The 70,587-nt window shown below is 39.8% G+C and overlaps 3 protein-coding genes across 5 annotated transcripts; 1 reads left to right on the top strand and 2 right to left on the bottom strand.

Annotated features, from left to right (window-relative positions):
* Window positions 1-2,855: 2,855 nt before the first annotated feature.
* Window positions 2,856-18,167, bottom strand: SDCBP (syndecan binding protein). The gene is made up of 9 exons (XM_083859298.1): window positions 18,063-18,167; window positions 13,631-13,712; window positions 10,724-10,802; window positions 8,098-8,207; window positions 7,621-7,779; window positions 6,439-6,614; window positions 5,061-5,232; window positions 4,412-4,503; window positions 2,856-3,578 (listed from the first exon to the last, which is right to left on the bottom strand). The coding sequence occupies exons 2-9, from the start codon at window positions 13,679-13,681 to the stop codon at window positions 3,524-3,526; spliced, it is 894 nt and encodes a 297-aa protein (XP_083715424.1). The 5' UTR covers window positions 13,682-13,712; window positions 18,063-18,167; the 3' UTR covers window positions 2,856-3,523.
* A 14,272-nt stretch (window positions 18,168-32,439) lies between these two features.
* Window positions 32,440-39,614, top strand: CYP7A1 (cytochrome P450 family 7 subfamily A member 1). The gene is made up of 7 exons (XM_083875836.1): window positions 32,440-32,515; window positions 32,860-33,004; window positions 34,249-34,489; window positions 34,840-35,453; window positions 36,786-36,916; window positions 37,847-38,022; window positions 38,647-39,614. The coding sequence occupies exons 2-7, from the start codon at window positions 32,925-32,927 to the stop codon at window positions 38,944-38,946; spliced, it is 1,542 nt and encodes a 513-aa protein (XP_083731962.1). The 5' UTR covers window positions 32,440-32,515; window positions 32,860-32,924; the 3' UTR covers window positions 38,947-39,614.
* Window positions 39,615-56,442: 16,828 nt separating this feature from the next.
* On the bottom strand, window positions 56,443-70,340 carry UBXN2B (UBX domain protein 2B). Of its 3 annotated transcripts, none has more exons than XM_083883041.1 (9): window positions 70,129-70,340; window positions 67,580-67,680; window positions 66,031-66,102; window positions 64,378-64,537; window positions 62,879-62,956; window positions 61,434-61,543; window positions 60,818-60,955; window positions 60,524-60,685; window positions 56,443-58,407 (listed from the first exon to the last, which is right to left on the bottom strand). In XM_083883041.1, exons 1-9 carry the CDS (start codon window positions 70,252-70,254, stop codon window positions 58,284-58,286), a joined length of 1,071 nt encoding a protein of 356 aa, XP_083739167.1. In that variant the 5' UTR covers window positions 70,255-70,340; the 3' UTR covers window positions 56,443-58,283. The 3 variants fall into 3 exon arrangements, with proteins under 3 accessions (XP_083739167.1, XP_083739166.1, XP_083739165.1); XM_083883039.1 differs by having other exon boundaries at window positions 56,449-58,354; window positions 70,129-70,334; XM_083883040.1 differs by lacking the exon at window positions 60,524-60,685 and having other exon boundaries at window positions 56,444-58,354; window positions 70,129-70,339.
* Between the last annotated feature and the right edge of the window lie 247 nt (window positions 70,341-70,587).

Here is a 70,587-nt window from a genome sequence, read left to right as displayed (position 1 = left end):
GTCTTCTGTTATGCTGGAGTGTGAGCCTATTTTTCAGTAAGGTAAGGGTATTAAACCAAAGTGTTATTTATTTCAGCTGCACTACTCACTTGGCTTAAGCGATAACTGGATTTTTATGTAATCAAGGAGTGTGTGGTGAAGCCACACATGGCAACAGACTAAGCCATAACATGCATGCCTGCTGTACCAGTCTTAGTCTTGCAGGAGAATGTTTGGTGTCAGCCCTGTTTTTCACCTTTAAATTTATTTATTTCCCAAACATATCTATGTGTAGGCAAAGGTGATAGAATGTGATTTTTCTGTACCTGCCTGGAAATGGCTTGGGTGAATTCTGGATTGTCGTTTGTCACTAGGGGGCCTCCTGCTGAGCTAAACCAGAGGAAAATAACTCAGAACTGAGGAGGCACGAGCTTCAGGGTCAAACTCTATCCCAGGGAAGATACCCTTTCAGTTAAATATGGATGCATAGTATGCAGAGCTCTTGAGTGCAGCTGAGGTTTACCTTCTGCTGTAAAGCATGTTCACAAAACAGAGCCCTCACCCACTGTTTCATTGCCTAAAGCAACCATAGCTTTTTAAAGGGGAAAAAACAAACAAGTTTACCCTGGTGACTGGATACTTCCTGGCAGTTTCTGTTAATTTTGGTATATGCATTTAACCATAAGTTACTCTTCAATGCTAGCTCATTTCTGCCTTAAAACAAGAGCTTTTTGGTTATTCATTTACTTCTGGTTGCTATCTGCTATAGCTAGAAGTCCTTGTACTGACATTTACCACTGTTTTTTCCAATGGATTGCACCAGTAGTTCCAGCAATCTGGTTGATAACAAAAAAAATAAGTATTGTCATCTTACATTCTCTCAACATATTGTTGGCTTAGTTTATTTTTTTTTTTCTCTCAATTTTAGTTTTAGCCAGATTTGTTCCTAGTAGGGTGTCACAAGATTTAAGTCACCAACTGCCACTTGTTAAGCTGTAAACAAGGAGCTTTAAAGCCCAATTAGATCTGTAATCAGCCCTTGCTGACTCATCTGCTCCTAAGTAAAAACTGGTTAGAAGCCGAGATCAGTGTTTGGGCTCCAGGGATGTCACAGCTGAGCAAAGGAGCTTGGCAAAGCCCTTAGAGATGACTGCAGGCACAAGGGCCATGAGGCTGAATTATACCAATGTTACATGAAGCCACCAATTACTGCCAGTGTGGGCTTGCCACAGTGGTTCCAGAGACATCATTTAGCAACCAAACACTCCCATTAAATTGGCTTGTAGGATGAATTTGATCACCTCTCCAGCCTGAAGTGCTGTAATAGTTGTCTCTGGCTCACCATAACTGAGAAATTCATTTAAGAAACAGCAAGCTACATAACAAGACTGTTCTTGACTGCTGAACTTCAGTCCTCCCTGGAAGAGCAGGTCTCCCAACATTGCTTTTCCTACAAACAGGAAAAGCTACAATTAGCTACACATGCTAAAGAGAAAGTGGCAGATGAGACTGTTTATTGCAGACTGCCAAGCTCTGAAGTGTTTCCTTTTCTTTTTGGTGTGATCTCTTATAATCTTTTGCAGTGTATGTCCCTTAAATGGACAAGCAAAAAAATAATTAAGATGCCACCACCCCCAGACCAATGCTGGATCCAAGTAAGTTCTGAAGGAATAGCTACACTGATTCCCCAAACATATTGTCATAAAGTAATATCTCTACAGAACTGAAGTTCTTTGCTTTGACTTTGTGCTGCTGCCAACTATGAGGAAAACTGAAGTTCAGTAATCCTAGATTTCACAGCTGAAACCTGGAACAGAGCAGAAGGGGGAAAAATAGTAAAAAGGCAATCACTAAACTTCAAGTCTCAGCTGACCATGCCTCTGACCCATTGTGGTGGGCTGATCCCAATGATCAGCTGAGCCCCTCCTGAGCTTCTCACTCATCCTGCCCCACAGCAAGGTCAAGAGACTCAAAAAGGCAAAAGCTACAAAAATTTGTGAATTGCAATAAATGGGAGAACTAAGTAAAGGGAAAACGGAAAGCGGGGAAGAAAAAATAAATTAATGCAAAGGTAATCATTTACCTGTTCCCTCAGCAGACTGATCCCCAGAGCAACAACTGCCTTGGAAAGATTGTCCCCTAATTATTGCTGAGCATAATGTCAAATGGTGTTGAATTTTCCTTTGGGAAAGGAAAAATTTTCCAGTTGGGATCAGTGGTCTCTGCTGTGTGCTCCCTCGGGGCAGGGGACAGAGTGAGAAGCAGGAGAGGCCTTGACACTGAACACCCTGCTGCATTATCACCCTGCTTTGGTCACAGGCCTCCAATACAGCCCCAGAACTGCTCCTACAAGAAAATTAATGTCATCCCAGCCAGACCCAGCAAGCTGCAGGCTGTTTTACAGTGAAATTGCAAGTCTACAATTAGTACATCTTGTAGAACAGCTGGCTGCTATTCCATATGTTAAGCTTAAGGTGTAATGAGAGTTAGAGTTACAAGAAGGCTTGGGTTGGAAGGGATTTAAAGATCATTTAGTTCCCAACCCCCAGCCATGGGCAGGGACACCTTCCACTTGACCAGGTTGCTGGAGTCCCATCCAGCCTGGCCTTAAACACTCTGAGGGATGAGGCATCCACAGCTTCTCTGGGCAACCTGTTCCAGTGTCTCACCACCCTCATAGTGAAGAATTTTTTTTCCATTGAATACATCTTATTTAAAGTAGCCCAGTGCTACTCTTCTAAGACACTTCAATTTTAAAAAGAATAAGCTTTTTAAAATATTTTACACTGCATTTTCTATCCTAGTTTTTGGCTGAAACTGACCTCAATAAAACAAGCCTTTTTTAGTCTTCTTAAGTATGTACACACACAGGGATGTAAAGTTTTGGTCATTTATTTGGTTATGTCTGAATCCTTAAAAGAACATGGTTAAGGCGAGAGATAAGCATATTAGTTACAATTCATACAAGTAATAAAAAGATTTGAGTATCTGTACACTACTTTAATTAATACGTACTTACTGACTGATGCCTTGAGCTATATTCAGCTAAGTGGCATTTTTGTGTAAACAGTATTTACTAGAACAAAAAAATTAACTAGTACTAACCTTACTTCTAATACACTATTTCAAATCTACTCTTGCAAACAAAAAGCAGTAAAAATACTCATTTGTCTTAGACATACAAAGCACAGCATTGCCCTGGGTAAGAACATGTAGCTTTGCAAGTGATACCTGGTTCCTTTAGTTGCAATGGCTTATAGTAGTAGTAAGCTAAATAAAAGACCTACGAAAAGAAGTTGTAACACAATTGGAATTTCACATTTTGTCAAGCATGTAAGGCTGCAAGTTTTACAGTGTGTGAATACACGAGATATGTTGAACGGTGACATTCCCAGCCATTATAGATGCAAATGCTTGATGCAGCATATCTTGTCTCAGCCTCCAGAAAGGCTCATGTGCAGAAGAAAGAGATCACTGAGTATAATAGCCCAAGTTTAGTGGAATCATCATTATATATATGTACACACACATCCATGGTGCAAGTTTAGACTTCAGGAACAGAGTGATCCATCAGGCTCTTCATGATGCTAGTTGCCATCCTAAGGAAAAGGCAAAGGCATTCAGGTTTGTAAGACAACTACAGAAGACCACTCAAGCTTCTGCTCACAGTAGCTTTGTCTTTGTCAGCCCTTTTGCTACAAACCAGAAGCTGGACTTTCACTCCACTACCAAACTGCACCCCCAGATGAAAGAGAAGCCCACAATATTCAACATTTCTATTAGCACTTGAGCTGTGTTGTTGGTATCTTTCAGTGTATGGACATGTCTGCAAGCAGAGGACAAGCACAAGGGAAGGAAAGCAGATGGAAAGATGGCTGTTAGACTGAAAACTACTTTGTAGAAAGAGGATACCAAGCCAAGGAGGTTAAACAAAAAACAAAACAAAAAATCAAAAACAAAACCAAAAAAATAGTCTCAATTACACCTGAAGCATTACATTACATCCTAGCAACTTAAAAATGTTTTTGCAGGACAGACTTAATTATAGAAAGACATTGTTGCCAAAAGATTAGGAAGAGACACAAAACTATCCTACCAAGAATCACTTTCAGTCCACAGGAATTAGTTGCACTACAAATAACATTTTAGTTACAAGGTAACAAATACTTGTAGTATCCAGTTCTTTTGACAAAGCCTGAATTTCTGAGTTCAGAAAAGGTTTTTTCCAGAGACAAAAAGGCATAGAATAGGTTAAAAACAGCACCAACACACAGCAATTTGACCAAAACATCAGATTAAACAAATTTTCAGGCACTCCCATCCCTCCTCCAATCTTCAAATAAAGTTTGTAATTAGGTTTTATCATGAGTACACTTTCTAGTCACAGTCCACTTGAGTATAATTAACACCATGGCTGCTTTGTACTACCTACCTCTTTATTATATATTCATAAATACTGGAAGGCATAACAGTGATGGTCACTACATTTCCAGCTGTTGCCAGGATGTCTGCCACCTGTGAGTCCTGTTAGTAAACAAGAAGTCATATGAGCAATACAACTCAAACTGACTAAGGAAGCAGCAGCTCAAGAGCTTTTTCCAGACACCTTTCATGTGGCTTTGAGACTCCTCCCCCCCCCAACACCTTGTCTGGCACACTCAATGTTCAGGACAAATCACTGAAAGTGCAAAGACACTTTACAGATGTTTGGTTAAGAGTATCTTGCATGAACTGACTAGAGAAGGGACACAGATGTCATACACAATTCTCACTAAAATCTGATGCAGGTTGGAAGAAGGAGGCTTACCCTTCATTTTGCCAACAAGGCTGGCCTACAGATAAAAACAGAGGGCCAGCCTGGGCAGGCAGAGGCAGAGAGGATGAAAATGAGCTGCCCTGACAACCAATACAAAACTGCACAGAAGCCCAAAACATCTGTGTCTCCCCAGTCAAGCTACATCATGACTGAAGTTTTATTTTATGAACACTAAACAATATATTACAACCTCTTCTCTCCAAAACACACTATACAAATAAAGAGCTCACAGCCATCCACACCCCCCACACAGTAGTTATTTTACCTTCAACCCAATTACATTCTGGCCATTAATTTCACAGATGTTGTGCTCTGTCAGAAGTCCATTTCTTGCAGCAGAACTGTCTTTCACTATTGAGGTTATTTTTCCATTCTTGAATATGAAACCAACATGCCCTGTGCTGTCCTTATGCATGGTAATAATTCGTTCAAAAGGTCTAAAAAGACATTTAAAATACAAAGCAATGTCTTCAGTCTACCAAACCACAGGAAAAAACCACATGCTATTTTAGCATCTTTAGCTTATAAAAAGTAATTGTACTCTAAGGGACCCAAATATTTTCTATAATGAAAAGCTGTTGGATTTAACTTCATTTTGTTAATATTGTTGTACTAAAATATATTTGTTTATAAACCTTACCTGTTTTCCCTGTTCTACAGATATTTTGCAATTTGGATTAATAATAAGACAAAAATCCCACACAACATCCACCCACCCACCCACCCCCCAACCAAACAAACGTCCATTAAAAATTAAGTTCTTTACAAACATTATGAGGTAGATAAAATAGCACAGGCAGTTTAAACAGCTGTAGGTAGACCACAGGATTCTGAGAATACAAGGCTTCCCCAACAACCTTTCTACTGCTTTGGGGACAATAAACCTTTAAATTGTGTCCTAAAAAGGCAGTAGATATAGGAAGCAAATGGCATGTTAGACACAGAAGTGGTAGACAGAATAGGGAATCTATTGCCACAGTATTTTAGTTCAGTGTTTGAAGTAGCTGCCCTCCACTGAGTCAGGCTTGGTTCCTAAGCAAGAAGGAACATGGAAAAATTTTGAGGCATATACTTAGTCACATGAAGTACCATCTGTCTTTTTGCAGCCTACAGGCCTTATGCTGAATCTGACCTGTTGTTACTACATACAATTAGCTACAAGATCATTATTTAATAAACATATTGAGTCATCAAGCATGCTTTCAGTAAAGCTGGCATTAATTCCTAAGCAACAGAGTTCACAAGAAAAGCTATCATGATACATAAAATGCAAATGTATTAATTAATACAGCAAACATTCTGTTACTATCTTTTATTGTTAACTTTCACTCACACTACATGAAAAAGAAATTTATCTGAAAAAAAGCACAGAACTCTTCAATTCAGAGTTTAAATTCAACTTGTACCAACTCTCACTCGCTAGTTTATCCTGGAAAAACGTTACACCTCATCATGCCCAGGAAGTTTACAAGTTAGGAACCATTTTGATTGTCCCCCACAAAAGGGAACACTTCTGAAGATGTTTACTACTAACGTACATGGACAAACAGATTTGTTAAATCTGCTCAAGCAAGGGGAGACCCAAACCCCTCAGAATTACTCAGAGATGGATAATGTAAATCCAGATCTGCAGTTGGCTTTACCTGTCCCGAATGATCATTGAAATCCTTTCTGCAGAAGCCTGTTTCAGAACTTTATGTGCTTTATCAGAACTCCATCCTGCACAGTTTTCACCATTGATCTGCAGAACTTGGTCCCCAAACCGCAGACCAGCAAGGGACGCTGGAGAATTTGCCTGAACTAACTGGACAAATATACCCTGCAAAAGAAGAAAAAAAAAAAAAAGGGAGGGGAGGAGAAGGGGAAGTTCTTGCTTAAAGATGAAGACCAGTCACAGAACACAGTCCCTAAAGTTTCCCATTCTATACAATATCAGCCAAACAGACAAGACAGAAGGATTTGCTAATTATCTCTTCTTAAGGGGCACTTCTGAAATTTCAGTCTGTTTCTAGATGTATTTAAAAGTCTGATAGATAATTAATGCTAGAACCAAGTTCAAAACAAAAGCAAATCTGTCTAGATCTCTAAATATTAAAAATAAAAAAAATAAACATGAGCATAACATTAAAGTCTTAAGCAAAGGAGTAAGTAAGTGTCTATTTTAACAGGTGTTACAAAACTATTTCTAGTCAAAGTATCCCTATAAGACAAAGTAAAGTATATTAAAGCAAATTATAAATAATACTTTTGGGAGTGAGGGATGTTAAAAAAAACCAACACAACCCCATGCTACTCTAAGAAAACCCCATTTTCTGCATTAAAAGAACTACATAAAAGTATTTTAATCCTATATGCTACCTCCAAGTAGCATTAATTTTTTAAAAAAAATCAGATTAAATAGCTTAAATAGTTTAAGCACCTTTAATAAAAAATAAGATATTTCTAAGCTTGGGCAGTTCTCTGCATACTGCTGAATATTAAGTACTGCCAGTGTTTCCACAAAGGTAAAGGAAAGAAATCTTGAACTGATAAAAAGTATCTTAGCAACCATGCAAAGACAGCTTCACACTCTAAACTGAAACAAAAACATACTGTATGTATTTTTCAGGTCTTATAAAACACAGGGCATTCAACTATGGCTGTAAACTCAGATCCTAGTCCAGATAGCCGGAAATCTAGTTACAAGTCTAATGAAGGACTTTAAAATTCTGGCAACAGATAATAAACCATTATACAGAAAATTATTCTGTGACCACACACTAACTTCACTACTAATATAGTCCAGCAGTAAAATCTCTAGAGGCAAAAGCAACCTCTACACTTACATTGTCAACAGACTTAAGACGAAGTCCAATTCTGCCATCTTGATCTTTACACAGAATTGCTTCACGGATGCCTTGCTTAATTTCTGCTCTGCGAATTCCAATATCATTTCCAGTCACTGGAGCTACCATGTAATTAGTAGAAGGTCGTGTTACCAGTTGCTGATTAAAACAAAACAGCCAGACAACTTAGTTTCAACTTTTAAGAACAGCTATGTCAGTTTATATGAAGTGATATTTAAAAAAAAAAAACCACACAAAATAAGCCACGAGACCAGGTCTCCCCCACCCTCTGCCAACATTGGAAATAGACTGCTCAGATTCAGAACAGACAGACTAAAACAGACATTGCTACTTAAATAATTCACCTCTCAGTCAAGTATGGTACTTAAGGCAAATAATAGTCTGCTCTCTAGAATGCTAGATACACATTTAGTCTTTACACTTTTGTTTTCTAGAATATGCTTGACTGGTACCTACACCCTGTGGCTGACCAGCTGCTGCCACTGCTAAGTTCCTCTGCACCTCTTCCTCATTGAGGCTCAGGCCCATATACTGAGAAAGTTCTGGATACAATCTGGGGTACAAGCCTAGAGGAGAAAAACAAAACAAAAATCAATACAACTGTTGGTTTAAAAGAAGGAGCAGTTAACTGCTTTTACATGCACAATTACTTCAACAAATCTTGTGCTGTTGTAATTATTTAATTGGAAAATTATGACTGAAGACCCATTTGAATCAGAATTGTTATTCTGGCTTGGTTTAGACAAGCAACCAGACAAGCAGCACTTCTGAGATAAAGAACTTACAGAGAACTTTCAGTTTCAATTACTTTATTCGCCCTTTAAACACAGACAAATGCTGACATGTTCCAAAACCAACACTGTGCTGCACTCCATGAGGACATGCCCTTAAGCTCTAGAACTTTTGGGCAATTAGTGAGAACTACTCTCCTCCCACACCCAAACCAGTTATGTTAAAGAACACACACACAGATCCTCTAACAAGTTCAAAACAGCACTGCAAGAGGCATTTGTGCCAAGGATATTCCATATCCATCCGAGGCATGGGAAGGTCTCTGGAGAAGCCTCCTGGTTCTAAAGTTCACACTACAGTCTGCTTTGAGTCTTCCGGAGAAAGTAGCTGTCATTTTCTCACAGCTTCAAACTGAAAGGACTTTATATATGCCCCTCAACAAGATAAAACACACACAGCCTTCAAAACATCCCTCTCTACCCAAACAGAGGGAAGCACAAGGAGTGGGAGGAAAGGAAGTTAAACTGACAGACCAGTCAGACCTCGAGCTGAACAACTCTGAAATAAACTTGATATTGCTCTTGACATTCCAGAGATAATTAACTGGTGCCTTTTTACAAGTGCCAGTTATGAGAGCTCTTAGGAGTCCTCCTGACATTCTCACTAATTGACTGTGGAAAGAAAAGCCTGCTTGGAGAGAGAGGCAGCGGAAAGGAGGGCTTGGGAAGCAACCAGACTCCCCAGTACACAAGGCTTACGTTTCTAGTGTTCATTTATGGGTATAAATGTATAAAAACAGCTATTATAAGAATCCATGTCTGACCAGCAACGGAAAGTTACTTTTCTGGGAAGGAGCAGAGGTCATTGCAAGGTGAATGCCAGTATAAACAAGAGATTTTCTTGCGCTTTGATACACTGCTTTGCATGAGAGCTGTCTGATCATATTTCTGGACTAATCTACCAGCTTATAGCTTCACCAATATTGATTAAAAAGCTGTTGATGAATAAATTTTCTAATTTTGCTTGCTTTTTCAAGCCCCTATAATTATACACAACACAGCACAAGATTTATGAAGTTATCCAATTTTTTGGTTTTGTTCTTTACTAAAGATCACAACACAGGATGCATCTTTGCTGGTTGAATTACATTGTCATTTAAAATAGAGAGTGTTCCAAATAATGGAACACATAGAACACAAAAACTCTTGATGTATAGTCTCCTGTTTCTGTCAGGACAGAAGCATTTCCAGTGGGTCTGGCACATCCTATAGATGATGTAAGAACTTCTTTATATATTATATATTGAAGCATTAATCACTCTTCAGCCACAGAACTCCAGAGTAATTAACACATATACTGGTGTCAAAATTATGTTTTGGCTCCTGCTGGCCAAATACATGCAGGAGAATTCTAACTATGAGCAGCAGTAAAAATGCTTCCAAGACTGCTGAAGCAAACTCCAATCTGGTCTGGTGAGGTCAGGCCAGATAAATACCTAATCCAGATAGGATCTACCAGAGGCAGCTCTGGTGAGCTACTCAAACATCTGCCTTAAAGTCATCTTAGACACAGAAACGTCAGAGGAGAACTAGTGACAAAGTTCCATCCACCAACCTTTAATATCTGGCTGACCAGCATTCCTGACCACCATTCCAGCACTGCTGCTGCTCTTGCTGGTTAGAGGCTTTAGGCCTTTTAGACCAAGAGTAGTTTACTAAAGAAGAGCTCTAACCTCAAACATACCTGTGCACCTTTGTGGATGTAAATGTGCATGGAAGAAAAGAAGAAGAAAGTACAACTACAAATCATTCGGCTTTAGATCTAAAGGATTTCCCACCACACGTTTAATTCCAAAATCTGCTGGAAGCTTTATGTTGATTGCACAACAAGATTAAGTGCCAGTTTCCTGGGCACTTCTCTTGTTGACTGAGATTTGTCTTTGTCCCAGAGCAAACTCACGTGTAAAAGAAAGACTCTGACTCACACTGTCCCCTAAAGCTTACAAATACATATGTGATAAATAAGGACAACTAAGAGTCTGAGGTAAGAGCTAACAGAGTCCAAAGGTAACAACCTCAAATCTTGTTATGCTATGCTTACTTGGAAAACGTTGCAAAAAGAGAAGGGTGACTACTTGCCACAATGTCCTTTTATAAGCAAACACTGGTTTTTGACTCCTACAGCACCAAGGTGGGTGTTGGCATTTCCAAAATGGAAATGTAAACAGTGTAACATTTATTTCCCTTTGTAAATAGAGTAACGTATTTATAGCTGGTTTTGACTGTACTGTTAACTTTAGGATTTCACGACTGCTTTCCACATGAGGATACTATGCAGTACATGAGCTTACCTCCATCACAAGGAATTGGAGCAGAAGCCTCAGACAAGATTGCTGGATTAGCTGGATTTGAAGAAAAGGCAGTCTGAGCCTAAAAGTAAAGAAACTAACATATGTTATCTTGTATAGGAAAAAATAAATCTAAATTATGCAGGCAGGACGCTCAGTATTTTCTTTTTTCTTGTATATGCTATTTACTATTCATCTTGAAGTGATGAAGTCAAGCTTTTTATGTGAAATATCTTCAATACAATATGCTGTAATAGTACCAAAACTACTTTGGCAGATCAACTCACATCTTCCTCAGAGACAAAGCTACAGTGATAATGCAGAAAGGCTTTCCTGTCAAGCTGTTCTGTTTACATCATCAAGCAAGTTTAAAAGCCTTAAAGGAAACATTACCTTTGCCCAACAAAGCTTATAACTGAGTTTCAAGGTATGACCTTTAGCAGAGTGTTTTGCAATTGCTGTTTTCAGCTGCATAGCAGGAGTGTTACTTCTTCACACCATTTACAGACATTATTAGTGAGATCCATAGTTTTTTCAGGTGTCAAGTTCCACACAATCCAGTGCTACTAGTATAATATCTTCTGAAAGAAACAGACCTTCCAAGATGATTTTTCTACAGCACTTGCCATGACAGTGAACACATTAAGCTTTACTTCTGTACTGCTGACTGGCTTATGTTATTAAGTTCTCTTACATTTGTGAGTCAGTTTCCTTCCTTCTCAATATCTCAGCTCTCCTTTTTGGCCTTGTGTGTTCATGACCAGTGAAAAATACAGCCTTAGAGAGGCCTCTTAAGCATGATGGAAATAGCTATCACAGTAACTTTCCTGAGGTTGAATGTCAAAGGTGGGGGGAGGAAATACTCAATGCATAGTGAAACATTATGCTGAACAGGACACATAAATTTTCTAACACAACATGACAGTCAAATTACTTCATGATGTTAAGGAAATGCTTAAAAATAAAAGACTTCTCAGTCCTGTACACTCCAGGAAGTTGTCTTTAAAAAAAAGTTTCCCAGAAAGAATGAGTCATTATTTAGCAATATCACGTGTATTTAGAAGCACAGGCTTCAACTCAAATGATGGACAAAAACAGCAGGTTAGAATAATATTTAATATAACAAATCTGTTTTAGCCAGCAGTCATTTGAATCTTACTCACTCACTGCAGATACATCTTTCAGCACTCTGCCCCCTTTTCTCCTAAAAATGCTCTCAGACTTATTTAAAAAGACAGCATTTTTATAATGCACTTTTGGGAGAAGAAAATAATTTTGCCTCTGATGCCAGCAGGTCAGGGGGAGGTGATTCTGCCTCTATCCCCAGCATGGGAAAGACATGAACCTGTTGGAGCAGGTCCCAATGATCACAGAAGCAATCAGAAGATGGAACACCTCTCCTGTGGGAAAAGGCCAAGAGAGCTGGGGCTGTTTAGCCTAGAGAAGAGAAGGCTCTGGGGAGACCTCACAGCAGCCTTCCAATACTAAAGGGAACTTACAAGAAAAATGATGACAGACTTTTTCGCACGGCCTGTTGCAATAGGGCAAGGAGTAAAAGTTTTAAACTAGGAGAGGGTTAGATTTAGATTTAGACCAGGTATAAGAAAGAAGTTTTTAAAAATGAGGGTGATAAAGCATTGGAATAGGTTGTCCAGAGAGGTGCTAGATGCCGCATCATTGAAGACATTCAAGGTCAGGTTGAACAAGGCTCTGAACAAAGTGACCCAAATTATTGAATGATTCTATGAAAAGTATCAGTGAAAATGGAATGGCTTACTGATAACATTTATGACAATTTTCAACTGTAATACATAAACTCTAGCATTTGGTCAATAAAGGCTAAAGAAGCATGTTCTTGGCTCCAGGCTACTCAATTTTTAGTTCAGCATTACCAGACTGTAACCATACCAGATAAAGGACTGGTTATATAAGAATGGAGTGGGTGGACATGACAAGGAGAAATCCCAACACAGCACCCACAACTTCAAAAGCCCCACCCCACACATACAAACACAGATTAGACAAGGCACTGCACTTTGGGATAGCACAGGATAGTTAAGAAGCTGTTCTTGCAGTTTGCTTGATTGCTTCCCAATGAAAACAGCAAGGACAGAAGTAGCAGCCACCTTAAAACACACCATAACTCCTTGCTCTTGTTTAAACCAGGAAGGAATGCAGGTTAAGTTCAGGAAAAGGTAAAACGGTGAACAAAGGAAAATCCTTATGAAATACATTCAGGTCAAACTTCTCATAGCGTTTTTAGTTCATTAAAGTGTTTTTCATTATTTTGTTGCACAGATATTTTTTAGTCCTCTTCATGTCTAATAATAAAACTACCAATATTCTTACACATAAAGGATTTTTCACATAAGTGATAATCTTGGATTTACTGTGAGAGCTGGTCACTACCATGAAATAGCCAGAGGACAAGTCTGATTCCAGATGGCATTAAGACAGCCAGTGGTCTTTTGTTGTTGTTGTTTTGTTTGTTTGTTTTTTTTGGGGGGGGTTTGTGCTCAAATGACCACAAAAACCTTCTGCAACAGATCTGGACACTGGAAATGAGATGCAGCAGATTTATTAGTTTGGTCATCAAGTCAGAGCTGAAGTATGTGAAGAGACTGACTATATTCATCTACTTAAGACCATTTATCTGTACTTCAAAGAATTCCAACATATTAAAGACAAATGAACACAAATGAATATATAAAGCAAAATAAATATATCCAGGTGGTAAAATAAGCATAAATCATATTAGATCAAGCAACAAAGTAAACAGGTTGTCTTTTCACTTTCAGAGTGAGATGCTAAAACAAGTTCTCAACTACAATAAGTCTCCCCTTTCCTAGACTAAATATCAGATACATTACTGTCATCAAAACTCTTTTTTTTTTTTAAAGTCCACCATACCTGAATAACTTTGTCCACCTTCAGATCTTCTAGGGAAGGATAGAGAGACATTTTGATGAAGTCTTAGTGGGTGTAGGGCAAACTGGAAAAAAAAAATGGGAAAGCAAACAAACAACAGGATTAGTTTTCAGATATTTACTGAGTTTAACTCCTTAATTTTTTTTTAATAAATTAACCAGACTAGGTGCTAAATAAGTGTTCTGTGACCTACCAATCAGCAGTGAAGATATCTGGCACTACAGATGAATTCCATTAAGACTACCCATTTAATCTGTTATCAATAGCAGCCTTTGGCTAATAGGCTTTATTTAATATACTTAGCACTGTCAAAGTTTAAGTCTTGAGACCTAAATGATGAGAAAACCTAAACAGAGAAAAACATTTCACAGGAAGCAAAGAGAGAGTTTAGGAGGCCAAGATGCAATTATGACGAGGTTGAGAGGAAAAACATAATCACCCTCCTCCTGACAGGGACAGTATTTTATATAAAACTGGGGAAGCCTCCGCTCTGTTCCTCAAAGTATTTTAACACTTTCAACACTTCTAACATTCCACTGACCTGCTTTCAGCAGGGAAAGAGCTAATGTTCTTCCTGGTACTGTGTTTTGGATTTAGTAGGAGAATATTAATAACATGCTAATTGTTTTAGTTGTTCCTAAAAAAGTGTTTATACTAAGTCAAGGGCTTTTCAGTTTCTCATGCCCTGCCAGCGAGAAGACTGGAGAGGCACAAAGAGCTGGGAGGGGACAGAGCCAGGACAGCTGACCCAAACTTGCCAAAGGGATACAATGGGGCATCATGCTCAGTACATAAACTGGGGGGAAATCTGGCCAAAGGTGTGGGCATTGGTGAGTGAGCAGTGAGCAGTGGCAATGCACATCACTCATTTTATATATTCCAACTCTTTTAATATTTTTTCCTTCCTTTCTGTCACATTAAAGTATCTAATTACATCAGCCCATGACTTCTCACTTTAGTCTTCTGATTCTCTCCCCCAGTCCTGCTGGGGCAGGGGAAACCACCAAGCAATTTTGTGGTGCTGCATTGCTGGTGAGGGTTAAATCATGAGATCCAGCAAGAAGCCACCAGAGAGAACTGGCCTCTCATGTCCATTTGCAACACAGTAATTGCAGTGAGAGCCCCGTATAAACTAGGAAGATTCAGCCAGTGGTGAGTTTCAAAACACAGATTCCAGGCTGGCTCTCATGTGATGTTCACAGAGCCCTGTGACAACTTATCAGGAAGTAATACAAAAAAAAGGAAGAAGAAGAGAAAAAAAAAAAAACCCTAAGCAAAAACCACTTCAGATGATATTCTAAGGCAACATGCTGGCATCCAGCTCCGCTAGACAGAACCAGTCACCTGAGGCTCCAGGAAATCCCATTTTTCCAGAGCTCCTTCACTCACACTCCCACTGAGATGAGCTGAACTTTTGAAACCCACAATAAAACATTCCACATCAGTATATGGGAACATTTTATTGAGAGGGCTGGAGAGGGACATAACCAGAAGACAACAAAATGTGATAGTTTTGCAAGTCACAGAAGGTACTGAGAACACACTTAATACAGAAGTTTTATTACAAGTTTTTGGTTTGGGGATTCATTTCATCATCCAAAAAAAAAGGTTCTTATTAATGTAGCAATTTAGCAAAAATTTCAGACTAAAAGTAGCCAGTGTATAAATCCCTGGGCTATTGCTTCTTTAAGTGCAGATATGAAGTCTGTTTCTAAATTAACATCACACACAGATGCCTAATGTGATACTGCAGTAACACAATAGACATCTCTTCATATTACACTAAATTCATCAACAGCTTTTATGATTGTTCAGCAGTGCCCAACAGCTCCAGTATCATGTCAAACTGCAATTAAAATTTCAAAAAAGCATGCTCTAAATGTGACAGAGATCTAAACTGTAAACAGGTCATCTGTTATATTACAATAATTAATTGCTACTGGCTTTTTTGATTAATTATTGTAACTCTACCAAACATAGTTAAAGCCTGTAAACTACAAATTAAACAGATGCATTTAAGGCGGGTTTGAAGTTCTGTTTTAATCCAGCATCGACGCGAAACAATGATTTGCTTTTGCTCATCCAAAATGGGTAATAGCAAATCTAAGCCAAAGCCCTTGGTCAGTAAGGGCTCCTGGATGCTCCATTCTGCTGCTCACACCAGCCAAGGCACACACAGCACCAGACTCAGCATCTCCTTCTGCGCTGAGCTGCCCTGGTAGATTCAGGTGCTGCTCCCAGCAGTGGCATATATTCAAAGTCACCACACCCCTGGCAGCCGGCAGGAAAAGAGGGCAAGCCAAGGACAGTGTGTGCCCAAAGGAGTCACCCCATGGCAGGATGACAAGGGGCACAACAGCAGCACTTCACAGGTGGTGATCTCTGGCATCCACAGAGCTGTAGAGCACAGCACAAGGCAGTGCCAGGTCCCCTGCCCCAGTGACCAACTTCCATGGAACACCCTGGCCAGCTTTATTTCTCCTCCACAGACCAGTCTCTGCACACAGTTACTTGGTTATGTTTGTCACAGACAGGCAACCTCAACCTCCTGCTAGATTATAAACAGGAGCACAGTGCTTTCTGTAGAAAAGCATTAGCAAAGTTAAACAAATACTGGTGTTCAGATTGCATAAAACAACACTCCAGAAGTTCATCCTGCCCCTTGACAACCTCCCAAGCCTCCCCTCCCCAGCCACAGGTTAACAAACCCAAATGTTTGTCATGAAGGATCTGCTGGGCTGGCTCCCTCATCACAAACTCACCAGTTCCTGGTTTTGGTTTTCCAACTAAATAAATAGCCAGAGTAACAGTCACCACCTAATTGCATTCAGTGAGCTCGTAACTTTGCATATGGTAACAGAAATACCCCATGTTAGATAATGTGAGAGCCACAAGAATATTTTATTTAGTTTGAAAAAGGATTTTTAAGTAACAGTTGCCACGGCCAGAGACCATCAGTAATTACAGGAAGAACTTCTCCACGACTTCTGTGCAATGTTATTCACAGTATAAACATGAATTTCAGTAGGTGCTGTAACAGCTTTAGGCACTGTGGATACCATAAAACGTGAGTCACTACAACCTCCTCTTCTCTCCTAAAAATCTACACCCACATCAGAATCACCTTCCCCTATCATTTACATACTTTCACATACTGTAAAGAGACCAGAAGTGAAAACAAAAGGAAGGGGAGGAGGCAGGAGCTGTAACTCAGCCAGCGACCCTCAAAGCCCGGCAGTAAAGACCTGCCCCCCTCTTCAGTGCACTCGGCTGGAAAGTGGCCGCCCCTGCCAGCACGTCCCACTAAGGAGATCCTGTTTGCCAAAGATCAGAGAAGTATGAAAGGCGTCACTCGTGACACCCTGAGCCTGCCAGTAGGAAGACCTGAAGGTGGGAGTGATCCCGAAGGGCTTTCGGTGGCGTGGCCGGGGGCAGACGGGCTGCCCGAGGCTTTCTTCATGTCTGAAATAATGAACCCAGCACAGGAGGGCCCTGCCAACCCCCAGCCCCAGCCACTGCCGTCTTTGGAACCACCAGCAGCCAAAACTCTGGGAGGGTGAAAAAAAAACCAAAACAGAAACTGCCACCCTTGTAGAGAGGTATCCTCCTGTAGGCCGTGGAAAAGGTACAGCAGGCCACAATGTTGGCACCTTCACTGGAACACTGGTTCCCACTTGTAGAAATTAGAACCTTGTGAGCCCCAAAATCCATCTTTAAAGCAGCTCGAGGACAAAACCTCCCGAAGGTCAGGCTGAGACCTCACGAACAGAGGAACAGAGGTTTCCTAAGATACGTTCTCCACTAATAACTCGGTATTTCCCTTCTGATACATATCTAATTAGCCGGGGAGCACTTGCCCTCATTATGCGCCCGGCTCCGAAACCTGCTGCCTCCATTTCAGACCTGAACCAGGGCCCGCCTGCCTCAAAAGGCCCGTCGTAATATTCCACCGCCCTTATATTCCTTTCCACCGCAATATTCCTTTCAGCCCCAACGTCTCAAGAGAGATCAATAGCAATGCCCGAGCCTCCCCCTGCAGTGCGGAGCCCCAGTGAGGGGCCCGGAGACGCCCCCAAACGCGAGGCCGGGCACAGTCAGTCACAGGGGGCCTTATCCAGGGGCTGCTTTCCCTGTCCGCGGGCGGAGGAGCCCCTGGGGCCGGCTGGAGCCTCCCCCCGGCCGGCTGCGGGAGCGGCGGCCCCGCTGGAGCAGGACAGGACACGGCTGGAGCAGGACAGGACACGGCTGGAGCAGGACAGGACACGGCTGGAGCACTGCAGGACACGGCCCCGCGGCCGGAGGGGCACCGACACCGCCCTCGCCCCCTCCCCGCCCCGCCGTGCTCCCCCGCCGCCCCCCGCCCGGCCCCGAGAGCGCACAAAGGGCCGCGGGGAGGAGCCCCCGCCTCGCTCACCTCCGTCCCGGGGGTCGCTGGCTGCCGTCGGTCGGGCCCGCAGCGCGGAGAGCGGCGGCACAGCGGCTCCCCCGGATCCGGCAGCGCCGCTGGGAGCGGGGCGGGGGCGGAGGGGCTGGCCCGGGCTGCGCATGCGCCGCCGGCGGGGAAGGGGCCGGGGCCGGGGCCGGGGTTGTGTCTGTGGGGCGGAGGGGACGGGCCGGGTGGCGGCGGCCTCCCTCCGCTCTGGCCGCTTGTTTCACCGAGAATCTTGGTTGGAAGTGATCTTCAACATCATCCCCTCCATCCGCCTACCTGGCACTACCGCTGTCACCACTGAACCACATCACCCAGACTCCTCTCAACACCTCCAGGGATGGTGACTCCACCACCTCCCCGAACGATCTGTTCCAATGCCTGACCACTCTTACAGTGAAAAAAAATATATATATAATATCTGATCTGAGTCTTCCCTGTTCCAGTTTAAGGCCATTTGTTCTGGTCTCCTCAGTGTGGGCCCGGCATTAGAGACCAGCCCTGCCCTCAGCATAACCCCCAGTCAGGGATATGAGGTGCCCTCTGAACCTCCCCCTGAGATTTCTTTGGTTTTGTAGGGCCTTAGACTCATTCATGTGCTTTTATTGGTTGAAGCTGTCATCTTCACGGAGAAAAAGTAGGATTTTCTGCTCATTTTCCTGCTTTTATTTTTCTGCTGTAATAAAGCACTGTCCACTAAGGACCCCAAGTCTGCCCTGTTTTGCAGGTCTGCCCTGGATGGGCGAGCTGTGACACTTCAGAGCCACAGGGACCAGGTCACTTGTCCTGAGCCTTCTCCCACAGGCAGGCATCAGAACCAGAGCTTTTACCCTGCAGAGGCTCCCCTGAAGAAACGATGATATAAAGAGTATCAGCGACAGAGAAATCCCAGAACAAGCCTGGAAAACGCTTTCATAAGTCAATTACCATAATTACCCCTCTTTGCCTTATTTAGAGTATGAATTTCTTTAGCATCAATTTTCGGTCTTTCCTTCTTCATTGCAATTCTTTGCTTGTTGTCGAATCTTGTTCATCATACAGATAATTAAATGAGCTGAGTGCCCTAGAGCTTCTCTTCACCTAAGAAGCCAGAGCATTCAGCAGAGGAACTGAGCAGTCTTGTATCACCTAGGAAGGACATCTGCTCCCACCTACAGTCTCTTTCTCCTGCCTTTAGCCAGTCCGAGCAGTTGCCAAGCTTTTCTGAGAGAAAGCTTAACTCATTGCCCCAGAAGAAATCAAATTCACCAAATAGCATGAGTGATTTTCTGCTGGTTAGCGAGCCATATGAGCAATAAAAGGCTCTCCCAAGCACAAGCATGAGCCAGAGCAAGGGAGTGTGTGGCTGGAAACAGAAGAGAGGAGGAAACGGAAGGAGAAATGGGAATGAGAAGGAAGGTTGTTTCGCTTCACTCTGCCACTAACAGGCTGTTTCATCATTTGGGCTGTCTGCACAATCATAGCCTTAGTTAAGCTAAACAGAAATTTTGTTGCAATATATGTTTTCCTGTTGTTGTTGCAGTACATTTTCCATTTCTTGGTTCTCTCCAGTTGCCAGCATCTTTGGTGATCACCACCGGGACTGGGGTAGCAGCCACAGCAGTGCTGAATAGAGAGGAACAGCAATTCTCTGGCTGCTCAGGGGGCTTCTGTTTCTATATCCAACAATCAGCCAGACTTGAAACTTTCCTGCATGCCACTCCCTGAACCACCGGCTGCTGACTCATGCACCTACAGGTCATTAAATATATAGGAAGTGAAATCTTGGGCTTAGGGTATAAGTCCACAAAAATCCTGTGTTATGTGTCTTCTGGACCAGGAGGAAGGGAGGGAATCTAGCTCTGGTTTAATAATGACAAATGATTACTGCTTTAGAAGTGCTACATTTTCTATGTAGCCAAAGGAGATTTTAACTTAAGTGCATTGAAAGTTTTAAGACTATGCACAGACAAAGTGTGCTACTCTTCATCCTGAAATGAGCTCAGTGCAGTGAGGCTCTGGACCCATCCTGTAGAATGAAGAGCACTGTAGTGTTCATGTTGCATGGAAATTGCAGGTGTGTGATTGACAGTTTTCCCATCCAATTCTGCTGACTGCCAGTGCTGACAACTGAAGGGTGGTGTTTTCTTTTGGTTTAATGTTGAATGCTCCTCTCATTGTGAAGACCTTTCTTCTCTCCAGAAAGCTAGGTTGTTATTTGCTGTTTTCTGCATTAATTTACCTCTTTGTGGTCTTTTAAGACAGCCTGCTGTTATCCAGGGAGCAGCCTTTTCCAGTGGGATCAGACTAGCACAATGCACCCTTCTTGATTTTATCCACAAGACTGTAATGGATGTTCATTATCTTTATGATGATGTCCTAGCCCAAACACTTGGTTCTTTATGATTTATTGCTTTTTGAGCATGCCGTGTGTGCACTATTACAGATATGTAATCTAAGAGCAAGCAAAGTCCAGGTTATGGGCCGTAGCTCTGGCACCACGTCCACCTGCAGGACATCCACCTTGGTATCTGTCCTAGAGTGACTTTATGATGCATGTATCCCAAATTGTCTGTTCTGTTTGTGCTGTATGTTAACTTCTGTGCCTTTAAAAGTGGTTCTGAGAGTGAAGCAGGGAAAGATGAAGCGCACAATTTGTTTTGAGAGACAGCATTCACTCCTCTGTATTTTTTTTTCTTGGAACGAGTGTTGTTCGGCCAAGGCACAGACAGCAGCAAAATAGAAATCTCTTTTTTTTTTTTGCTTTTATTTAGTTTAGCTATCTGAGACAGAGAAGCTTCCTGGACTGTTTTTTTTTTGTTGTTTGTTTGGTTTTTTTTGGTTTTTTTGTTTTTGTTTTTGTTTTTGTTTTGTTTTGTTTTGTTTTTGTTTTTTGTTTTTGTTTTTGTTTTTTTTCTTAGGACTGTTTAAACCTGCTCTGGAATGAAAGACCCACAGGAGCACCAGGGAGCTCACACCTGCGGACCACCGGGGCCTGGACCTCCGGAGGAATGAATAAGGGACTGACCAAGCTGAGCTACGCCCACATCGAGGACTTTCTCAATTTGCCATCTCACTCCAGAACGAGAGGTTTTATTGTTTCATATTATTCCTTCTTTATGCTTGTAGGCACTTTGTTTGTTAAATAAAAAGTTTTTCCCACTTTTCTCTGAGGAAGTTCTTTTCCTGGACCAGTTTGGAAGAGGGGCTGTTTAAGTCTGCTTCCCAGAAAGACCCTATTCAAAGAGTGTTCTCCCAAATTTGCCCTAAACCACAACAGTATCAAATGTGAATCTTATCATCCTCATCTCCCAATATATTTTGAAACATGATTTCAATAAAGATTTAAAAAAATTTCTTCTTGCTTAAGAACAGCTATTGGAGGGACAAAGATTACACTTTTGTACTGAAAAGCATTCTCAAAATTGTTCATTTAAATATAGGAACAAAACATAATAAACCAGAAAGATAATTGCTGAAAAATGGGTATGTCTAATCTGTGCAACCAGTGCAGTTTGGCATGTCTCAGGGTCCTCATCCTTCAAACACACAGACCAAAGGCAATTCCAGCTACTGCTCTAGTCTCATTTCCTTCCCAGGAAAACCAAAGCTTGGAAGGGGGTGGCATGTGCCTCAGTCACTCTGTGACATGAGCTGAGCACCTGGACAAGGGAGATATTTCTGTGTCCTGCAGTTTGGAGGGGAGCAGAAGAACGGCCAGGCCATATCTTTCTAAGAATTCCACGGAGACTGGGGAGCCCTAAGGAGTCAGGTGAATTGCCCAAATAAGTGGCTCTAGATTAGTTCTTGAGGTATGTGCATCTGTTTTTTGAAAGAAGTGGAAAAAATAGCCAAGTTATTAGACTTCGCTTGTTTAAATTATAATACCCATGGGCAAGTGTGATAATTTTCCATCGTCAGTGTACTGTTTGTGGTTTTTTTGCTGGCCTAGTGCCAACTTTCAAAGAATAATAGAAACCACCCACTGATCCGTATCAGTCTCAGCTGTTGTAAAAATCTTAAGAAAATAATACACAATTATTACTGAAAAATTCACATTTCTCCTTTGAAGCTGAAAACAGGCTGTGCTTTTGTTTGTAAGGAAGCTCTCCACCCATTCCACAATGTGACATTATTAGTGGTTGCATAAAACATGTACTAATTGTGCAAGATAGCAACCTGTCAGCACTGGAAACAGAATAATTGTATTAAGGTGGTTCCTTACCTGGGGTAGTTATGAGGGAGTTAACAGGTCCTGCTCTAAGCCACATGAAAGGAGTGTTCAGATGTGTTGTTTGTATTTCTAGAACAAACTTACCCTAAACCAGCTTAATTAAGTGTGGGGCTGCATTGCACTGAGCTGTGCCTCTAGACTCCATGTACAAGAATTTTTGTACTTTTCATATGAAAACAAGAATTTCAGCTTAAACCCATTATGTAGAAGAGATTACATTACAGGAGCTTTGCCCCAGTAAGGTACTTAACATTAGAAACTGCTACGTCACTTTTTTCCTCATTCTCTGTTCATATTTTTTTGATCTTGCTTTTTAAGGGTATTATAACATATTGCTTTCACCCTCAGCCCACAGGGCGGATGGCACTCAGTGAGTGATTTTGATTTTCCACTGTTCAGTTGGCAGTTTCATGCCCGATTTCCTGTCTATTATTCAAACTCCACTCTAAAGATGGAAATACAAATGTTGTCATCATCCTTTCTAAGTAACGCTTTGAATGCTGTGCAAACAGTTGCTCATTTATTTTCCATCATAATTCCTGGGGTACAGACAAGGAATTCAGGCACTCAAGTTGAATATGCTCATAATGCACTATTCTGGGCTCTCAGTTCTACAAACTCATGTCTCATGTTTGTGGTAATACAGGAGATATTTTGTTAAATCCCCACCTTCTTGACTTCACTCACGATTGCATGAGCCCAACACTTACGCATGTTAGACTTAGAGTCTCTGTGGGACAGATAGAAAATGAGCAAAATACAGAAACTGCTTTGTGGAAAGTCTGGAGAGAGCAGTTATTTGTCACTGCAGGAGAGGCAAGAGCATCATTCAACTCCACAGCCTGACAGTCCAGGGTGTGAGCAATAAGATGTTCCTCTGTCCTCCTCATTCATTAGACACCTTCTAGCCTTTGCAACAGATAAAGACATGGTCCTGCAGACAGCAAGCTCCTTCATGCATGACCGTGAGCCAGTCCTAGGGGATAGGAGACAGGAAAGAGAGCCAAGGAAGGGATGGATTTGAGCTCTAAGTAGGCAAGCAGGAGGAATGACTGTGCTCTTCCTGTGCCTAATCTACAAGTGGGATTCTGCTGGAAAGGACCTAAATAACCTGAACAGTTCTTTCCTACCTCTGACATACATGTTTCAGGGTTTAAAAATAAATCTATACTCTTTGTTTTCGTATTGTAAAGACTAGGTTGGTACAGTAGAAATAAGGTGTATATTTCACAGTAGGTATAATTTTTTTCTGTTTAACTGTTTTCACAGGGATTCAATGTTATTTCCTTCCTTCTGGTGTCTCTAAATTAGTATTTTGTGCCTTTATGTTAGATACAGTCCAGTTCAGGCCGAGGTTGTGGTAATATAGGTGATGTTACATCATTTAGATAATGCATGAAGCAAGACAAAAGGACAGATCCTTCTGCCCTCATAGAATCATAGAATCACAGACGGGTTTGGGTAGGAAGAGACCTTAAAGATCACATAATTCCACACTCCTGACATAGGTTGGAGCACCTTCCACTAGACCAGGTTTCTCAAAGCCCCATCCAACCTGTTCTGGGCACAAGTGCTTCTGGCAAGTACAGCATGAAGAATCATGAGCTCTGATGACTCAATGGGAGCCTGGCTCTTTGTGTTAAAATGCCACCAAAGATAAATTTAGGCAGATATCTGCATCTGGGATGGGATGGTGGGACAGATGTGGACAGTCCTTTTTGCTCTGCTCTGGCTACTAGGACTGTAACATCTGGAAGAGGCAAAGGACAGTGGAGACCAAGAGCAGCTGCACCAGCAAGGCTCACTAGTGGCACCTGTTGGAGATTTTTTAAGGTACCTTCGAGGTGAATTAAACACACCCTTATGCTTAAATATAAAACAAGTTAATGAACAATGCATTGGGCAGAGTCCCATCACAATATGTGGTTCTACGTCGAATCTGCAAAGATGCATCACAACCAGATTCCTTATGTACACAGCACCAAATCCAAAATTATTTGCATGGAGCACTTCAGCCTGTGGATCCACACTTCACCCAGCTCTGCTGCTTAGAGTTTGCCCCTGAGCTTGGCTCCCTGAGCGCTCTCATTCCAGGAGGCTGCAAGACAAAGCTGCAACTGTTCCTTATCACCAAAGGAAACTTCACTCCCTTGGAAGGAGACTGTTCTGTCTCAGGCATTCCTGCTTCCAGCCAGTTTAACCCCTCCTTGCCCTCCATGCCAGATCATTCCTCAGCCACAAATTACCACTGCTGAACAGTAATAATTAGAATTTCCCTTTTATGTCCGTCACCACTGGAAGTCTTTAGACTGAGCCAAACATTTTAGGGGGGACTGTCATGGGAACTTGAATTGCTGTGAGCAATCAGGAGATGGCTCATCCAAAGGCATGTGTTGGTGTTGGCACGGTGCCCTTACTTTTCTGGGGAGCTGTCTCCATGCTGACTCAGCAAGTCAAATGTAGCCCAGGAGTGGTTTTTGGCAGTCTGCCACTGAATTTCTGACTACACCAAACCTATTTATTTTATGAGACCAATCTTGAGCTATATAACTGCTGGAGCACCAATGTTTGTCTGTTTGTTTAAAAAAGCAATAAATTGTCCCCATTTGTAAACTAACCAGCTGATGAAATGCTTCTGCCTTTTACCTTGTGTTTTGTCTTTATCTTCCTGTTCTCTGCAATGTCTACCTGTCACCTCTCTTCCATCAGCTTTTTCTTCCTGTTACCATGTTCTTTTTGTGTTTTTATGTTTTAATTATTGTTTTTCTACCTGTAGATTGTCTTTTCAACTGCAAAGCGAAACTGTTAGAGGTAGATGTCTGATCTTTGCCTATTTAAGTCAAAAATATTATAAAAATATATAGAAATAGGTAAAATGCAATAATACAGCAACTCTGATAGTGGAATATTAATATTACTTGTTAAACAGAGATATATTTTTTCCAAATTAGCCATCTGTATTCAGTTGCAATTTGGTTTTCTCAGGCCAGAAGGCTGATTCACATGTAAAATCAGTGGGCTGTGTTTTGCACAGTTTATTCCATCCCATCATTTTAATCTAGTCTGGACAGTTGAACAGCCTTACACTTTGAAGTTGGTTTCATATTATGTCTGTTACACCACCATGCCTTATTTTTCCTTTCTTTTGCACAATGAAGATATTGTTCACTGCCACAGTTTGCTTTCTCCAAAAAGAACCCCAAAGAAAATGAAGAACTCTTTGGCTTCTAGAAGTATGATCATTAAGAAGAATGTATCACAGAAAAGAACTGAAGAAAAGACTGGCAGATTTCTTCTGCAATATAGAAAGGCATTCACTCTTCAGTCTTGGCTTGTATCATCCAATAAATATTGAATTATAAAAAGCAGAGTATAGCTATAGGAAAAAGAAATCTTTAGGTAAATCTACTAGTAGAAGAATGTGTATTTTCCCTTGGAAGAGCAAAATGTGGCTCAGTTGCAAAACTGATTGCCCCACACTTCTACTTCTTTGCATTTTGTGCAGTTCAGTGAAGCTCAGATCTCCATTAAGAAACATATTTATACACAACCCTTCTTGGCAAAAATTTCCATATCTAGGCAACAGGCTTGAATAATCCACCAGGGATGCTCTCAGAGGATGGTTCCTGTGTTCTCATGTAGATCCAAAAGAAAAGTAAAAAGATTCTGAAACCAGAGAAAAACTGTTCAAGGAAAGCTGTGCTAATGATCCCCACCATTTTCAGGTTGTGGATCTTTTCCAGCTGCATTGTTAATCCAGCTTCTCCATTTCCCCCAAACTTCTGGAGACTTCTACAATCCCAAAGTGGCCTAATAGCTGCTGACATCACCATCAAGGGAAAGTTGCTGGTAGTTTCCAACAGCTATCAGCCTGTCTCTCCTTAGACCTGTAGTGGCCATAGCCAAGATAAAAAGTCCCCACTGTGACTACAGGTGCCAAGCTGGCTCCCAGCCAGAGTGTCGTCTTGCCAGTTAAGGTGATGGACCTTTTGATTTCCTTTCACACTGGAGCAATGGATGTTGTCCTTGCGCAAATGATCACTTCAGGAGCAAAAGGAGCACAAAGCCAACCCCACAGCAACCTGATGTGAAGTTTGCCAAAGTGGCCCAAATCCAGACTGCAGGACCAGAGCAATACCAGCACTTGCATAGGGAAGATGGAAATAGCTGTAAACAACAGAGAGGTCCTTAAGATGTCATACTTCTTACAGGTGTCACTGAATTTCCATGGCTTCTAAATGCAGATGTAGAATGAATTGTGAGTGTGATGAAGGAGGGGGCTTGAAGTAAATGCTACACTTAATGGATGCATAACTCAGGCAGTGGATCATATAATCATAGAATGGTTTGGATTGGAAATGAACCTTAAAGAACATATAGTTCCAACCCTGCTGCCATGGGCAGGAACACCTTCCACTGGGTTGCTCAGTGTCCCATATATCCTGGTTTTGAATACTTCCAGGGATGGAGAGTCCACAACCCCTCTGGGCAACCTGTTCCAGTGCTTCACCATGCTCACAGTAAAGATTTTCTTCCTCATATCTAATCTAAATTTACTTCTTTTTATTTTAAAACTGGTACTGCTTGTCTGATCACTACGTATTTTTGCAGGAAGTCCGTTTCCATACTTCTTGTAAGCCGCCTTTACATACTGGAGGGCTGATAGCAAAAGAGCAACTAGTAAGGTGCAGGGCAGTGCACCTTTTTAAGAGGGAGGGAGGGAGGGAGGGAGGGAAGAAGGAAGGAAGGAAGGAAGGAAGGAAGGAAGGAAGGAAGGAAGGAAGGAAGGAAGGAAGGAAGGAAGGAAGGAAGGAAGGAAGGAAGGAAGGAAGGAAGGAAGGAAGGAAGGAAGGAAGGAAGGAAGGAAAAGAGCATCAGCAGAAGAAAAGCAAAGGGAGCAAAGTGAGGCAGAAGATGCTGTTACATTCTCTGCTCCATCTGCTGGAGCAGCCCAGAATAACTTGTAGTGTTCACTCAGACAACTGGATTGCAGAAATCTTCTGGCTTTTTACCTAACTACCTTTCTTCAGATAATTATTTGGTAGCAGTGAACTGCAAAATTTTTGTAATCACGTCTGAGATTTGATTTCTCCCTGTTAAGTGTTTTGAGCACCTGCAATTGCATGTTTTGGGGTAACAGTATAATATAGAAGCTTCTGTTTTGCTATGAAATAACACAACTCAACTCCAGAGTTTAAAAAAAGAAAAAATTACTTTAAGAAGATGCTGTTCACTGCACAGGATGAGTGGTAATAAATCTTCATGGTTTATTTTAGAGCCATTTCCTTTTCCTGCTTGGGTTCCCATATCAGTTCTCTTTTGTCTCCACTTTCATAATTGCTCTCTTTATAGTTTCTCTTCTGCAATACTTACAAAAAGGTAACTTTCATAAATCTTAATGTTCTCAATTATTACTTTAATCATAAGCTTGATAGTTCCCTTTTCTACAGTTTTAAGGAAACTGGTTATGATGGAATGCAACATATCATTAAAATATTTTCATTCAAGTAAAGGATGGTATTTCTGACTGAGATTTAGTTTCTAATGCTTGATATTAAAGGGAAGATAGTAGCATTGTAAATCCCAGGTCTGATTAGGAAGGTTACCAAACTTTCAACTGACATTCCTAAAGAACAAAGAAAATCCCAGACAGAAAATGAACTGATATGGTGCAAGTAAATCAAGTTCATTATATGATATATAAGAACATTCAGAGGATACTCTGAGATAAATATGGAAATATTAACTTGGTCATTAGAGGAAATATCTGTCCTTACTATTATTTAAACGCTCTGGGGCAATTGTCCTGAAATAGGATACAAATAAACCCAGTTCCCAAGCCTGTCCAATTTTATAGCCCATCAATGTCAATTATCCTGTAAATATAGGGCATTTTCTATGCAGAGAGCTTCATAATGAAAAAAATTACAGAGTCAAATATATCACAATGATATCAGACTACGAAAGAGTTGTACCTCTACCATCTCCACGCAATCTACAGAAAAAAAAAAAAGAAAAAAGAAAAAAAAAGATGATGATGATGATGGTGATGATCATGATGATGATGTTTTTAGGGGCTTTTTTAAGGAAACATGAGTGCACTATTTTCCTGGACTCAGATGACTCACAAATTCTACAGAAGGCAGAGTATAATAGGTCAAATCTACAGAGTATAGTAGGTCAAATCTGCCCTCTTAACTACCGTGAAAGGTGTTAAAATAGAGCTGTGGAGTGATACTGTAGTAGCATTAATTTATTTTAGATTGTGTAGATCATTAAATAATTAAACTAAGGCGTTATACTTCCCACATCTTTAATATAATTTTACTCATATTCTTTTAGATACTCTATTATAATTTAGGTTTAGAGGACTTCCACCTATCCTACTGACCTAGGAAAAAGGTGAATCCAGCCAGGGACCTGGAATTATATCTGGAATTACAGTCTCTCTGGGGAGGATATTACATTTCTGGCATGATCACTTGGTAGCAGCAGCTGGTTTATGAAGGCAGGCAGGGCAATGTTGTGCCATGGTGTGTCAGGTCTGTTGTTGTGAGGGGACACGGCAGCCAGTGTTCTCTTCCCTGTTCCTGGAACATTGCTGATGCCTTTCAGTTTGCAGACATAGGATGACTGTGCCAAGTCAACACTGATGCTGCACAAGGACCTTCAATTTCTGGACTGTCCCCACAGTACAGGATCCTGTGTGCTGACAGCCATCATTCCTCTCTAAAAACAGATGTTTCTTGTGGCTAGTGAGGAGTAAAGCCTTATTTCTTGTTCTGTTTAACATTTTCCGTGATCCCCAAAAAGCCAAGTTTTCAGCTTAGCTCTCAGAAACCTCAGTGAACTTACCCAGCATATCGCCACATCTTCATTAAAGCAATACTTGATGTAAATACAAAGAAAAATATGTAGGTTTATGAAGGAAACACCATTTTTGTTGTATAGAAATAAGAAACAAACATTGACTCGCAGACTTCAGTGGCTGCTGTGGAACACAACACACAAGTGCCACACAAGGAGGTTTACCAGTAGGTGGTGACATATAATTATTTATTAGCTGTTTTCTGCCTGCAAAGGTTCTGAACTACAAGCAGCTTCACTGTGCAACTTCTTGTTTAAGCTTTCCTTTCGAATTGCTCCAACTTTCTGAGATTTCTTTTACAAGTTTCACAGCTGCAGAAGTGTTCCATAGCTGCAATTGCATCTTCTGGCTGTATCATGCCAGCCTGCTCCTGTTCCATGAACTGCAGGGCTCCCTTTCCACTGCTGAGCAAAGTGCTTGGTTTGGGTGGTTTCAGGATTTTTCATCTGTTGATGAAAAAAACCCCCTCAGTTGTCACAACACATGCATGAATAAAAAAAGTCAGTCTTTTCTTTGTAGTGTGTACCTCTTATTTACTTCCCATGAGTACACAAGTTTTAGAGTTAGCTGTGTGGAAATCTGCTATTTACTGCCAAATGTAACCAGCAGTCTCTCTTAAGTTCACCACCACACCCTTCTGTGCATCACTGCTCCCAGGTTCTGAAGCCATCAGTAACTCTGGAAAAAAAAATGATTCTCCTCAGCTTGGTCTATCTATCATTTTCTATTAATTTAAATACCACATGTGGGTTGTGGCTAATGAAAGCCATATGAGATGAAGCTCAGGTTTAGCTAGTGAGCAGTTTTGGAGCAGCAGGAGGAAGCTTAAGGCTTCTTTTAGACTTCAGGAATCCTCACAGAAGGGAGCTGGGCCTGTTTGTTTCATGGGAAGGGTATTGGCTCCATGGAGGCCACAGCCCAGCTCACTTCACTGGCTGGAGCAGAGGTGATAGATAAGAGTGCTCCTGGCAGCCTCTGCCCACAGCCAGGGGGTGGATCTGGGTGAAAAGTCCTTGGTGCCCTTTGGGGGAAGGTGGTGCAATGTAATTGTGCATCAGTTTCAGCACAATTCCTGGCCCTGAAGACACGAGCAGACCTTGTGAGGACACAGCTGCCCTCACAGGCAGCGTGGGCAGCCAGGCTGAGCTGGAAGCGGTTGCTACATGTGCCATACTGGGTGAAATGTCTGCATGCTCTCTTGCCTGCTCCACGTGCTCTTGAGCTGCTCTTCCTCAACTGGTTCTAGCTCAGTGCTCATTAGGGCTTAACCAAAAGGTCTTATTACAGGTCTTAAAAAGTTCTGCATTTTCTAACTACTGCTCTTGTTGAGCATCAATGTTCAAACCTGCAGTGACAAAGACTTATACATTCAAACATATGCAGTGCTTCATTCCTGATGCTGTCACTGGTCTGAATTGAGCCTTGAGCCTGAGTCATGTCAGTTTTTCAAATTAATATTCTTTTTAGCAATTACACAAGGAGTTTTCTTCACAGAGACAGGTCAGTAGGTTTTTTCTGACTGCACCCAAAACTCTTGTGGGTCACTCTCTTGGGCTGGGGCAAGACAGACAAGCTCATACACAACATGCAAAGTGCTGCAGAAAATGTACTATTTGTCAATTGGTGGGACCACATGGTGCTTTTCATCCCTGCTGTGCAGACTGGTAGCAAACTGCCTGAGTTTCGTCTGTGGGAAATAGTGTATTTGTCTGAAGAGCACCAAAATACCACACCCAGAACATCAGGACACTCTACTGGTGCTGCTGAAAAATCAGGAAAGCCCAAAGCCTACTAATATAAATGGAGGGAGATTCACACTTACCATCTGCTAAATTTGGTGGAGCATCTGTGGCAGACAAGACTTCTGCTTGCCCTTATCACAAGGACATAAGTCACAGACTGCAGCCTGTTGCAATACAGGCTGGATTTGGAACTGTAGATTTGCCTATTTAAGATTTTCCTGAGAGAAAAAGCTGCCCTGTGCTCTGCTACACCTGGTTATACTTTTTGGAACTATTATATAGGTACAAAGCAGAAAGTGAAAGAAGGTGGGCAGCTTTAAAGAAGTTACTGCTGCAGTTTGCTGGCAGCAGGATGCCATTTATAAATTATATTATCATCACATTGCATTACTACAACCCAAAGCATGGAGGGAAAAGACAAGTGTGACTGGCAGCTCTACCTAGTGCAACATAAGGTATGGTGAGGGGACACAGGCAACTATTCCTGGTTAAATGTTATTCCTGTGTGTTGGACACAAAACTGACAGTAACTTCTGACTATTTTTTTTCAGTGTTATTTAGACAAAACATGCAAAAAGAATTAGACAACAATATAATAAAAATATTATTCTTGTTTAGGATGAAGAAGTCACAGGACGAAATCAAAGATGAAACCCAGAACAGAATTTTTCAATAATGCAACCAAGCAGGAAATGGGAAAGCAAGGTTTTTATAAAGCAATTATATAATAGCAAGCTAAATTCAGATGATGAAAAAGAAGTTTTTATGGGAAAATAAATGAAATACCTATGCTTGATTAAAAAGGGGATAGAGGACTGGAGCTGTCATGCAAAAGGAGTGATTTTACATTAAATGAGGGCAAACCTTGATGTTGTAAATAAGGTTTATTTCTTCAGTATAGTAAGTTAAAAATTGACTCAAATGGAGTGGCATGTGCACAGGTACCCTATGCCTCACTGCCTGCCCTGGTTTGCAGCCAGGACGGTATTTCCACCTGCCAGATTTGCATGTCAATCCCTTCAGTGTAGTGTTCAATTGGAACAAACAGCAAGATGTCCAAATCTTTACTGTTTTATCACACAGCTATATGGACACCAACAAAAACTGGTACAAAAGTGAGTCTGAAAAACCCTTTAGCTTCTCTCTTAGAAACATATTAGGCCTTTCATGACTAATGAAACAACACTATACCTGAGCTGCCTCCTTGATGGCTTGATGCCGGGTCTAGGAGCAAGCCAAAGTTTGAAATCTCATAGGCCAACAACAGAAAAGAGAAAAGGTTTAGTGGGAAAATAAAAGGTGGTCCAAAGACAATGACAAAAATACTCCAAACCAGTGTGGTTGTCTAGATCTACTTTCTTATTCTTCTGTGATTCATCTATGATTCTGTGGAAGACTATTTTTTCCCTTTCTCCCAGACAGATGCTGTTAGAGGAAGTAAGTCCACCTCCGCAGCCATCCCTTTGCCCAGCGGCTGAACCCCGCCGTTCCCTCTTGCAGTGGCATACCAGAGCCAGGGCAGTCCACAAGGAGAAGGGAGGGGAACAGGCTGGCAGCTGAAGGGCAGCGCGGGTTGCAGCCACCAGTTAGCGCGGTCTGAATCTCCTGGACACCGGTCAGTAACAATTTCATATATTGCTAAATTTGAACTATAAACTGCAATTGGTAAATCTGCAGGATTGATCAAAATACACCTGGGTAACCTTCAAATTATCAACTATTACAGCTGTTTGGTTACTTTGGAACTGCTACTGCTACGTGACATTAACTCAAGGCCAGACCTGCAACTGTCTGCATCAATCCAGTGAAGCTCTGGATTGAAAGGTGACAGAGCAGAGAGGGAACAAGCTCGCTCCAGGAAAGGTTACCCAATAGCTTGCTAGATTGACTCAGTGCCATTAGAGACAGTGATGCACCCACTGTATATAAATTGTGACCTCTCTTCTGTTTCATTCTCAGTCGCGTCTCCTGCCATCCTGATAGTTGCCCATTTTTCACTTGGAAGCTTTTGGGCATTACTAGAAATGTTCCTAACATCCTGGATCTGGGGAACAGCAGTAATACTTTGTTGTGTGTCTTGGTTTCTTCTAGGGAGGAGAAGAAGGTAAGGACTCTTTTTAAAGCATCTCAGTGTTCCTGGCCTTTATTTGTGTCAAATATTCTGGAGTACATCACTAAAAGAACTGTAGTCAGACATATACAGGATAGCACAGACAATGCTGTAGTTTGGTCTTTTGAGAGTTTTATGTTCCAATAGAATTTCTGTGTATGAACTTTACAATAATAGTGTCGTGATGCCTAGAGGTAGCTGTAAATACAAATCTAGGCATAAGCGAGGTAATTAAAATATGAATATGTATGTCCTGATTTCCCAAAGTTCTGGGTTGCAATTTCACCTGTATTGTAATCACAGCTCATACCTACTTATATGTAATTATAGTTTAATACCTACTTACAAACATTTTTATATTATATCTAGTAACACAATTAAATACAGGTAATATTCATGTACCATGTATATTTCTTAAAAGCATTTATCCTACTGACACATTTACATAAGGAGTGAGCAATTTGCTTAACTCTTCTTATTTTTTAATTTCAGCAGTCATTTTCTTGTTTTATTTTAAAAAGTTTAATTAAGAAAAGTGAAAATAATTAACTTCATTTACTGTAAATGCCGAAATATTATATAAAGTTATTTCAGCAGTCATGATGTCCTTATACAGGAAAGTTTTTCCTACTCAAAAAAGAAAGGCATTTAAGCATATGTTTCACTTTAAGTATCAGCTTAATTTAAAGCATATGCTTGATGATACTGTGAAAGACTAGCCGTTATCCTTACTGACTATCATAGCAAAATTCCCACATTTTTAGAAAGATCTGGTCCATTAATGGGGTATGCCAATAATAACAACCTTTTCATACTAAAAAGTTTCTTTGCTAGATATTCAAATGAAATTGTGGATTAAATTGCCCAAAAAATGTATCAGACAATGTCAGTGTGATGGATTATTTATTTATGTGATGATTTCATAACTGCATGTTAGCTAATGGCAATAATTTTGCATTTCAACAGGTGAAAAATATACCTCTGATCCAGGGAAAAGAAAGATTACATAATCAAACTGTGTTTTATTATGTCTATTAATAGTTAAAATTTTCTTTCTTACACAGCTTAGCCCTTAAAGGGGAGAAAATTATTTGTAAATAAACTACTTATTTGGGATTTTTTCTTCATTATTTTTCATATTAAAAAAAGCCTAACATCAGTATTTTACATACCTGATACTCCTGGAGGAGAGATCCTTATGCATAATTTTAAACTGAGCTTTTGTTTGTGTTTTGTAGGCGGCAAGGTGAGCCACCACTTGAAAATGGGTTCCTTCCATACCTGGGCTGTGCCTTGAAATTTGGTGCCAACCCTCTTGAATTCCTCAAAGAAAAGCAGAAGAAGCATGGCCACATCTTCACTTGCCATGTAGCGGGGAAATACATTCATTTCCTCACTGACCCTTTTTCATACCATGCATTGATGCGCCAGGGAAAACACCTGGACTGGAAAAAGTTCCATTTTGCTACTTCTGCCAAGGTACTCCTGCTTTTAATATCAAACACGCAAAGTATCTGCTGACATACCCAGTTAATCCCTGTAAACATAACTATGCCTTTGAAATAGGACTGGTTTCACATTTCTGCACTTTTACTGGTTTAAAATATTGTGGTCTTTTTTTTTCTCTTCCTAAATGGAAAAGAAATTTGCAGTAATTTGAACTTTTCTAAGACTATACATTATTCTAAGACTGTACATTATTTTACTACAATATTATCCTTCTCTCTCGTAAGCTATGAAGTTATACCTTGGCTTTTGTTTCTGTTAGACTTTATCATTATAGTAATGACAGGCCTTACTTATCATGCATACAATTCATTTTGTGACAGGCTTTTGGGCATGGTAGTATTGACCCAGCAGAGGGAAACACCACTGAAAATTTTCATCAGACTTTCATTAGAACCCTTCAAGGCAATGCCCTGGATGCCCTCATTGAAGCAATGATGGAAAACCTACAGTATGTCATGCTGCAGTCAAGAGCACCTAAGCTTCAGTCTAATACCTGGGTGACAGAAGGACTTTATACATTCTGTTGCCAAGTGATGTTTGAGTCTGGCTTTTTAACACTTTTTGGTAAAGAATTGAATTCAAATAATGACAAAAACCTGTCATCAAAGCAGGAAACTGAGAGAGCTCATATCCTAAATGCCCTTGAAAACTTCAAGGAATTCGATAAGATTTTCCCAGCCCTCGTGGCAGGGCTGCCTATCCACCTCTTCAAGAGTGCCCACAGTGCCCGTGAGAAGCTGGGAGAGGCTCTTCTGCACGAGAACCTCCTGAAAAGGGACAACCTCTCTGAGCTTGTCACCCTCCGCATGTTCCTGAATGACACCCTGTCAACCTTCGATGACATGGAAAAAGCAAAGACCCATGTGGCAGTGCTCTGGGCCTCTCAAGCAAACACCATTCCTGCCACTTTTTGGACCTTGTTCTATCTTCTTAAGTAAGTCCTAATGTTTCTTGCTCCCAAACAAGAAAAATTTTTGTCTTTCAGAAACCAATTTATTAATACAGGCCAATTCCACTGCTTGGTACCTCATCAGTGATTAAAAACTTTCTGTTTGCAACAGAAGTGCTATGTTGTTCTGCACTTTCACAGAAAAGCCCTTTACCATTCTGAGAACAAGTAGTAGTAGTACAGAGCAATTCTTTAGAAACTTCTTTTTTTTTTTTTTGTTAAGAAACAGCACTCCAGGGCAGTGCTACACTTTGTCAAGAAAGCTTTGGAGTAAATCTACACGATATGACATTAAAAGTAGTAGTTGCAGTCAAAATACTGAGTGCATTAAAGGCTACAAATATAACTAGACATTTTTAGACCATCTCACTAGGGCAGGCAAAATGAGGTTTAACTTCCTTATTGTTTTCACAGAAACTTAATAGAAAATAATTTATGTGTTGATAGATCCCACTGAAGCTCTAATGTAGATTGCACCTGCTGAGCTTGTTACTCGTGAGACAGGTGCACAGCTCAGATATATATCAGATATAATACTATCAAATGCCCATTTTAGAGGGCCTTTGTGGATCATCTGCTCATCTGCTTCAGCATAACTAACTATGAAGTATGTGTCTAAATTCCTAATGCTTTTAGTTATCATATCTACTCGCCAATGCTAATTTTTGAGGCTATTTAGTACTTTTTGCTCCAAGAATGCATTTCCTTTAAATTTTCTGGACTTGGAGTCTTTTAACACCCTGATTGTGCCTTCATCATGACACAATTGCACCCTCTTTTATTGTGTCTATATATTTCACCATAGCTCATACATGCCATGTCTGATAGAAAGGCTACATGGTGAAGGGTACTATGTGGGCTCTTAGTATTAGGAAGATTGTTTTCAACCAGAATAAATTATGTCATAAAAGTTTAGGAACAGGATCTATAATCATGTTCCTAAACTTTCTACCTGCAGTGGGGCTTTTTCCTAATCTACAAGTAGCTGTTTTTTTCCTTATTCTTGGCATTACTTTTTAGTGACAGTACTGTTTATTACCTGAATTACGCACATCAGTTCTGTCCTACTTGTCATTGCAGACATAATCAAATATTTGGTTCCTTTTATATCTTTCTTCTCCTTTGAAGATGTCATACCTTTGCAAAGACATGAAAAAGTGGAACTGCAGCATTTGGCTGCAACACTTTCATTTTAGAAGATTGTACTTGTCAGCCAACAAAATAAATTCTAGTCAGGAAAAAAGTTGATAGCAAAACCTCTTTTTAAAGAATTTTAAACTTTAAACTTATGTTACACCTTTGCTCTTTTGATCTTAGGAGTCCAGAAGCAATGAGAGCTGCTACCAAAGAAGTGCAAAGTGTTTTGGAAAGTGCTGAAGAGAGTGTCAGCTTAAATGGCAAACATATTTCCTTGAACCGAAAACAGCTGGATAATATGCCAATACTAGGTATGACTATTTTATGCAGGATTGTTTATGCAGAAATCACACTACCATTTTCATGCTCTTCTATTTATTACTATATAAATGCTTGCTATGGAATTCCTATGGAATTAGCAAAGAAACAGTAGAACAGGAAACTATGTTCCTCAGCAATAGCCAACACAACCAGGTTTCCCAATGTCCCAGGTGGTACTGAGAGTATCAAAATTCACATGAACAGCACTTTTTCATGGGTAATGGCATTCCTCAATAATCCTACACCACTGCATAACATAGACCCATGGATAATTCTGAACAATATTTTGTTTGGTTATGTCTTTAAATCAAATTAAAAGGTGTTGCCAAACTTAAATCCCTGTTCTTATAATGTAAAGCAATGCTTTCTAATGCCATTACTTGTATTTCCTCTTAAAATTTTTCAAATTATAAGCATATTTTTCAGAAGTTACAGAGAGTTTTGATAATATTGCCTTTTAATTACTGTTAGTTTAAAAAAAAGTCAGTTAATATTGAAACAAAAGATTCCCATACTACTTTTTTTCTAAGTATGAGTTTCTCTACAGGACCTCTTGAAGCTTCAGAAAATTCTGCTCACTGCACTGTTTCTTTTTCTTGTTATGTTTTTAGTTTTCACTGGTTTGGTCTTTATCTCAGATTGAAAATATATCTCACTTTGGAACATTCTGTTTCATCAACTATAAGCATTTTTTGCAGGGAAAGCAGATTAGGTTCTCAGTGGTATCTGCAGAAGGGATAGAAATGCTAAAAAGAAATGAGAAGTGTCTTTCTAGGCATTTAGAAAGTTAATATTAAAATATTTCTTCTAATAAATTCAGGGTTTGATAATGGCTCTGAAATAATTCAATATCCACGACTTGCCCCCAATATATGAACATACTGTTTCCATGGCAATCATTCCTTGTTCTCTCTCAACAGACAGCATCATCAAGGAGGCCATGAGGCTCTCGAGTGCATCCATGACTTTCCGAGTGGCCAAGGAGGATTTCACTTTGCACTTAGAGAATGACGCTTACAACATTCGCAAAGATGATGTCGTAGCTCTTTATCCTCAACTGCTGCATTTCGATCCAGAAATCTATGCTGATCCCCTGGTAAGTATTTTTTTCAAATTGCATTAAACTTGGTGCTCTGGCAGAAGTTCACAGGCCTTTAGATAAAGCATTTATTGGCATTCCCCATGGCTGGTTTTCTGTTGTACCCCAGACAATCTGTTCTTACACCTGAAGATGTGATAATAGGAAAGAAAAAGAATAAAGGCAGTGCAAGAACTGTCTACAAAACATGTTTTAGTGTAACCAAAAGGTGTCCTACCAGCCCCAGACAGCCTTTTACTTATTGCCTTCCTCAGTGAGGGAAGATCACCATTAGGAGGGTCTTTGAAGAAGGGTAAGGATAATAGTTTTCCAAAGGTACAGAATTAGAATTCTTCCAGTTCTTCTTCTGATGCATGAGCAAGAATTCAGGTTACAATCCTTGTTTTTAGAGGTCAGGAATAAAAATGAGAGTTATCAGCAAAGAACCTGGGATCCTGTGCCACATGACATAACTTCTCAGTGGCTACTCTTTCTAAACAGCACCATGGGGGCTGGTGGTACTGCACAATGCTGATTGCTGGAGACACCTCTTTCCCAGCCTGCATTTTATTTCTTAGCAGCTTTATCTGTTTTTTGGAGGTATTCAAACATCAAGGAACTCTTTTGTGTGTTCAATTCCAGACATTCAAATACAATCGCTTTCTGAATGAGAATGGAGAGGAGAAGACTGACTTCTACAGGAACGGTCGGAAGCTGAAACATTACTACATGCCTTTTGGGACAGGCATAGCAAAGTGCCCAGGAAGGTTGTTTGCTGTCCATGAGATTAAGCAATTTTTGGCTCTGATTTTTTCATATTTTGAGATAGAGCTTGTGGACAGTAATGTGAAGTGTCCCTCTCTAGATCAATCCCGTGCAGGACTGGGTATTTTGCAGCCATCGAATGATGTTGATTTCAGGTACAGGCTGAAGTGCTTATAAATATATATTTTGTGTAAGGCATATACACTATGTACTAGTAGTACATAAATACACTGTATATACTAACAGTACTAAATACACTGTATAACATATACTTTATATACATATGTATATATGCAAATGAAATGCTTCAAGTCTTGAGGGAAAATCTATATGAAGATGCTAATTCACCATTTTAATGAAAAATGTGCACCAGTGTGGTACAGCATGCAGTGGGTTTAATGCTCTCTTTTGATGCAAAATATCTCCCTTTTTACCAACCAATTTGAAAGGCAAGTTAAGATTTTCAATTGTGTGTGTACAACAGCTGTGGGTTTGTTCTTTTTTTTTTCTGTCAGCAAATACTTTCACAAAGGTAGAATTTCATGAGCTAATTCAGAGTAATTTCAAAATTGTACTACAGTTAAAACATATTCTTTTCTATAATTGAAAGTTTTGGGGGGTGGGACTCTCCTCACAGGTGAAATAAAGTTTTTGTTGTATAAAGGCAGATTCACAGTGAGGAGAGGACAGTTTCCTGGGGAATTACATTTACAGTTTTATGAAAAACTAGAAGAAGACTTGAAAAAACCTACAGAAATGTTCACGTTCAAGTGAAACTGCGAAACTTGTATTATATTCTTTGTAAGATACTTATTTTTAGAAAGTTCTAACTGTGTTAAAATAAATATTGGCTGAGCCAAATGCATCTCTGTTTGTTGTTTTAATGTCCTAACATTATCAAAGGCTTATGCACTCATCCAAAGCCACCCAAACCAGTTTTAAACTAGCCAGCTCAAACACCAATATGGAGATAAATAAATACCTACTACATATTCACCTGTGGTTCTGGCTGCATTTAGCCTCATTGCCTGAGCTCCCTATTTCCATAAGTCTCCTTAGGTTTTCCTAGTCTAATTCCATTAAAGTTACCGTGGATAGTAGTATGCCCACACATTTAATTTTCAGTGGTGGCAAGTCCATAAGAACAACTGTTTCCGGGTTAATATAATTTGGTTCTCTCTAACATCCCTGTCCTTTTCTGCTGCAAATGACAGATATATGTACGTCACAAAAGTCCATTTTTGATGAAATTTCTTTGGGCTGAAAGAGAGAGCTTTCATATAATTTGCTGATGAAGAGAACAAATGGACTTAAAACATTATTTATATCCTGTTTTTTTTTCAAGGACTTATGGTCTGACCTTTTGTCCTTAACTCAAAATTAAGCTTTGTGACAGAAGATGAGATACAGGACTATTTGATATCTTCAAATTTCACATTCTGGCAAGATATCCAGTCTAGATGACAGAATTCTTCTTAAATAAGGAATTTTTGATCGAGTTCTAGAATTACTTTAAATTATATGCTCTATTTTCTTCTGGCTATCCACTGTGCTAAATATTCAGAGGTTAATAAAAAGATTATACATTATGGACATAACACTTTATTTTGTGTGCAACACGCATTTATTACCTGTGTGTTGTCTTTGGAATTTTATTTAATCTTTTTTGCATTTTCAAAGGAGAACAGAGAACACCAATTTCTTGCACCATGTATAGCATTAAACATTTATGCAAGGGGGGTTGAATTATTACTGTGGTTCTCTTGGTAAGGGTAGTATCCAGTGCAGCTTGTTTTCACACTTCTGTCAATTATATTTTATATGATTTACATAAATTATAACATATCCATTATAAGCTAATTTGGAGGGTGAATGCAAGCCTGACAAGTGCCCTGGCATATGTCATTATCATTAAAGTATCTGCTCCTTCCTTCTTAAATAAATCCTGCTTGAAACAGCAGTTTTTGAGGGCAGCAAGGCTATGCAATTTTTTAAAGCAAAATACACTCCCTTGCTGAAAAAGAATTAAACATGGAATTACAACAGCAGAAAAAAACCCTCTTTTACATTCCATTGTCTCCTTCAAACTGACTGTTCCAGTCTTTTCCAGCTGTGGTTTAATGGGTTTTTGTCAGTTCCTTTGGTCTATGAGAAACTGAAGTATTCAGTAACCCCTTGAGCTGATCTTACTTTCAGCTTCCCAAGTGTGGGAGAATAATGGAAGGTTGTGAACATGGTCAAATGGCTTGCAAGCTGAAGTGTCAAAAACCACATACATTATACCAGCCATTGTTTAGCCTCGTGCTGGACAGCACCCATCTTCAGATAACATAGTCTGGTGATAGATTTAGAGGCATCCTGTTGAGCATGACTGAGATTCCTGCCATGCTGTGGGAACAATCAAATGGTAGTGAACTACACATGCATGAATCCCTGATATACAGGGGGAAAGAGAGGGTTTGGTGATCCCCTAGCACTCACAAAGCTCCATGGTGCCTGCATCCCTGCTTGTTTGCCTCTGCCTGGGTCCTGTTTTGGGGATCCTCCCACTGGCATCACAATTTAAACCCAGCCAGCAGCCAAGCACCAAACAGCCAGTCACTCACACCCCCAGCAGTAGCATTAAGGAGAGAATCAGAAGGGTAAAACTTGTGGTTTGGTTTCAACAAAACCAAATCTTCTCTCCATTTCATCCATGGTGTTGTGGTTGTTCCTGTGTCCTGCCTGAGCTGGCTCACACACCAAGGAATACCAACAATAGAGAACGTAGGGGAAGGTCAAAACATCAGAGGATTCACTCCACAGAATAAAGTTCTGAACACTGTGGAGAAGATACTGACTTAGGTGGAAACCAGCACTGTCACAGGACAGGGCCCTGCAACGGTGGCTCAAGTCCTCCTGCCCTAACTCCTGTGGCACCAGGGTCCTCACCACTCAGCCTGCTGCCAGTTCTCTCTTGCTGGGGGAGCAGCTCTCCATGGATAGCTGGACCACACAACCTCTGATTGCTATGCAGTGTATGGAATAGAGAGAACCAGCCCTTTCTGCTCAGTTCTGGACCCCTGTAGCATGAGAAAAATAAAGTATGTCTTCGCTTTCATATTGACCTTGTGTTATGCAGATAAGAAGATCCACTATAAGCCCCTAAGCATGATTCCACTTTGTGACAAAAGACACGCAGATTAACAGTTTGAATAGTTTGGATATGGATTTCCTTTTTTTAAAATATGTATTGGGCTATATACAAGTGTTTTGGTTTACTGCTGTAGCTGTTAATTTTCTAACCTCAGTTAAATCCCTATTACTGGGGTTACACAGATGCAAGTGAGGGGAGAAGAAAGTACAAAGTCTGTGACACTATGCCTCAGCTAATGTAAGCAAATACTTCATCAATCAATACTCATCTGCCCTGCCAGGGTCACAAACACCACAAGGTTATACCAGGGCAATTCTTTCTGCTACCTCTCCTAAAAGCAGGATTTTTATTAAGACAGGAGAACAAAGAAAAATAATACTAAACCCATAAGAGCAATTAGAAATATATTGGGCAGATCCAGGCTGTTAGAAAGCAGGCAGCCTCTATTGTGGGATCTGTGAGTATTTCACATTACATACTTACTATTTAAAATGCTTGCAGAGGTATGGGCAGAAGAGGAGCAACGACCTCAGCCTCCTGGGTGGGCACCCTAACCATTAGGATGGCTCAGGCACTTTTCTCAGGGAATTTGTAGTGTGTTTTCTCCAAAAGAAAAAGTAAGAGACTCAACAGGATGGTTTGCACGACCCCCTGACAGTGCCCTTACGGCTCTCTTAGTTGAGAGGAGATTCAATTTCAACTTGGGATTGCAGTCCCTGAGGAAGTGGAGGTTAGTGAGCTCTCCCATACTCCCAGAGGACAACTCTAAGCTTGTGGTTGTCCTGTAAAGGGTGAGTAAGAGTGAGGGATAAGTCTTGAGGAACACGTAAGTGTTAACACAGATTAGGCACACCAATGTTGAGATTTTTTTGGACCCAGACGAGCTGGGCATTGGGCTAGTCAGATGCCTCTGAACAAGTGATTTGGGGATTAGGAGCAAGGCACAGCCGGCTGAGTGAGACCACTTGTCTCACAATCCAGCAGAAGGAGGCAATTTGGGTCAGCAGATTGAACCTAGACAGTGAAAATGTTCTACAGCTTTTTCAGTCTAAAAGAGATCTTACTGATCACGGAGATTTTGGAAGCGACATGGTGACTTTACTAATGAAACACCGCACCATGTCAGAAAACAAGACAGTTTTACAGTGCTGAAACTGTGCTGGCCACAGCTGTTGTAACAGAGCTGCCACAGCTGTTGTAACAGAGCTGCCACAGAGTTCAGGCAGCCACTCTTCAACATGTCAACAATGGTTTTGATCGTAGATTTTCAAGCCTTTCTTCAATTGTTTTTGTATCTTACTGTAGGAATACCAGGATAAATTGATATTTATATTATGAGACCGCTTATGCAAGTTTCTGATGAGATTAAAGAGGAAGCAAAAAGAGGAAAAGTCAAGGGATATTTTTTCTGAAAGCATGAAATATATTTTAGAGATAACTATTGCTTAGCCGTGTGTGCTTCAAGTTGTTCATCGTCTTGGTCTAAACAGGGAGCTGTGGCAGCATAAATAGATATTTGCCATTTATGAACTGCACAGAATGCTGCATCTGGATGTCAATAGGCTGAAGTTAGGAACCAAGATCTTCTGATGCTCCTGCTCATTGCAGGGAATTGGACTAGATGACCTGTAAAGATCCCTTCCAACCCAAACCATTCTATGATTCTATAGTTCTATTATCTCCTCCCATTTACACCACCAGGTTCACACAGTTAAAGAACATACAGAGGAGGCTTGATCATAATTATGTCTAGCTGCATACAGGGGATTTGGTGGTAAAAGCAGTGATTGCCTCCTAATAACCTTAGAATTAAATAATAAAAAGGTTACATACTCTTAAGTGGAGTGCTATCAGTGTAAATACCCAGCTTGCTAACTCTTGTTGACTTTGTTTTCTGCCAAGACAGACAACTCTGTGGGACACATTTCAAATCAAATGATCTTTAGTGACCCATGAATCATGAAGAGAGAGAGAGGTCACTTCAGAACAATTCACTAAAGAGCCATAAATTTTTCAAATGAAAAGTTTATTTTACTTAATTTGCCTATAAATAAGACCCTGTGTGCCCCAATTACCTTTTTAAAGATAATAGTAATTTCTAAAATTTATCTCATTGGATAGCAGGATCCCATAGAAATTTTGAAAGATTAAAACCCCTTGGCTGGATTAATGGCTCTTGTTTTGAGAACTCTTCAGTGTGACTGGCCATGTAATTATTTCTCAGTAACATTTGTACAACAGTCAATTGGAAAAGGATTGAAAAAGGCCCCCAGTAATTGTAGACTTGAGACATAAAAACACCCACAGAAAGAACATTAAATACCATAGACTAGAAGAAGTCAAGCTGGAAGTCACTTCACCCTAGGTATGGAATGATCTCCCCTTTACCCAGGGCAAGAACAAGCAGAGCTTCCTTGAGATGCTTGAGATTTGTGCATGGCTCCTAAGGAATAGACTTGCTGTCAGAGGTGCTCAGCAGGTTTCAAAAACCAGCTGTTTTTCTGTTGGGTTCTGGAGGACTTTGAGAGGCCTCCCTCCTTGTGTTAGCTGCAGGTAAGAACCCTGTGCAGAGTGCTGGCTGGTGGGAGCGTGGGGTCAGTCTGCACTGTCACCCCTGGGATGTCCCTGTGCCTCTGCCAGCTGCACCGGGGCCAGACTCACCTTTCACAGGCTTTGTCTGGCACTTTGATCAGTGCCAGACCCCATTTCATCTCAGCCCATGTTCCACGTGGACACCTGGACTCTAAAGGTATGCCAGGTCCTGCAAAGGAATTGGAGACAGGAACATTTTGTGCCTGCAAAAAGGTCTGTTCTCCCCTTGCTACCAGCTTGCATGTCTGGTTTGAAGAACAGGGTGAGGAACATTGGTCAAAGGGTTACATCAGCAGGCGAGAGCAGAACTGGGTCTTGATGACCTGAAGTGACCTGAGCTCTGCTCTTCTTTAATATAATTGCTCCTTAGGCTGAGGGAAAGACTTCTCTGCTTTATGCAACATTTCAGCTCGACTACCCAAGTAAGCAAAACCTTGGAAAGGCAAATAGTTAAGGGAGAACTTTCTAAAAATTCATCACCCACATTAAACTAACAATTTAATGGCTATTTTATTTCTTCAATGTAAGAATTTGGAACAAGGAGTAATATCCTTATGAGAATTAAAATCTCACATTAAAAACAACGGGGGTGCCATTAACAATGCAATTACATGAGTTGTATTCTCTGTGCCTCATACTCTTGGTACATTAGCTTCTTACATGTATTATTTAGACACAGAAAACTTGGCTAAACAGACCAAAACAACTGTTGTCCATTGAAGTTTTATGTCTGGACTTTGAAGAGATTCTCCTTGTGTCTGTAAAGAGATTACAGTCATACAGTCAGAGAACTGTCTGTGAAATCTGTTGATTTACTAATCCTGTGAATTTGCAGAAACCATAGCCAGAGAACAGGGGTGCTGGATGCAGATGTAAGACATACACCACACTGTAGAGGTATCTGCAGATGAGGTTCCTAGGGGAGGCACTGCAGTGCTAGAAGAGAGTTGAGAGATGAAGGGCCAGCACCATCTTGCTCCGTGAATGATTTCTAAAGCTAAATGGTGACAAAAATTACTTGCTTATTCATCAGTCTTCACCGCTAAGAATATTTTACAATCATTATTTATTAATGCTATTACTTCCACACAGATAAGGGCTTGGTATAAGAATTGTACAAACACAGAAGAAAACCACCATGCTTCTCCCAGGGATGTCACAATCTAAGGAAAAGACAAGGTGAAACCATCCATCTAGAAGAGGGCAAGGAATCAATGAGGCAGCATTGCCAGAATGACAGCTAGTGGTCTGAAGAGACCAAGAGGTCAGTTAAGGTCAAGTTTATCACTGACACCAAAGCATCTTGATCTGGTCAGATCTAAAAAATGAGATCTAGACAGTTAATATCAGATGACAGAGAAGTGAGGATTAAGGTAAAAAGCTGCTCGGAAGCAAAAAAAGAAAACTTTGTATTTGGTACTATAAAGAATGCAGGATAAGGTAACAGGGGAGGAGAGATGACAGCACAGATAAATGCCCTTAGCTGCAAAAATATGAATCAATGTAGCAGGAAAGGAGAGGACAGCACTGGAAAATTCCTGCAGTGCAAGAAGGAAACACTTGGGTGGATATTTTGTTGAGAGAATGGCTATGGAAGGCAATATCTTAACAGCAGTTATGCAGAAGGCAAGACAGCATTTGAAGGAGTACATGGACAGTGGCAGAGATTGCTGATGGGTGGCCAAGGGTGAGGATGGGGCACTTATTTTGTCTTGAGCCTGCCTAAGGACATTGTGAAGCAGCATCACTTGAGCGAAGCAGGTATAAATTCAGTTGATAGGGAGCCAGAAGAAGCTCTCTTTAAAACAGAGCTACACAATATGATTTTTTATTCTGCATTCAGCAAGCTGTGAAGCAAGAAAGGAACAGAACACAAACAGCTCAGAAATAAGCTTGCATTAGGTAACAATGGCTAGGGAGGAAAGAAAAGGTAAATGGAGGTCATGACAGGGTGGCTCTGAGGAGATACAATGGAATGGAGTCAGAAGATGAGGAGAAGAGGTCTGCAAGAGCTTGGTTCTGTGGAAACCATGAATCTCAATTTCCAGAGTAGACCTCAGACAGACCCTATTCCAAAAAGTCACTCTGTAAATAAAATACAACAGGCTGAATCCACATGCATGTACTATGCAAATATTTGCCACCACTCTGATCAAAGTTATTAGGTGATAATGTCCAGCCTTGAAACTGGCCTTGAACAGCATTTATTAAGGTGTTCCACAACTACAGCTATTGCTAAAGATCAGCACATCAAAGTGTACTATCAATCATCCTTGAACCTTGTGCAGAGGACTGCCAGTAAAACCACACAGAGTATAATGAAGCCTGAAAAATAAGACACACATGCAGCCATCACCAGCACCATAGAACCACTATTAAAATTTATGTATTGTCAATGATATGCTGGATAACAAGAGGTAGCTAAAGAAATCCAGAATTTTACTGCTTCTTATGCTTAGCTGGGGGATAATTCTAATATTTTTAAGGCAAGTTTTTTTCATAACCTAAGAGCCTTTACTTCTAGTGCCTAATTTCAGTGTAATAGAGATTTTTGTAGTGAGTATGTGGTAAGAATACAAGAAAGGGAAATAATAGTTGTTACATATGTAAATGAAAATATGTTGTAGTCTGAAATATATTAAGTTGTGCCACCAAAGACTACAGGAAAATAAGATTAAAAAAATGCAAAAAGTCTTGTTTTGAGAGTGACAGCCAGCCAAAGCGAGAGTCAGTTCACAGGTTAAGAAACATTAATTAAGTTTCAAAACTCATATAGCCAGTGCAGATCTGGCCAGCACATGCAGGCAGCTGAATACCAGCAGCTGCCAAAGTATGTGGTGTTACTTTAGGGTAAACCAAAGAAATTTCTAAATTGATGGCACTCACAAGGGGCTTGACTCATTTGTCCCCACACAGGAAGTAGAGACATTTGAAATACCCTGTAGTAACCCTTGTATCTCTAGACTCCCTTCATACAGACTTACAGTCCCAAAAGTCAAGTGTCGAGTCTGTTGACTTCATGATGCCTTCAGAAAATGAAAAGCTCCAGGAATCTGACTGTGGGATAGCTGCCTGATTAAGCCCTAAACCTCTATTGAACAAAATGGGAGCTGGGCATTTTGCTCATACATAAATGTGCACAGGTAGATGCCTACATTTAAGTGCCCTAATCTTGGAACTGAATCCCATTCTCAGACTTTTGAGGACCATCGAAGAAATGTAAGCTCTGAATTCAGTTTTGGTTATCAGCTTTCAAAGAAAAAAGTTTATTTCAACAGGAATAATAGCTATTGAGCATATAAATAATAAAATTGCCCTAGAGATTTCTGCTCTTGATTACACTCTGAAAGGAGATCCTGGAGAGATAGTGTTTTTTGATTTAGGAATTGTATCATGTAATTTTTGCATAAACCAAGAGAGTCAAGATTGCACTGATCTGGAAAATTCTTTGGCCAACAACATCGGAAGGAAAAATGCAAATTGTAGTCACTCAAACTGCCTATATAGGGTCTATATTTCCTGAAATACGAATTTCATTTGGAAATAAGAAAATTAATTATTTCCTTCCGTTGTATTCCAAATGACACATTCCTGGTTTTCTTTCCATTTAAAAAGCTTTCATTTCAAAATTGCTTCAAGTTAAATGATTAAAAGATGGAAAGCATATGATTTTATTTAATTTGATCTGTACTGGCTGTCACAATGTTTTGGTTTGCTGAAAATTCTGACATAGTTGACTTAGGTCAAATCTGCTAAATGGCTGTCATCCAATTCTTTCTGGAATTAATAATTTTCTTAACTTCCCTAGTAAGTAAAACTTCTTTTCATTCTTACCCATAGAACTGTTAACTTTCTCCTACCAGGCACTCATGTATCAAAATCCATGAAGAACTCGTACAGTATTTACTTTTGAAAACATTTACCAACCAATTCTTTGGAGTCCTTACACATAAAAGTTCCCCAAGACACTTTGCACTGGTTTGTTTCCTGTCTTGTCAATATCAGAAGGAACTTAATCTAAAACTTTCACCACAGGAAAAGAAACCATTGTGTACTGCTTTTGAACTTCTCTATAACATTTACAATAAGGACAGAAAGTAACTTTATACATTTCTATTAACTTGAATGAAGAGAAGAGATGTTATCTGAGCAGATTCCAAAAAATTATATTCTATCTATTGCTGTATGCACAAATACAGATCCATCAAACTAGAGAGATGTTTCTGCCTGCTGACATTAAGTTTTGGTATGCAGTGTCTCATGACTGTCACAGCCATAAGACACAAATCAGTTGTGAGATGCATGTTTCACAAACCATTTACCATAAATATTCAGGTGCAGTGCTGCATCTTGGTTTTCTACTTAATTATAGAACAGAAAAGATGAATTCTCAAATTCCTAATCACAAATCAAAGTCACTGACTGCTGTATTATAATACTATATTTTTGGTTTTCTATTTATTTTTATAAGCTTCTGCATTTACAGAACATTTACATTGGTTTCTGCCTGAGAATTTTATTAATTTATTTGCTCATACAGAGAGCAAAAGAAAACAGTCTCTACTAACAGCAGCTAAAAAAATCCTGTCTTGCTCAGCTCATAGATGCTTGTCAAATCTACTTCCATTGTTACTTCCCCCTCAAAACTCAGAAAGAAATTACATTCATTAATCATATAATTCAAATAAATAATTCTAAAGAAACCAGAAGAAAATTCTTCTTGGTAAGAATTCTACCCTAAATGACAACCTCACTAGTATACAATACAAAATAAAGTAATATTAAAAAAAATAAATCATAAAGTCATGAATCTAAGAGCAAAGATTATGTTTTGGTCTTTGGGGTCATTCTCTTTCTTAACATCTATTCCCAAAATTTTTGAAATAAAGGGAAAGAAATTCTTCTTCAAAGAGTTGTCACTGGTGACAGTGGTCCAACAGGTCCACAAACCTTTATCTTTCCATTTGACATGTGCATCACATCTGTCTTTTTCCTCTGCCAGGAAAGTCTTAGACTCATAGAGCAGTTTGGATTGGAAAGGACTTTGGAAGGTCACCTAGTCCAGACTCCCCTCTGCAATGAGCAGGGACATTTTCAACTACATCAGGACCACCTGACCTTGAATATTTTCAGGGATGGGGCATCTACCACTTCTCTGGGCATCCAGTTCTGGTGTCTCACCACCCATACCATAAAAAAATGTCCTCATCTCTAGTCTCTTTTAGTTTAAAAACTTTACCCCTTGTTCTATTGCAACAGACACTGCTAAAAATTCTGTTTCCATCTTTCTTATAGGCCTCTTTAAGTTCTAAAGAGACTGCAAGAAGGTCTCCCTGGAATCTTGTCTTCCCCAGGCTGAGCAACCCCAACTCTCTCTCTCAGGCTGCATTCACAGGAGAGGTGCTCCAGCTCTCTCCTTACTTTTGTAGCCCTTCTTTGGACTCACTCCTCATTCCCGTGCTGAGGACCCCAGAGCTGGAGACAGCACTTCAGGTGAGGTCTCATGAGAGCAGAGTAGAGGGGCAGAATCACTTCTTTTGATGCAGCCCAGGACACGTTTTGCTTTCTGGGCTGTGAATGCACATTGCTGGATCATGCCCAGCTTTTCATCCACCAGCAGCCTTCAAGTCCTTCTCCACAGAGGTGCCCCCAATGCCTTCATTCCCCAGCCTGTGTTGGTACCAAGGATTGCCCTCAAGTAGTTGCAGGACCCTGAACTTGACCTTGTTTAACCTCTGATGCAGTGCTCAGAGGAAGATCATAACAAGATTCACTTGCTGCTCAAGATTTGTTTTGTTTTGTTTGCCTTTTAACTTCCTTATCTATAAAACTCATTGGATCACAGGATGAGAACAAATTCCTGCTGACTTCTACGCAATTCCATCTGTTCTGCTTTAGAACACAGAGGAACAAGAAAAAATAAAATAAAAACAATAGAAAGGGGAAGTCCTCCCACAAAATAGGTTGCACTATCTGCAGTTTTTAGCATGTCACGGGTTGACAGCTGCAATGATGGCTAAAATCACATTACTGGGGTAAAACTGGGATGGCAATACTGCCAAACTGGCCTGAACTTAAGTTAAACATGATAATTGTCCACTTAGTCAAAAAAGTCAAAAGATAATCAGTGTCTTTGATATGAAAAATTTAACTTAGGTATGGGGAAAAAATAAATGCAGAATCTATTAGTGATGTTTGCAAGAAAAGTGACAATCTTTCATTAATGAATTGAGGAAGAGTTGTTTTCTTCTGTTTTAATATATTTCTTCCAAATAATTTCTTAAATATGGACAAAAATACAGCTCTCAGAAAGTGAATCCTTGCAATACAAACTAAGGTGATCAGCCACCCAAGCAACTCATTACTCAAGCAGAAGCATTAGCTGCAGAAGATAAAAAAAATGGACGAGGTTTGCAACATAATAGATGACATCCTGATAGTACAGAATGAAACCTTGTTGTCAGAAGACTCCCCCTGTTTCAGGGGTAGGTGTTTAATAATGCAAGAATAGAAAAAAAAAAAGGAATGACATTTATCAGAGATGGGCAGTCACTTCATGGGAAGTATAGATTGTGCATACTATTATAGCTGGAATAAGAAAGCGGTGTCTTTCCTTGTCACACCTGTTGAAGCTTTTCTAGAAGAAATACCTGGTATGAATAATAATCTTTTCCTCCCTCAGAATGTCAAGCTAAAGAGGGGAGAAAGAACCTCCCCTTAATCATTTGCCAGGACCATAACAGCATAGTTATGCTGATTTTAAACTCTGTGTTGCAGGAATTAAGTATCCTTATAACTGTGAACGAGCTTTCTACAACAATGCTATAGAATCTGAAGTTCACTGAATATATTACAAAGATCCATATTATTGACTATCACCTTTTTACTCTACAGGAAAGATACTGATTTGTTCATCTAAGAGTATCATGGAATCATAGAAAGGTTTAGGTTGGAAGAGAGCTTAAAAATCATCTTGATTCCAAACCACCTGTCATGGGCAGGGACACCTTCCATTAGACCAGATTGCTGAAGTCCCCATCCCCCATATTGGCCTTGACCACTTCAAGGAATGGGGCATCCACAACTTCTCTGGGCAGCCTGTTCCAGTGCCTCAGCTCTCTAATGGAGAATTCTCTAATTTTCTCTAATACCTAATCTAAACCTACTTTCCATTTGAAGCCATTCCTCCTCATCCTGTCAATACATACTCTTATAATTAGTCCTTCTCCACCATTACTGAAGTAATGGTACCCTTTGGGTATTGGAAGGCAGGAATTAGGTCACCCTAAAGCTTTCTCTTTTCCAGGCTTAACAATCCCAATTCTCTCTGTCTCACCTCGTAGGAGAAGTGCACTATCCCTCTGATCATCTCCTTAACAAGTCTATTAGCAAAATGTAGCTTTCTTAATAATAAAGACATCTCACTATTAAGTTGTTAGTGTGCTTGTACAAAGCCAGCAGCACTCTCTGAGCTTGAATAGGCTACTCTTTTAAGAAAACTCATAAAATCAAATGCATGGTTGTTTGTTGGCCTTGACTATGAGTAAAGGCCATTTGGAAATCACTGACTCCAGGTCACCTCTACCTTCTGTGCTTGCGCAGTCGGTTGGGTAATAACACCCACAGAGACAACGAAGGCAAACAGACCTTGCCAGGTTGACATGTTCTGATACTGGATGTCAGTCAAAGCAGTAGGAGCTAGAATTGATGGGAGCAATAACACAGTTATGAATCTGATTTTTTTATTGTTTCAAAGTGGTTTGTTTTGTTTTGTTTTGTTTTGCAGTAGGGCCTGAAGATTGCAACTACAAGCAGGCAGCCACTGTTTTTCAGAACTGCAAACATGCTGAGAGACATGAAACCAGCCACAAAAAAACTAGGATGAAAGCACTGAACACAAAGTTCATAATTCTCATGGGTGCCTACAGGCAGGCCAATAGGAATTGCTTAGGGAGACAGAATTTAAAGAGACTTTCTGTACATGCATAAAAATATATTTTGATGACTAAATAAATGAAAACCTCTATGTGGAAGAGGTCAGTACAGGTTAGAGAAGAAATGTGAAGAATCAAAGTTCTTCCAAAATCCTTTCAAGGTTCTAGTTTTCTCACATTCATTTATTTGCTGACACTACGACTTACTCCACAGCCTTATCATATATGTGACCTAAGCTTCTTTCTTAACTTGGGCCATGAAGTACTATCACAAACACACAAAACCCAGAAAGAACTAGATTCCAAAGGCCAGGCTCTGCAACAACAGGAATGCAGAAAATACTAGCTAAGTCAATCTTATACATTATTGAGACCTTTGGTGGCAGGGTGTGTGTGGTTTATCCCAATTTTTCCAGTCTTGGGATTTAAGAGAGAGGGAAAAAAAAGTGAACTGGAACCCTGAGGAAATCCTTTTAAGGTCTAATTGTCTGATCTCTCCACTGAAACATTCAGTTATTTCAGCAACCAAATCCTGGGTTACAATTTTTTGCCTGGTGACCAAGGTTACTAAGCAGTTCTAACTAGGCCTAATATCTGTGTCTGTTTCCATGAAATACAGTTTTCAGGAATAGGCCTTAGAAAATGAAACAAATTATTAGACTATAAGAGTGGGAGCAAATAATTTAGTAAAAAACTTATGCTCCCCTCCTCTGCTTTCAATGATTCCTTTTAGACTACAGGATTTGAGGGCTGCTATGGGAAGAAGTCCTGCATTAATAATAATATTCAGGAATACAATTTTATAGCTAAAAGAGGTGAAAGCATACATATGAAAACAATATCAAAACAAGAGAACCAATACTAAAAAAGTTATAAACAAAGAAGTGGAAACTACTATTGAGATGTATTCAGACACTCATTCATGGACAAAAAGTGGCAGCATTTTTCTGCACTCAGAGGCAAAGTCTTCTCTGCTGAAAATTTCTCAATTTCTTATACCAGGAATCAGTTTGCTAAGTGAAGAAGAATTCAAATGGAAATAGAAGTAAATATGTTATCTATGTTCTATGTTTTTCTCTATCAACTGCAAGCTTTCAAAAAACCTAGCACTTACATTTTACATTCAGGTTGGGGTACTGGCTGGCAAAATCTAGTTTAAAATGGACTAATTTGTCATGAAAGACTGTAAGGACATTTATGTTGTGAACATTTGATTAATGATGACTTAAGTGTAATTTGATTAGGAACAGTCATAAACAAAAATCAATTCTTTGCACTGAAATGGAAATTTGTCTGCAGTTTACAGTTTACACAAGGGAAGCACTCAAGTTCTGAGGTTTTCATTGGTGCAAAACACTGTAGAAAGCTATTGCCATAAGAAGTTTATGAAAATGAAATTTTAAATTGGAAATCAGAAAATTTATTTTGTCCTCACAGTATAATTATTTGGTAGCATTGAAGTTAGAGCTAGTAAACACTATGAATTGTTTGGTTTTTCTTTTTCTAGAACAGACAATTCACAATTGTTTTATCAGCACCAAGTTACTAAGAATTCCATGAAATAAATACCAATTTCATGGCCCAGCATAAACAATCCCTTCAATTCAAACTTCAGCTAGACACATCATACTAGAAAAATGACTCAGGGTTATTCCTATTTGTCAATTCTGGCTTGTTACTATTTAAATGATCTAAGCGCTCACCAAATTAACTTGGACTGAAGAAAGTTTATGAATGTAAAATGGTAACTCTTCCAGAATAATTCCCTGAAGGACTTTTTTTTATTCCACAGTTAAGAATTTCTCTCTTGGTTTATCTCAGTGCAGTGTGGAATAACAAATCTATCTTCTCATATCCCTGAAAAAGAGCTAAACCACATAGCTTGTAGATCACATATTTAACTCCAGAGCAGACAGCTCCCAGTGAATGGAAAAGAATCCTCCCCATTTCTCAGTTTTAGATGAAAAAGTTTTTAAACATAGTTTCTTTGCTCTAACCTTCAGATGTGCTGCCAGGGAACTCTTCGATTATGGGCAGAACAAGACCATTACTAAAGGAGAATTGTAACTAAGAAGTGAAAAAAAGTTGAGTTCTAGTCTGTAATCCGAGTTCTTTGATGTTCAGCAGACTTTTTTGGAAGGCCTATAATGGAAATTTTGAAGATGTACCTAACATCTCCAGCCCTTTGAATATGAAATATACATCAGGATTTATTAATTATGACTAGGCAAAAGCAAAGCAAGTTGCTTTTCAAAAATGAAGCAATTTTATTTTACTGTCTCAGTATCAACACCAAATTAATTTTAATTTAAACAAATCTTACAGAAGAAAGCCAGCATAAAAATGAGATTTAAACAACAAAAAACCCAACAAAAATCCAAACAAAACCCAAACAAAAAAACAGCAACAAAAAAGGAAGTTGATTTTCAAAGGTTGGTTCATTCCAGTAATTCAACTATTGAAAAATGTGTTTGAATTTCCCTTTGAGAATAATTGAACTGAATTTCCAGTTTTGTACATACTCCTGATTTGTGTTATGCTTTTCTCTACGAAACAGTTCTCTACATACTTTCCCCCTTGGGAAGTAACTGCCCACTTTAAATCATGTCATCCGTGTTTTCTTCCTTGTAAGTTACCTGTTTCGAGCTATTTTAAGACGAGAAATTTAACTTAGGACCAAAGACTCAATGGAAATGCTCTCTTGAAAGAGAGGTCCTTAAGAAGTAGAACCAGCACCTTAAACTCAAACTTGATCAAACTCACTAATAACAAACACAGGGATCAAAATCATCTCCTAGTCACAAAGTCAATTGTGTAAACCCCAAATGTGTCTAGATGGTTCTGCTGCACTGTTTTCATCTAACCCCACTCCACGACCAGTGCTTTCCAGGCTAAATAGAGGCAGTCCCACTCTTAATGTTTTCAGGAACCCATTCCAATCATACCCATCCTACAGAAACACCAGAAGCTGACTGCTTTTGGCATGCCATTGATTCTGTATTTATCCCAGTATTTATCTTGCTGCTCACTGTCCTACCTGCCAGCTTTAAGCAGCACAAGCAAGGAGGAGATGCATTTCTGTCTCTTCTCCCTGCACAAAGCAAGATAATTTAAAGACCAGGGGAGCTGTAACTTAGTGCAAGCAACTAAGCAGGGAGCTAGCAAGTAGCACCTCAGAGTACTTGTGTGCTCTTCCTTGCTTCATTAAATATTGACAGATTTTCACCAAAGGGCAAGAACAGCATGAGATAACTGTTAATATATGCTAATTATATAAGTGTGCCCAGTAGTTTAATTAAAGCAGAATGTTTATGAACATCTCAGTGTGCTGCTGAGAAGAAAAACAAAAACAAACCCCAAAAACTAACAAGGCTATGTTTATCCAGAATAAATTGTTACAGAGGAGTTTTCTTTAAAGAAAACATTCAGGCTTTGATTATTTGGCTCTTGTGTGATAAAGGATTCCTAGGAAAGTCAAGCAGAGGTGAACCTGAAGCCTGAACCTTTCATAGCCTGCCTACAAGAGAAGGCAATAGGATTATTACCTATATTTAATGGAAATTAAATGTAACTCCCAAGCTTTGTAGCCTTACTGTGAGAGAAACATCATCCTCTACCAAGTTCTTTCTTCATGGTAGCCAGTCTTAACTGCATATCCACATAGGTCTGCACTCAAAGAACAGTTTTGTGCCAAAAATGCCAAGATGTTAGCTATGAGTGACAATCTATAGTAATAAAAGCTATGACATAAAATTATGAGATGGAAGATTCCATAGGCTTTCAAGTACTGAGAAGCAGTGAAAATTTAAACGTAAGGATTGATACATTTTCTTAGTGCTTGACAAAATAATGTCAATTTCTGGGACCCCCAGTTACCCTCAGATGCCATTAAACACTAAAATTTAACAGGTATTCGAAAAGAAGAGACTGTGCTAATATGTAGTTGTAGGTTTTTGCATAAGAGGGAGAAAACGTAACAATTTAGTCAACTCCTTTTCTTCATACTGCTTAATCAATAAAGGTGTTCAGAAATAATAAACAATGTAACTTTACCTATATTCTGAATGGAAATATGCCCAAACCACAGAGTGCCCAAAACTGGTATCACGAACTTTGGCCTGGCATTTATATAGAGAACTGTTAGTAAACTGTTGTATATAAAACACAAGTACATGACAATTCCCTTATGTTTAGGCTTAAATATTTGACACACAACACGATCACCACTTTATCACAACATAAATTTGGAATAACACAAGAAGTCTTGTCTGTGATCTTAAACATAAAACTTTAATTACTTAGCACATGAAATGAATTATGATTAAAATCATGCAGATATTCAGACTGTAAAACAAAATTCTTCAAATACAATTGCATGTTTCAAATCTACTCAGTCAAATATCTACTTTGAGGTAAAAACGTAAGAATATACTAGGCAATTATAATCTTAACATAAATAAACAAGTATTGATATTTTCAGAACAAAACAAACATGAAAACCAGCAAGTTTTAACACATATTGGTAAAAGAGATACAGCCCACCTACTCTCCTCTTAAGAGTGTGACCCACTCATCTGATATAAATCCAAAAATACTAAAAAACTGCATACTACTAAAGCACAGCAGCCAGTTTCCCCAACAAGACTCCTACCTGCTTACTGCAGTGTTGGGGCAAGTTTTTTGAAAAAATATATAATTTCAAAACTGAAGGGATTTAATTATACTGCTTCCAAACAAGCACAGTGCAAGCAGCACAACCAAATCCCCAGTGAATACTACAAAATGCCTTTGGCCAAAATTCCAAATATAAAGAACTGAAATTCAGATCAAAAATACCAATTAACCAATTAACATGTTTATACTGTCACTTGCATGCACAAAAGTAGACCATGCAAGTGGTCTGTGTTTGTGCATCTCAGTGTATTTTTGTTTAGGGTTGTTGAAGTAACTGTGTGTAATGAATCACATCACTGCACAGGGTCCAGCTGAATATTCAGATTCAAAACGACCACAGGCCTTCTGTAAATCACATAATTTCCCCAGATGACAGTGGTCTCACATTTTTCTAACTTTCAAGAAGAAAAAAAATCATATTTATTTTCATCACAAGTAGTACAACTAGAATACAAATAAGAACATTCTATTATAGTCTGCAACAGCCAAGTTTTGCATCTCCTGAATTCATACAAGCAACACGGAAAATGAGATAAAAACTAGAATATAAATATTATACTACACCATGAAACACTACAAATAGAACGTACAAAAATTATATTAGGGCATTAATTATCTGTAAACCTATTAAAAAGAACACCTTAATATTAATACAGTTTGCAAGGTAAACATAACCTACAGTCTAAGTTTTCAAATGGCTGTTTGTCAATGCAGCATAGAACATTTCCATAGTGCAAATCTTACCAACTGTATGAAAGATACTGTCCCCTTCAGAAAAATGCTCCTTTCCCAACCCCCCTCAAAACAATGAGTCACAAAATCCTATCTCATTTCACATTTAGTGTAAAAAGTGGTTTGAAACATACTAACATACAGAACCTTAATTTTAACACTGAAAAAAGACTGAATAATGTTGAGAACTTAACATAAAAAGTTAGATATGTTATAGCTGGAAGACATTAAATCCAAAAATGATCCCTAGAAAAGAGGAAATAAAAAGACACTGATATCTCCTTTCTTTCATCTGTTGGAAACATATTGTATGACAGTACAGCAGGGTCCCTATATTGTACAACAACCACAAGATTACTTTAATTGCTGAAGAATCACAGTGTTAAGTATATCTGCTTCTTGTAGTGTCAGGCTTTCATCTGTTAGCTCTTTATTTGGAAAGGTAGTCACAAGAACAAAATCCGTTGTTGCAAAAGCTGGACGGGACTGGATAATGAAATCTCGGATATGTTTAATCCTGTGGAAAGGATATGGACATGAAAACTCTGTATGATTCCACCTGAGATAGAACTCTGAACATGAAGATCACCAGAGAACACAAAACCACCAAGCAGATAAAACCACTAAGTAAGATCTAGATTTCACATTTCTCTTTGATGTAGATGACTAAAGATTGCAGGCTACTATTTTTCGGTTCTTGTATTAAAAAAACCCTGAACAATTATAGTGAATGTTGCTTGTTTTCTCAAATAACAGAAACAAAATTTGTAACATGGAAGTATATTGCAAACTGATACCTAACCCAGGAAGTCAAGTAATTTCAACATCACTGTTCAAAGTTTCATTATTAATTAGTATATTCCAAAAAGGTGAAATTATTTATGGAAGAAAGAATCTTAAAATATACAGTAACAGTGAAGAGAAAGCAGAGAGGAAGTATTAATGCACTTCAACACCAAGAAGCTTCCTTTACTTTCATGTGGCAGTGAACTTCTGAACAGTAATTAATAAAACAGTCACAAAAACAATATAAAAGAATAATTTAATTTTATAAGACATGGATGAAAATAATATTTTAGAGATAAAATCCTGGAATTTGAGGTTTTTCTATTAAGATATTAAGCTGAGAATAAATCTGTGGATATCTTTTGTAATTAGTAACTTGGCAAATTTACTGTAGCCAAATAAGCAGGGATTTCAGCTTTCTATCAGTCTTCAAGGCCTATGACATAAGTAATGCACTTTAGCAGCTGATTTTGATCATATATATGGCAAAGATAACCATAAAGATTCACAATCAAGAAAAAGTTAGTAATAATTAAACAAGCTCCTGTCAACACAATCTAGGTTGTTACAGATGTTAGTGCCAAGTTTACCACTTCTACCCTTCCGTGCAGACAGAACACACAACTCAGCTACACAGGATCCCAAAAAGCCCCGTGGTTTGTCTCAGTCACTTCTCAGCAGAGGTTGTGAAGAAAGGATCTGGGCCTATACTTAGGATATATTATCAGGTCTAAACTATCAAAAAATACTGCTGTATCTTCTTCCTCCCTACTGGCATCGCAGCTAAAAATTCCTCTCTGTGGTCTGTGTATACTACCAGTAAAGAAAGCTACACTTTGTCCTTACTCCTTATTCTGAGCCAGGAGGAAAAAAGGAAACAGATGAGCTCTCCATGTAACAATATTAACGTGGAACTAGGTCCATGCTAACACCATCTCCAAGTCAGGATTCAAGCTGCAGCCATGTTCTAACACAATTGTGCAGATTTCAAATTAAGGCTGGCTTTAACAATGCTTAAGCAGGGGTGGAACTGCTGCCCAAATCTCTGCCCTCTGCCCAAAGACTTCTCAGCAGGAGAGAGCAGAGCTTTGCAGAACCTTGCCCTAATACAACCTCTAAGGCAAATAAATGGGGTCGGCCAACACCATTTGTGGCACTGCCCCAATGTCAATAAAACTGGTGCCAAGCTCTAATCAGCAAAGCTACTAACACATCTAAAACCTCCATCAAGTTCACACACTGCCAATTCTTAGGAGATGACCATCCAAAACAGAAGTTGGTTCTCAGGATTATGTCCAACCCACATGCTGGAACTGCAAATGAGCATGAAGCATCTTATATATCCGTCTGCACGTGGGCTGCAGTCTACACTTACAGCCAGTGTCATATTTTGTCACAACCTTGAGTATAACAAGATAGAAAGCTGGAATTCTTGATTATGGGCCACAGGATTTCTCTGCCCATAGTGTGGACTATATTCCTGTTGAGACTATACTCCACACTTTGCAGTAAAGTGCTTCCACAGTGTTTCCCAAGTCACCCATCTGGTCCTCCCAAGGAGGGCCCAGGGCTGGGATGACTACAGAGTGGGGCTATACAGATTTCAGTTGTCCTGGGAACAGTTACGGCTTGTACTATGTCCTTAAAAAAATCGAAGGACATAATTGGTTATAAAAGTTTGTACAGAAGTTGCAGTTATCAAAATATACTGTGTTTCCAAGTACAGAAATTTGACAGCCAGTTTATCACACATCTATGTAATGAAAGTGACACAGAACTATACATTTCAGCAAGGTTGGTATTTCCCCCTTTTTGATGTCTTCCTCAAACTCATTTTAATGACAAGGCACAAACTAATTGAATAGTTACTGTTACCTGTGTTGATGCAGAATAAACTTACCTGTGCGTTTGATTAAATCTTTGTATTAACCGGCTTCCATCTGCTAATCTAATTTGAATTTTAGTTGCTGGCATGGAATCATCAATCAGAACAGGTGCATTAAGAATGGATTTCTCCTCCTCCTCTGGGGAAGAAGGTGTGCTGACTATTTCAGGTGTAAGGCTATAGGATTGGGACAAAAACCCCAAACCAGATGTTACTAATGGACCCACGACAAAGCAGTCTGAAATTTTCAGTTACAAGAATGAAACAGCAAATGAATACAGAGAACAGAACAGATCAAGCTTTTTTCACCTTCCAAGTTTTTGCCCTTCACCACTGAAAGCTTTGAATCGCAGTCTGGGCTTCACATATTCCTGTTCTTGGTGATCTTCCATATCCAAATTTACCTGGCCACCATGAACAAGTCGCTGCAGTTCCAAAGGAATTTCCCTTAATTACAAAAATAATACATTACAATAATTACACTTTCAATCACATTCTGAACTGCAAAAAGAAATCATCCAAAATGTACACACACAGTACGAGTCAATACTAATATAATGTATACTTTGAAAATCACATTCCATTGTTTTATGAATTGATTGCATCCTAAAAGAAGAAAAAAGAAATCAGTGAACTAACAGTCAAAACCTACAATATACTGACAGCTGAATCACAGAATGAGCCAGGGAAAAAAAAAAGTGAATATAAAAGCTGTTGTAACAAGTACCATTCAGAGTTAAACCGGCAAAGGAACCAAGGTATTCTAAATATTTAAGTGCCCCATGCATCTGGTGACAAATACAGACTATATTTTATGGATTCAGGAAAAGAAGAAGTCTGGAGCTTTTAATAAGTGTGTGGAGAAAGGATTTTTCTTCACTTCACTTCAAAGACATACCTCAAAAAAGTTGTCATTTTAACTTACCCTCTTTTAACAGACTCAAGAAATTGAGCATTTGTTGGATCTGAATAGGATCTCAACTCGCCGTCATCTAAACTGAATCCATTCCTCCACAGTTTCAGCAAAATTTGAACCTAGGAAGCAAAACAAGTAAAGAAAAAAGTGAAGAAAGACAAATAAGGCATTACAATTTCATACAGACTAGTTACAGAAATTTTGATCCATACTAAACAGATTCTTTATAAGACCACAAACAAGAAGGCAAATGACAAAATAAGAACAATACATTGCATTGTAACTGTCATTGTTAGATGATTTTTGAAAAAGCCCAATAGTTACAGACTATCTTCTTCTAGACCACTTTCCTACCTCAGGAAAAAGAAACTCTAAATCTGCTATCCATGACAAAGTATGATACAGTGAGGGTGTAATGATCGTCACAGTGTTCCAATTACTTTCAAGAGCAGCAAACATTTTTATTGAGAAATTAAGAAATAAATCCTTAAAATTACAAATTACTGCTGATACATCAGTTACAGTAAAACCTACACTTTCTTCAAGCTATTACATGCTGAGCTCTAACAAAGCTGAAAGTAGTTCCATTCAGTTGAAATGCTAAGAATCCTGGAAACCAGATTCCTTTGCTCCCTTCTTATTTTGCTACATCCTACATGAAAGGTGCAGCCAGGCCCTTTCAGCTTCAAAACCTGCACCTCTCCTCCAAGTGCTTTGCCATCCAGCAAAACTAGGCTTCCCCTGCCAGTGTAACTGGCCTTCTCTTGGAAAACTATTTATGCTCCCAGTTATGGAAAGCCAATTACAACAATAATTTGGATGGGTACAGCTGGCTGTTACTAGGAATAGAAGGGTTACTAAAGAGTAGAAGGCAGCAGCTCCATGTGTGGCATGACAGCGCCCCCTAGCCAGAACGACCTCCTTTGGCTTTAGTATTTGTTTCTAGACAAGCTGAAAATTTGCTTTAACCATTCACAAAAATAGCAAAACGCAGAGATTTTTGTTTCTCCCCACCCTCTCCTTCACATCCTACTTTTTAAGTGATAGGAAAGAAAGGCCTCTAACCTGCTGCTTCACCTTCCCTAGAATACATCCATGCCCTCCAGTTTGAGATGGGCTGCTTTGCAAGCCACAACAAGAATCAATTCCTAAAAGGATTAAAATGTTAGCATAGCTAAGAGAATCCAGGACAACACCAGGTAGAAAGTAACTGAAAAGGAGGCGTGCAAAGAATTTTAAAGTAATTTACATCTGTCAGTTCCATAATGAAGGTCTCAGGGGTATCCAATAAACATCTCTTCGGAAACGTCAACAATTTCTACTGAACATGTAGCTAATATTTAGATTTTTTTTCCTCATAGACATAGTTACAGTAATACTGGCATTTCAAGCTGTAAACATCATTAAGCAGGCCTCTGTTGGAGGTTCTGTTTTCTGCTACGAATTTTACTTACATCCTGATTTTCCCCATATATGTATTCAGAGTGCTTTTGTGATGAGTCACCCAATCTGTATCCACCACCAGAAAATGACTGAAAAAAAAAATACAAAGAAAAGCTTATAAATTATCTGAAATAGTGAAATAGTTTATTACAATTCTTACCTAGATGCACAAAAAAAAAAAAAAAAAGCCATCCACAAGCTTGCTTCTGTGACAAAAAGCAAATATTGTTCTATCATGTATTTTCTAAGTGGAAAATTATATCCAGCAGACATAGTCTGGCTAAGCAAGCTTTGTACACATTTCAGCTTCTGCTTTTTTTTAATATTTTTTTCAAATATAAGAATCATAAAATACTTCAGGTTGGAAGAGACCTTTAAAGGTCACAAACTTGAATGCTTCCAGGAATGGAGCACATACCACCTCCCTGAGCAACCTTTTCCAGTGTTTTACCACACTCATTGCAAAAAATGTCTCTCTTATATCTAGTGTGAATCTATCTTCTTTTAATTTAAAACCTTTACCCCTTGTCCTACCAAAACAGGGCTTGCTAAAAAGTCTATCTCCATGTTTCATATAGGTCTCCTTTAAGTACTGTAAGGCTGCAATAAGGTCTTCCCAGACCCTTGTCTCCTCCAGACTGAATAATCCCAACTCTCTCAGCCTTTCCTCATAGAAGTGCTCCATTCCTCTGATTATTTTTGTGGCTTTCCTCTGGATTCACTCAAACAGGTCCATGCCCTTTTTGTGCTGTGGATCCCAGAGCTGGATGAAGCACTCCAGGTGGGCTCTCAGCAGAGTGGAGTAAAAGGGCAGCATCCCTTTCCTAATGCCCATGCTTCTTATGATGCAGCCCAGGACACGTTTGGCTTTCTGGGCAGTGAGTGCACATTGCTGGGTCATGTCCAGCCTCTTATCCACCAGTAGCCCCAAGTCCTTCCCCAGAATTGCTCTGGATCCCTTCATCCTCCAGTCTGTGCTGACACTGGGGGTTGCCCTGATGCAGAGGCAGGATCCTGCACCTGGCATTGTTGGCCTCAGGCACGTCAAAAGCAACACTCAGCCTGGTGTCACCTGCAGGCAGACTTGCTGAGGGTGCACTCAACCCCACTGTCTGTGTTACTGATGAAGACACTAAACAACACTGCTCCCTCTATGGATACCCTGTCATCAACCTCCATCTGGACACTGAACTGTTGACCATGACTCTCTAGGAGCAATTCTATAGGTAAGATTTGGGACGCAAATTTAGTCTGGTTTCTTATTTATTCAATTATAATTAAAAACAAGGCATATAATTGCATTTCATTATGATTTCTAATGATTTCCACTGAAATTGTATGGTTCTTTCCCTTTATTTTCCAGAGCAAGCTGTTTGAACATAGACAATATAAAACTGTTGAGCAAATCTGCTATTTGCAAATCACAGAAAGAGGTACTTGCTCTCCTGTGGTTTGGTGAATTTCAGAGACACAAATGTAAAGAGAGATCAGCACATTTCTTAACTTTTACCTTGGCTTTACTGAAATCACCAGATGCCCTCGAGGCTTCATCTAATGGGACAGCCCCATGTTCTTTTGCTTCCTTGAAGAGTTCAGCAACAATTTTACTCGGATTATTAGAAGCCCCAGAAATCTGTAATCCTCTATATTCTGAGTCACCTGAATAAAATCTTTAGAATAGTAATGCACATAAGCAACAGTGCTTTAAATAACAAGCACATTTTTTTTTTCATTAAAAGAAAAAAAAAATCAATGAACAAAGAGACAAATTTGGCACAAAACCTCTTCATTCTGATAAATGTTTCACTTGGTTCTGACCTTCTCAACAATCCAAGCAGCACTATACCAAAGACATTTGACTAACAAAGAACCAAAGTGCCATCTGGAAGAGATCCCAAAGATCAGAGGGCAAGGCTGTAAGTTTTAAGTGAACACAGTCCTGATGGAGCTGCTCATCTTACATGGCTGTCTCATACTCCCAGAAAGACTGATTTCCTCAGGAGTGTCCTGTCATGGGACTATGCCTGGATTGGATAGAATATAAATTCACAGCTAACACCACCTTAGCAGAACGAATGTAAAACTGTTCTTGGAAAACCTGAACTGTGTCACAGTTTGATTTTTTAACTCAAAGATCTAACATACTTCCATTCCCAACAGTATCAGAAGTGGAAATTTTTAAATTAATATGATTAACTTTTCAAGGCATTTTAAAACCTGCAGAAGCTGTTGTGAAAGCTAATTTGTTGGGTCTTTTTTTTCACAGTGCCATTACTAGCTCTTGAAGACAAAATGTTAAACTACAAATAATTCTGTTCAAAACTGTATCTGTTTGATGATGAAGATCAAGATATTCCTCAAGAATTATCTTGAGAAAGGCACTACAATCTCTAAATACCATTGGAATAGATGCTGTAAAAAAGTAGGTATATAAATCAAAATCTGGCAAACCTGAATGTATTGCCTTCGATCACAGAAAGCATTAACTAGTAACTGCCTTCCACTTTCCTCAACCTTTACACTTAGCCACTTAGGGTAAGGCAAATCAATTAATCCATGTGAAACTGTCTCTCAGAGCAATGCCTTCATAATGTGTTGATTCCATCATATTTTACAATTACCAGAAGAGAGTATTGGGTATGAGGGTACTGTACAGTCATACTGTTTTGTAATACCACATAATTGTCAATCCCTGAGCAACATGTCTCCTTTGTACATCAATCTGTGTTTATTACCCCAACTACCATTTATATGGAAAACTTTTAACTATTAGATTTAAAAGAATGATAGTGGTAAGGGTATGAAACAGGAATTCTTATCAGAATTTCTATTCAAAAAAGCAAGGAAGTACTCAAATATTTGAGCAATAGATACACAGAACAATTCAGGGTATTCAGAAAGACAAAAAAGTTTTTGAGTACAAGTGTAAGTTACAACCTTTATGACCATACAGGTGAAGGTATCTACAGGTCCTACATCACTCCAGTAAATGTAATTTTACAACAACAGTGTACAGCTAACAATCTAATAAGTCCCCTAGCTCTCTGCAGGAGAGACCCAGCCCACATGCATTTTGAAAGAAGATGAGGAAGCAAAGTGTGAATCTGACACAAACCCCAATTACTTTCACAATTGTTAAATTACTTTTTTGCTTTAAAAATACCTTTGGTTTTCTTTGTCATCGCTCATGCTTCTCTCTGGTTTTCTCAACCTTTTAAGGGAATCCAGTTTAAGACTGCCAAGAGAATAAAAGAAAACATTTGAAGATGACTAGCACATAAACTTTGTATCTAACTTCTAAAACTACTTCTTTTTCAAAAACTAAGAATATTGAGTTGTGTTTTCTTTGGTTGCTTTGGTTTTTTAGGTTTGTGGGGTGTTTTTTTTTGCCAAAGTGCACAGCCATGAATGCTTCTCAGTGAACAGGGAAGAAAGGGCACATGTATGGCAGAGTCATTTGGCATTAAGAGTTGGACTGGATGGTCACTGTCGGTCAACTCCAACTGAACTATGTTTTTCTAGCATAGAAGAGCAGCACTGTTTCCATGCAATTAATGCATTGCTCTCATCTGAGACCAAACTGAAGTCTACTAATTAATCTCTTCCTTCTCACACAGATTCCAGTATGAATGCCAACAAGTAACAACTTGCCAGCTATCATACTAAGCATTTGAGATACGGTATTGCAGCTTCTCTGTTGGTTGGGAGCGGGAAGTTATAATTTCATGAGATATATTGATAAATGGTGCTGTTTGCCTTATTTGTTTGTAAACTTAGTTCTATGTAGCTGGTTAGTCAGCTTAGGTGGTTTCACCAAATGAAACAAAAAAAACTCAAAACCCCCACACTTCCAAGTGTCACATACTCTGCTTAAGTCTCTTCCTGAAGAGATCTGCATTTGCAGTGAACTTGAAGCATAATTAGTGACTAAGATCTTTTCTGTTGCTTGACCTCCTTTAACACAGAGATCCATACTGGCAGGAGTGATGCAAAAACAAGCCACATACAAGACTTGTTATGGCATCACTGTCAGTAGTTTTTTAAAATTATTTTTTAAAAAATTAATTAAAACTTGGCAAGATACTTTCATTTAAAAAATCCAAATCTATGCTGAATCTTCAAATGGTATGTGAATGGCAAACACTGCAGTTGAGCAGTGTTTTAGCAAAAGCTGGACTGAAATACAGATATGCATCTTTCCTTCCACCTGCCCAACCAAAGACAAATTCATTAAGAAGCCCTTATTTCTGTCACCCCATAAGAACCTACTAAGGAACCTACTAATAGTTTTTAGAATCACTATTTGTCTTATCAGGCACTGCCATAAATACAACACTGAAAGAAGCTCACTTGCCAAGTTTCATACAAGCTGCCAGTTTACTGAATTTTGAAGAAGCAAAGAACTGCAGTAGTTTTCTGATACAGCACATTTCCAAATTGTTTCTGTGTAAAAAAAGAGCAACACAGCATTTTGCTTGGAGCATCTCACATGAAGTGGGTTTAAAGTGTTTTGGAATACCAACTGGTAAAAAGGCTCCGAAATAAATTTTAAAAGCATTCTGAAAAGACAGACAACGCATTATTGCAGGGATTCACAATTTTCGATTATTAATTGCTTTTAACACAAGGAGGGGATCAAGCAGGAATGACAAAGTTTTGTGAGCTAATAAAACACCTACCCACACATTTCTGAAAAACAAAACAGATCTTACCTCTGTGAGGCCTTTGGGTTACTGATCTTTGTAGCTGTTGGCTTGTCAGAACATAATGACTGTCTTTTAGCTTCATCTTCGTACAACTCTGCCAAGGCCAGCTGTAGGAAACACAACTCTTTTGTAAGTCTGTAACTCTAGAACTACATATAAAATAGAAATAAGACAAAAATTAATGTCAAATATGCATCTCTCCAGAAAATTAGAAACATCAACATGAGGAATCCCAATTAAAATTCAACTTCCTTTGTACTTTAGGAAAAAGACCAAACTACACAATGCTTAAATGCCATTATGACTTGGAACTTGTACTCTGCTATCCTTTGGTTTCCATTGCTTCACTGGCTACATAAAACCTGTATTAGATTCAAAGTCACAAGAGTGACACACAGAGATATAAAGCATCAGCTCATCAATGGTGACAAATTGAAATAAAGCAGCAACCTAACCCTCTGATAGAAGCAATTAATAAATTTTACAAACATTTTACACAAAAATGTAAAACACATAATTCAAATAAGCTTGTACTGAGATGAAGAACAAATTCAGCCTTGCTGGCTTGAAGTACTTACACAAACCCCAAACATTGTTTCACAAAGATTCCCAAAATGCTGCTGTATCACTGAAGTTCATTCTTAGAAAGTTATGCAAGAGACCTGCAATGTCATTTCACCAATCTTTCTTTTATCCTAAATAAGATTCTACTTTGTCAAATTATCCTTAGTTTTGTCCCCAAACCACTCTGCTCACACTATGTGAGTGACATCAACATTTTATCATACAAACCAGAAAAGGTACAAGGCTACAACTTCATTAGTTTTATGCAGAGGGGATACACACTAAAATAAAATGAAACATCATCTGTCCTTGAAAACATACTGCTACGAACACAGGGTATTAATTCCATATGATTTTTTGTTGTTTTTATAATATTATGAGGTATTTTCTGCAGGGAAAAAGATAAACATGAGGAATTATATCCATTAAGAAAATTAAATTGAGAAAAGAGAGCCTAAAAAAAACCTGCTGAAGACCTCTATTCCATCTGAGGATAGAAGAAAATACCTTTCAGATACGTAAAGCTGATGGGTAAGTCATAGATAACTGTACCATCCCTAATCCAAGGACTGAGGGATGCTGAGGGAGCATGGAAGGGCATGGCCAGGCTTCTGTGCTTTCCTTTCCTTTTCTGTGGGTCTGTACTTGATTGTGGTGCCACAATACGAGACTGACATCTCATATTGTGGCATCACAAATCGACTACAGAGCCAGGAGGGTGCTTCCCTGGGGTTTAATACTTTATCAGTAAGTATCCAACCAAAATGCCAGTCTGCTTCAGCTGACTAAGACCTAATGAACCAAAAGTATTAATATGGACTTTATTACTGTTACATATTGTAACAATAATAAAGCAATCCTGGAGAATAACACAATAGTAACACCACAGAAGAGAAAGCTCCAGAGAGATCACACTGAGGCCTGTCTGTACTTAAAGGAGGCTTAGAAAAAAAGAGGGAGACCTACTTTTTACATGGGCAGATATGACAGGACAAGGCAGAATGGTTTTAAACTACAAGAAGAGAGATTTAGATTAGATATTAGGAAGAAATTCTTTTCTCAGAGAGTAGTGAGACATTGGTAGAGATTTCCCAGAGAAGCTGTGGATACCCCAATCCCTGGGAGTGTCCAAGGCCGGGTTGGATGGGGCTCTGAGCAACCTGGTCTAGGGAAAGGTGTCCCTGGCCATGGCTTGGGGGCTGAACTAGATGATCCTTAAAATCCCTCCCAACTCAAAGCATCCTATGATTGCAGCAAAATTAATCTTAAGAAGAACCTATGAAAATTCTAAATAGTAACCAAGCGAAAAACCTATACCCATCTCTCTCTGTTAATTAGGTATAATTAAATAGAACAGGGGCAGTTTCAGTCACTAAGTTTCACCTGTTTTCCAATCAATCTCTTGCTAAAAGATTTTGAACTTTCATAAAGTGTCAAATCACATGCAAAAAAAAAAAGGAATACTGCTAAAAGGGTTTGTAATTAATCACTTAAGTACCAATGCTGAATTACATTTGTGATCACACTCTACTTTTCTCATATACACCTGGGAAAAGATCTTGTCCTTAGTCTTACACCACATCTGCAGAGACTGACATTTACATAGGGGACCAGACATTCCTATCAAATAATCAGGAAATACAAGAGTATTGCAATAACTTCAAGGATAGTTAAAACCCAACTGAAGTGAAGTGTCGGGAGAGGCTTTCCCGTTGCCCACAGAACTGAGCAAACGCCGTTTCCTCAAGGGCCTAGTGCTTTTCTAGAGGCGTCCTTCCCTTCCCAGGCTCAAAAGGGGGGTGGGAGCTGAAGGAGGAAGAGCTGACCGGGCTCCGAGGGCAGGTCGGGGCAGCCCCGGGGGACCCCGCACACCGCCCGCTCCCCGCAGGGCCGGCCCGAGGAGAGGCAGGCCTGGGGCGCCCCCGAGGGGACGCGGCTCCGCCCGGCCCGGCCCCGCCCCGGGAGCGGGGGCGGCACCTCCGCCCTCTCACCTGCAAATCCCGGGCGCTGGGCGGGCGGCCGCTGCCGCGGGGGTGCCGATCCCTGCGGGTGCCGGCGGCCGAAGCGGCGGGCACGTCCCCGTCCGGCTCCGCGGGCGCTGCCCCGCCGTCCGCCATCTTGTGGAGGCGGTGGCGAGGGCCGGGCGGGGCGGGGCCGGGGGCGCCATGGCAACGGGCGGGGCCGCGCTCTGGGTGCCCGCAGTACTGTGCCCGCCGGGCCGGCCCCAGGGCCGTCAGAACTAGGCAGTGCTTGGGCACTTCAGCAGATTAAAGCCATCAGCAGTCATTCGTGGTGAATTGCATACCTTGTCTGTCAGTACTCAAAGCCCTGCTTGGTGGTTGAATGCCTTGTTTCTCGTGCTGCTTAGTCTGCGGGTGCAGTTGTTCCCTCCATTTCGGGCCGGCGGTTGCCGTCACCCGCTGCCGAATTACCTGTCACAGAATCACACA

The sequence above is a fragment of the Zosterops lateralis genome, assembly GCF_965231275.1.
Source record: "Zosterops lateralis genome assembly, chromosome: 1".
Lineage (NCBI taxonomy): Eukaryota > Metazoa > Chordata > Aves > Passeriformes > Zosteropidae > Zosterops > Zosterops lateralis.
The sequence above is the reverse complement of the archived record's forward strand: the minus strand, read 5'-3'. Positions and strand labels throughout refer to the sequence as shown.

Coding starts and splice junctions, on each gene's coding strand:
- SDCBP (XM_083859298.1), bottom strand. CDS start 13,681: ATGTCTCTCTATCCTTCCCTAGAAGATCTGAAGGTGGACAAAGTTATT. Junction 10,803..13,630: donor AGGTGGACAAAGTTATTCAG/GTATGGTGGACT, acceptor CTTTACTTTTAG/GCTCAGACTGCCTTTTCTTC. Junction 3,579..4,411: donor TATGAATATATAATAAAGAG/GTAGGTAGTACA, acceptor CCTTTTCCTTAG/GATGGCAACTAGCATCATGA.
- CYP7A1 (XM_083875836.1), top strand. CDS start 32,925: ATGTTCCTAACATCCTGGATCTGGGGAACAGCAGTAATACTTTGTTGT. Junction 33,005..34,248: donor CTTCTAGGGAGGAGAAGAAG/GTAAGGACTCTT, acceptor TGTGTTTTGTAG/GCGGCAAGGTGAGCCACCAC. Junction 38,023..38,646: donor AAATCTATGCTGATCCCCTG/GTAAGTATTTTT, acceptor GTTCAATTCCAG/ACATTCAAATACAATCGCTT.
- UBXN2B (XM_083883039.1), bottom strand. CDS start 70,254: ATGGCGGACGGCGGGGCAGCGCCCGCGGAGCCGGACGGGGACGTGCCC. Junction 64,538..66,030: donor GATGACAAAGAAAACCAAAG/GTATTTTTAAAG, acceptor ACTATTCTAAAG/ATTTTATTCAGGTGACTCAG. Junction 60,956..61,433: donor CTTGAGTCTGTTAAAAGAGG/GTAAGTTAAAAT, acceptor TTTGTAATTAAG/GGAAATTCCTTTGGAACTGC.